This window comes from Macaca fascicularis, chromosome 13 (genome assembly GCF_037993035.2).
Source record: "Macaca fascicularis isolate 582-1 chromosome 13, T2T-MFA8v1.1".
In the NCBI taxonomy this organism is placed as follows: Eukaryota; Metazoa; Chordata; class Mammalia; order Primates; family Cercopithecidae; genus Macaca; species Macaca fascicularis.
The window spans coordinates 83,569,024-83,641,112 of record NC_088387.1 but is presented as its reverse complement, the minus strand read 5'-3'; the positions used below and the strand labels follow the sequence as shown (position 1 = coordinate 83,641,112).

At 38.8% G+C, this 72,089-nt stretch overlaps 1 protein-coding gene and 1 non-coding gene across 12 annotated transcripts; one reads left to right on the top strand and one right to left on the bottom strand.

The window, feature by feature from the left end:
- Positions 1-13,180: 13,180 nt before the first annotated feature.
- Positions 13,181-56,157, bottom strand: HNRNPLL (heterogeneous nuclear ribonucleoprotein L like). Of its 11 annotated transcripts, XR_012422490.1 has the most exons (15): positions 56,059-56,157; positions 55,634-55,796; positions 44,511-44,629; positions 38,496-38,733; positions 36,760-36,840; positions 35,014-35,115; positions 34,855-34,927; positions 30,700-30,782; positions 30,241-30,312; positions 25,158-25,375; positions 21,772-21,893; positions 21,103-21,304; positions 20,365-20,422; positions 20,178-20,276; positions 14,606-15,651 (listed from the first exon to the last, which is right to left on the bottom strand). XR_012422490.1 is itself a non-coding variant. In XM_005576085.5 (14 exons), exons 1-14 carry the CDS (start codon positions 56,067-56,069, stop codon positions 15,596-15,598), a joined length of 1,614 nt encoding a protein of 537 aa, XP_005576142.1. In that variant the 5' UTR covers positions 56,070-56,157; the 3' UTR covers positions 13,181-15,595. The 11 variants fall into 11 exon arrangements, 8 of the variants coding, with proteins under 8 accessions (XP_005576142.1, XP_065383237.1, XP_073868053.1 ...); XM_005576085.5 differs by lacking the exon at positions 30,700-30,782 and having other exon boundaries at positions 13,181-15,651; positions 35,014-35,110; positions 36,755-36,840; XM_065527165.2 differs by lacking the exon at positions 30,700-30,782 and having other exon boundaries at positions 13,181-15,651.
- A 13,418-nt stretch (positions 56,158-69,575) lies between these two features.
- On the top strand, positions 69,576-69,682 carry LOC123568560 (U6 spliceosomal RNA). The gene has a single exon (XR_006691923.1). It is a non-coding gene; the product is annotated as a U6 spliceosomal RNA (small nuclear RNA).
- The last annotated feature ends 2,407 nt before the right edge of the window (positions 69,683-72,089 follow it).

Genomic DNA, 72,089 nt, shown 5'->3' with positions numbered 1-72,089 from the left:
TTTTCTGCTCCCTGCATAGTCTGTTTTCTCTAGCTTTCTGTCTTTCATGTTAAAGGATTAATTTTTAGTGGTCCATTCATAATTAAGAGGGACACACTAAAAAGCCAATTAGCAGCTCTGCATGCATGGGCAAGGAGGGTTCAGTAGTAGCTATCACTATAACTGCCCATTTAACAAGAAACCCTAAAAATGTCAGAATCCGTAGTATTTTTGCCTTTGGCTAGACAGCTTCTCCAGAGAAAAATCCTCCAATCTGCTTAATGAGCTATAAGCTGATGGCCAGAATTCTGGGAGCCTAGTTGGAAGAAGGAGGGAGCAAGAAGAATGAGGGTGGGCAGTCTCAGTCTTCCATATATAGATTCATTTTCATTTTCCGAACGGTGCCTCAGCGCTCATTCTGTCTGCCTTTGTTTCTGAATTTGATGCTTCTCTACTTGAATTTCTCAAGAAAATAAGCTTCCTTTCTTGTTCAGAGGTAAGGAAGAGGTAGCCATCTGGCAGGGGCGGATATGGAAAGGGATCTGTGGTTTTAACTCTTCCTTATGTTCTTTCAACAAGACTCTGTTATGAGCCCCTCTCACCTCCAGCTAGTTAACACAACTGAAAGGTTCCGATTCTTGAACCTTTCAGAGAAAACTTTGTAAACTGGCATGCCTACTGGCATTTTCTCTGCAGGCTACTTTCCATTTTTCATCGACCACATTTTTCAGTTGGTTGACAGCACTAATTTGCTGGTTTCTTCTATCTTAGGTGGATTTTAAAGCATCCTTATTTTTTGCACAAGTGTGCAATCCACAACATTTATCTAGAAGCCGAAATAGTTTTGAATTACCAAGTAATAACCCAAAGTAGCAGTCCTGACCCTTCGTGCCATCGAGTGTGGCTGCAGAGTTCTTACGTCTAAGGAAGGAAGGGAGGCTGAAAGGTGGGGTCTGGTTCACTCAAATTAGTAATTTTAAAACATATTGTAATTTGTAAAGATATATAAGAAAGTATAGATGACTATTTTCTTTTTTAAGAGATAGTGTCTTGCTTTGTCACCCAGGCTGCAATGCAGTGGCATGATCACTATAACCTCAACTGCCTGAGCTCAAGTGATCCTTCCACCTTAGCCTCCCAAGTAGCTGGGACTATAGGCACACACCATCATGCTAAAGTGAGAAGTGCTTGAAGCCAGGAGTTCAAGACCAGTCTGGACAGCAGAGGGAGATCTGATGATGTTTTTAAAATTTTTTTTGTAGAGATAGGCTCTCCCTGTGTTGTCCAGACTGGTCTTGAATTCCTGGCCTCAAGCGATTCTCACTTCAGCGTCCCAAAGTGCTGGGATTACAGGCGTGAGCCACCTCACTCAGCCAATTTCTATAATCCTCCTATGATGGCAAACCAATATAAAAGTAAAAATTAAAAATTGCAACATCAGACAGAATTGCACTTACATAAAAAGAATGAAAAATTACAAATCAATAAAAAGATGAGCACCCAGTAGAAAAATAAAGATGGTTAAAATATGTGAAAATAACATTTTTCACCTATGAGGCTAACAAAATTTAATAGGCCATTTCTTGAATTGAGGGGTGCAATTTGCAATTCTCTCGAAATGTGAAATGTGATTACTGTTTTTGACTAAGAAATTCCAGTTCAGGAAGTATCATGAGCACATAAATGGGTGCTTGAAAAGCTGTATGATGGGTAAGCATAGACAGAGTAACAACAACAAAAAAAGAAAAATACAGAAAAATAAAACGAAGAAAAGCTGTATGGCAAAAACCCATCAGCATGGGATCGATGAAATAAGTTACCATTCCATCTCACAGTGGGATACTCTGCAGCAATGAAAAAGTGAAGTGGGGAGGTGATTTTCCTTTTGTTTATACCTTTTTGACTTAATCTTTTCTAATAAGTATGTCTTACTTTTATAATCAGAAAAATCAACATTGCCATTTTGTTTTATTCACTTAGAACCGATTTTGAATAGTAGTTGAGAGTATGACCTTGGGAACAAAATTGCCTGGGTTCAAGTCTGAGCACCACCCCCTTTTAAACCTTCAGCAAGCTGCTTGATGTCTTTGCTCCTGTTTGCCTGTCGTTTAAAGGAATATAATAACAACCTCATGAGGTTGTGGTAATAATAAAATAAATATATAAGATATTAATACTTGGAACCTACCTGGCTCACAAAAGGCAGTTGATATGTATTAGCTATTGTTATTTCATTTTGGAAACACAAAGATTATTTAATGATTTGTGTTTAGGCTGTGTCAAAATGTCTCTGATGTCAAACAGCTGTTTTAAAATGCCAGTAGTCAATGGAGAAAGACAAGAACCAAGTGATAGGTTTAAATATTGGAAAGGAAGAAACAACATGTAATTATTTGCAGATGATGCAATTGCCTACCTAAGAAAATATGGGAGAATCAACTGAAAAATTATCAGGATGAGTAAGAAAATTCAGTAGAATAGAAGAATAAAAGAGACATACTCTGAATTCAATAGCCTTACACTAAACTAGCAATTAGAAAATAAAATGGAAAAAAAAAAGATTCAATTCACAATAACAAAAAAATATAAAACATCTAGGAGAAAGTTTTACAGAAATGTATAAATGCACACAAAGAAAATCAAGGTGTTGGCTCCTTTCCGGAGGCTCTAGGGGAGAAGACATTTCCTTGTTCATTCAGTTTGTTGGCAGAATTCAGTTCCTGACAGTGACAGGACTGAATTTACCTGCTGGCTGTCAGCTGAGGACTGTTTCCAGTTTCTAGAAGCTGCCCACATTCCTTGGTTTGCAGCCCCCTTTTTCTACCTTCAAAGCCAGCAACAGCAGGTCAGTTCTCCTCATGCTTTGAATCTCTCCTTTCATCTCCTTTTCTCTCAAAGAAGATAGGAAAGTTTCTCACTTTTAAGGGTTCATATGATTAGATTGGGCCACCTAGATAACCCAGGAAACTTTCGCCATCTAAAGGTCGGTAACCCTTACGCACTTCTGCAATGTCCCTGCTGTCATGAAGGTAACATATTTACAGGGGCTGAGGATTAGGATGTGGATATCTTTGGTGGGACATTATTTTGGGGGGCTGTTATTAGAAGAGTGTCTGCTTTGGAACCAAACCTCAGGGTTTAGAATCCTGGTTTCACCATCTAATGGCTGAGCAAGACTGAACAGGTTACTTTACATTTCCCCATCTTTATAATGGCTTCAGCCTCATCCATCATAAGAATTACATAACATGTATATTTAACAGGATGCCTAACATGCAAGTGCTCAATAAATGTCAGGTATAATTATTAATAGTCAACTTAAATGAACATTTTCTGATCCCAATTAGGTCTCACCTTGTTTCCAACCCAGGGCTGCAGCCTGTTGAGAAAGTTTTTAATCTTGATTCTGTGGTTTTCAGTATTGTAACTTCCTTCTAGATTTGTGTTATCTTCCCTTTGATAGCATGCTTGCTTCTTCATCTCAGTCACAAAGTCAGGCAGGGTCACCCTGTGGCTTTGGCACAGATGGAGACAGTTCTCATCTGTGAGAACAACTTTACATAGGAGACCCTGACTATATGGGCAAGGTGCTGAGAGGAAGCAGAAAGGAAATACAGAGTTCCCTGCCGTTACAGAGTTCAGAGACGAATGGCTGTTTTAACAAAACAACAGGAAAAAAATGGGGTCACTGCAGTGGCACCCAAGGCCTACTCTATGCCACTCAATTTGGGTTTAATGAACAAATAGATAAATAAGAGAGATATTATCACTATTCTATAGATTAACAAAAAACTGAGGCTCACACCATCGTTAGGACTTGTTCAGGCTCATATGGCTGATAAAGGGCAGCATAGGATGCAAATCTAGGATTTCTGACTTTGCTAAGTCCTATGCTTCCTCCCCTTGGCACCTTCTTTCTAAGGATATGGAAACCAAAATGGAAAATAGTTTCCTATGCTTATCTAAAACTGGAGTAGGGTCTGCCACTGGCACACAGTTCTGTTTGCCACATCTGAGAATCTCAAAAACTCCAGAAAGTGGACAACTAAATGATGGAAAAAATCCTGGGGCTTTGATAAAAGAGCTACTTAATCAGAAGAAACTAAAAAGGATAAAAAAAAAAAATTGAGACTCATCAACCTTGAAATGTTGTAGTTAAGAAAAGAAACCTATCAAATCCAGACTGACAGAACTAAGATGGACAGGGACGGTTTATGATAATCTAGTTGGCGCTTTTCAAACACCTGTTAAAGTACTTCTTCACAGACCAGAAAACAAACTTATCAAACTCTGCATCTCCACAGAGTGCTGGCCAGAAATATTCAGGCAGGCAGTCATGCCTGCCTGATTCAGGCTAAGTTGATTCAACTAAGTTGAATCATTAGGAATTAAATTGTGTTTTCCCATATGAACAGAAATATGAAGGGTCCTGGCCAAGGGGGTATCACGTCAAATAAACCATACATATGGCCAACGTAATATTAAAACTCAATGTTGTCTCTGGAAAACTCTATATACATTAAAAGTAAAAGGGTCTTTATGTACCATATCTTGGTTATATGGTTAAAAAAAATTTTTTTAACAGAGATCGTGTCTCACTACATTGCCCAGGCTGGTTTCAAACTCCTGGGCTCAAGCGATCCTCCCACTTCAGCCTCCCAAAGTGCTAGGATTACAGGAATATAATCCTAAAATGATATTAACTTTGCCTGTCTTTAGAATTTAGGAGGGTTCTTACTGATGTTATATGAATGAAGCAAGTATTTTTTGTGTGTGTTATGTGAGCCAGGGTCTTGACCTATTGTCTAGGCTAGAATGAAGTGGTGCCATCACAGCTCACTGCAGCCTCAACCTCCTGAGCTCAAGCAATTCTCCTACCTCAGCCTCCCAAGCAGCTTGGATTACAGGCACACACCACCATACCCAGCTAATTTTTTTTGTAGAGATGGGGACTCATTGTGTTACCCAGGCTGGTCTCAAACTCCTGGGCTCAAGTGATCCTCCCATCTAAGCCTTCCAAAGTATAGGCAAGGTGTGAGCCACTGTGGCTGTCCGGCAAATCTATAAGAAAAAAACAAAAGCCAGGTGCAGTAGCACTGTGTCTGTGGTTCCAGCTACTCGGGAGGCTGAGGCAGAAGGACCACTTGAGCCCAGGAGTTCAAGGATGCGGCACGCTATGATTGTACCTATGAATAACCAGTGCACTCCAGCCTGGGCAACATAGGGAGACCCATCTCTTAGGAAAAGCTGTCCAGGTAGGTTGGGATAATTTGAATTGCCAACTTGCTGTTATTTTCTAGTACCTGAGCTAGACTACTTTTTTATCTACAAAATCCATTTGTATTGCAGAAAAACCACGGATTCACAATGGCAATGATTGGATTGTGGCAGTTGGTATTTTCTATTGTGGTAGCATAGGGACTCTCTGGAACACCCTTATCTCTTCTAGAGATTTGTACTGAATGTCACCAAAAGTACTTTTCTACATAGTATTTCATTATGAGATCAGTTGGTCCTCAGGTATTATTGCTGTTCCCATTTTACATGAAAGGAATCTAAAGTTTAAAAGTCACCTTAAATGACTTGTTCCCAGTCACATAGCTCATTAGTGGCAGAGCCAGGATAAGCAGCCAGGTCTTACAAAGTCCTAACCCAGTGCTCTACTACACAATACTATCTCAAAAATATTGGGAATTATTTTAGGCTCATCCAAAATGACCAGAATGTAATGAGTTGTTTCTGTCCCTTAACTCCACCACATTATCTTGGGCTACATATAAATTGTATCTTAAATGAAAAATACTACTCTTTCCCACAGGATAACCAGCAGCTGTCTGGTTATCTTGGTTGTATTTCTTCCAAGAATCTTTGGGACCTGGCGAGATGTATACATAGCCAAGGCAGGATTTCTAGGTGATAACAGTATGACCATAATCCAGACAGTAGACTATAATCCAAGTCTTCCCAGCAAAGTCTTTCCTATTTAGCCAATCTGGTTTTCTGTTTTGTTGGTTGGTTTTTTTTTTTTTTTTGAGATGGGGTCTTGCTCTGTTGCCCACGCGGGAGAGCAATGGTACAATCTTGGCTCACTGCAGCCTCGACCTCCTGGTCTCAAGCAATCCTCCCACCTCAGCTTCCCCAGTAGCTGGGACTATGAGCGTGTGCCACCACACCTGGCTAACTTTTGCATTTCTTTTGTAGAGATAGGCTCTCACTATGTTGCCCAGACTGGTCTTGAACTCTTGGCTTTTTTTTTTTTTTTTTTTTTTTTTTTTTTTGAGACGGAGTCTCACTCTGTAGCCCAGGCTGGAGTGCAGTGGCCAGATCTCAGCTCACTGCAAGCTCCGCCTCCTGGGTTCACGCCATTCTCCAGCCTCAGCCTCCCAAGTAGCTGGGACTACAGGCGCCCGCCACCTCACCCGGCTAGTTTTTTGTATTTCTTAGTAGAGATGGGGGTTCACCGTGTTAGCCAGGATGGTCTCGATCTCCTGACCTCGTGATCCACCCGTCTCGGCCTCCCAAAGTGCTGGGATTACAGGCTTGAGCCACCGTGCCCGGCCGAACTCTTGGCTTTAAGTGATCTTCCCACTTTGGCCTCCAAAAGTGCTGGGATTACAAGCATTGTACCTGACCAATTGATTTTTTAAATGCCTATGATCACTCCCTCTCACCACCAGATGGCCAATGGCATAGTGAGACTTTCTTCTGATTACAAATGCTCTGTTCAGATTTTTCTCAAAGCCACGTGACTGCAGGGGGAGTAATTATTGAGTCTCTTCTTCCTAAGTCTTTAGGATCTGGTATACCCCAGATTTCTTCAAGCTCAGAAAGGCCAGTCTTTGAAGAACACAGCTTTCAAGATATCCAAATCCAATACCTAGGTGTGCAAACACCAATTTCACTCCCTGCATCATAGCAACCCAATCTATCTATAATCTATATCCTGCCCCCATCCACCTTGCCCATTACTTGACTAAGAGGAGGTAGTTGGTGTCAATTGGGAATCCTATGGGATGGAACCACTGCTGCTTAACAATCATTTCCTCAGCTATCTTCCCATAGGGTGGGATAGAAAGTTCCCAGTCTGACCTATCTCTCTGACCTATACCAGCTTTAAGGATCCTCACATGAGCATTTTTCATGATGCAGGGAATTGGCAGGCAGCCTGATCCTTTCCTTTATTCACTAAGATTATTGCTACAATGCAGAGTTACTAGGGAACAAAAATATTATTAAATTAACTTGATCAATTTAAAAACCCTATATGGAACTTCAGCAGCCCCTTTCCACACGTGGTAACTGCTGAACCAGAAAAGAATCAGAAAAAATATGGAACAGAACTGCATTCTTAACAAACCATGCCATGTAGCCTAACTTCTACATTATATAGATGAGGAACTAGACCTAGGAACTGAGTTGCCCAAGACCAAATAGTGACAGAAATTACTAAAATCCAGGCCTCGCCCCTCAGTCTCTGCCCTTTCCCTTGTCACTTTTTTTTTTTTTTTTTTGTCTTGAGACACAGTCTCGCTCTGTCGCCCAGGCTGGAGTGCAGTGGCGAGATCTCGGCTCACTGCAAGCTCCGCCTCCTGGTTTACACCATTCTCCTGCTGGGACTACAGGCACCCGCCACCTTGCCCGGCTAGTTTTTTGTATTTTTTAGTAGAGACAGGGTTTCACCGTGTTAGCCAGGATGGTCTCAATCCCCTGACCTCGTGATCTGCCCGTCTCGGCCTCCCAAAGTGCTGGGATTACAGGCTTGAGCCACCGCGCCCGGCCTAACCTGTCACATATTCTTCGTTGGAAGAGCATCACAACCCATCACATGGCCCTGAGCTCCATCCCATGTGTCACACCTGGTGGCAAGTAGTTTGAGGATGGGACTCCAGAATGTATTCCCTGTGCACTTTCAGTGTCTTGCTCTACAGTTTATAAACCATGTGGCCTTCATTCACACATAATGGCAACAATTTGCCAGAGTAGTCTCACCTTCCTCAGAAACATAAATAAACTAACAAAAATAACAGGTTTTACTGATCCCGAGTCAAGTGCTTAAGAGGCAAAACTGCAGGGAGCAAAGGGTTATTACACAGCAGGAGGAGGTACAACAGGTGTGGAGCTATTTTAGTCTTTTTGGTTAAGTGGTGGAAATTTTGGCTCAAATACTAGTGCCTTGCTGAGAAATACTGTGGGATAAGTGATCATACTGGGCCTTTGTGGGATAAGCTTGAATTTGTATTGGCAAGTCATATAAATATTACTTACCCTTGTAACAGTCTAGCAAGAAAACCTCTATCATGACTGAGGTGGCTGACACTGGCATCAGTCCTCTCAATTTTCTATTAGGCAGAAAAATCTCAGGTTTTATTATGACAGGTGCATAAAACAAAATGCATTAGCTATCTCATTTTAGATTTTTTTTTTCAGAAGATTCCTAAAACCCTCTTAAGGATTTATAAATACATTGCACACATAATTTTTGTTTTTATGGATATTTGTCTACATAAATCAGTCTCTTACTGAATTCCTCTTCAAGACTTTGAAGCAGCTATGTATATACATTAGCATATGTGCCAAAGTCTAAATGAAACTGGGTAAACTGGATAAAATAGTCTCTTAATTTTTTAAGAAAATGTGAGTACATTCATGAATAGGTCCTCTTGCAGGCTGAGACTCAGTGAGAGTAGCTCAAAATTAGTTAGGATAAAGTCTGTAAACTAAGCAACCAGAGCATTACTCAGGCTTCAGAACACAAAGAAATTCTATTTTCTATTCATGGAATCATCCCCTCCTCACCCTCAAATCCTCTTTCCTGTCACTGTGCACAAGACCTCAGTGGGCTCTCTTCCCTGGCTCTAAACTCTTGTCCCATAGTCCAAGGTGACCAGAAGCAGCCAGCCACCCTAGCAATACAACCATAAACCAAACTCAGGATCCCATCTCCTGCTGGTGTGGGAGTGAACTAACTCACAGATTTCTCCCTACACACCTCCCCAAATGTATCTAACCGGCTACATTTAAGCCTTGCAGACCCATATTAGCCCTTATTTAAACTAAAGGATTGGTGGGCTAGACCTACTTTGTTACTGTAGTAAAATAAAATTACTATTTTAACCTTTTTAAAGTATACAATTCAGTGGCATTTAGTGCATTCACAAGGTGTACAACCATCAGAACATTCTGATCACCCAAAATATATCTTGTAGCCAATAACAATCACACCTCCATTACCCCCAGCTGGCAACCAGAATTTTGCTTTCTAATCATTTACCAAAGCAGATAACATTGCTTAGGCTACTACAGCTTATACTTCTACTCACTGAGAAAAGCCAATTACTTCAATGACTCAAAAGGGCTTTTGTGTAAGATTTTGAGCATTAACATCTGGATTCAAGTCATTATATCCCCGTTTATTTTGTTAAACTTGGGTAGATCACAAAAATCTGGGCCTCTCACCCCCAGTTTGTGAAATGGAATGATTAGACAGCCTTTGCACCCCCACCACAAGTGCTGATCATTCCTTGACCTTATTTTTTCATCTTATAGTGGAATTCATAAAAGCTAAAATATTTAGATTATATTACCCAAAGACTAAAGACTCATTAATCAATTTTCAGTTCCTCTTAAGGATTTAGGAAACAGTCTGCCTCGTATTTAGAAACAAGGTTTAGCCATTTTTCCATTGCTTCCCTTCTAAGCTCAAATGAACCTACTGACTTTTTAAAGCTAACCATCTGCCTGAACTTGTATTGTCTGGCATACGAAGTGTACTTGATAGAAGCTGGAATAAATGCCTGAAATATCCATGAAGCCAAATGGTTGCAAGTGACACTAGTGAAATGGTTTTTGTAGAAACTGAAGGTTTTTTGGTTTAAAATTGTCATTATTTGAATTTTTAAGTTGCAACAAAAATATTATCTACTTTACATTCATGCTTTGTGACATCAAAAATCAGATATTTTAAATGGAAATCAATTAACAAAATTTGCTTTGAATATATACACACATAGTCCAAGTCAGTCAGATTCTGCAGATTATCTGGGATATCAGTATTTTTTAAAAGTTTCCCACGTGATCCTTTTTGTTAGTCATGAAATCATCTCCCCACAAAATAAAATGTTCCTAACTGTTGAGAAGCACTGCTAAATATCACTGTGCAGCACAGGCATTATCTACCTTGTTTTCCTTCCCCTACTCTCCTAAGAAAAGGTTATTTCACATAAAGTCACATCCAAAAATCACCTTAATAACCTAAACTTCACAATCGTAAGTTGTAATCAGGTTTCACACTCCCAAGCTATCCCACCGGTACTGTTATTTAATACGCTATACTAAAATTATGGTAACAATCCAAATCTTTAAGGCCATTTACTGATTTTCCGGGCTCTCAATAAACTATGATTACTTCCCAGAAAAAAAAAAAAATAACATTACTTCTTAATTTCTTTTGGTATTACTGGGGAGAAAAAAAAAGGAAAAAATAAATGATGACCAGATTATAATTATCAACTCAACTCAAAGCAAACATTTCAAGGTTGCTCTGCAGCTTAGCCTGATTACTGTGTCACCCCACAAGGGAGGTGTGAAAGTTTTCAAATCAGAGATTGCCACTAATTCAGTGCTTTTACTTTATTAGCAGTTCTGTATCACTTACAAGGGTTTAACGTATACAGTAGAGATTTCTAAGGTACATATAAATAAGCTTTCTGCTCTTAAAAATTAAATGACCCGAGTCTATTTTAAATGTTCTCACTACAAAAGTATGCGACATAGTGGATGTTAATTAACTTGATTGAGCCATTTCATAATGTATACATTATACCCATATATGTAATTTTTGTCCATTAAGTTTTAGAAACCCTTGAAAGAGCCATTAACAAATCTACACACAATACTTTCAGTAAGTGTCCATAAATATTACATCTATGTCTAAACTTTGTGGTACCTGACAGAAGAGTACAAGGTAGTCTCATGCGTGTAATTCCAACACTTTGGGAGGCTAAAGCGGAGGATCATTTGAGGCCAGGAGTTAAAGACCAGCCTGGGCAACATAGTGAGACCCCCACCTCTACAAAACAAAAAGTTTAGAGTTACCAAAAAATAAAGCCTATGGTTAGCAAAAAGACAAAGATATATCATGTTTAAAATAGTGCCTTTTGTCAAACAATTGTCAGTGCTTTCATTTTATTGTGTTGTTTGTAGATTAAACTGCTAAAGATGAGATTTAGGCAAATGGAGACCCTTAAAATACATAGGTTGTGTTTTCAAACTCAAAAGAGAACTCTGAAGATGGGTGTATTGTGCACAAAATACCCAATGAGCCTATGCTCAAGGTGGTTTCCACTGTGTATTCAATTTTTCTCTACTAGCTAGTTTCCCTCAAGACAGCAAAATGTCTCTAACAGTCCCAAGCCTAACCTTACACAAGCAGACCACACTCTTTAGCGAGAGCACTTCCTCATCCATTCGTCAACAAATCCTAGGTGTCATTCTCTTTGGATCAGCCTAGGTTACCTGTTCAACACAGAATCAGACTATTACCTTGTTTACAACAGTGGTTCCCCACCCAATCTGATATCCTTTTACTATGCTGAAATAAAATTCCTAGATAATACCTACCTACACACAGACACACACAGCTTAAAGAAAAACCAAATAAAACTCTAATTGTTAAGGGAGAAGTAAAATTTATGATAACATATATGTTGTAATACATAAATGCTCAGGCATGGCTACAATAGAATACAGAGATGAATGTGACAAATGAAAACTGACCCTTGTGTATTATAATGGCAATCCCAATAATACGTTGATGATTTAATTTTCCAAAATGGCAAACAACTCTCGAAAGCATTCTAAACATTATTTCCTTGGTTTGTAAGGTAGTTGTATTGCTAAAAATTCAGTGTACTGCATATTAAAACCACACAAAAATATTTTGCATTAATATATTAAAAAGTCAGACTCTAGGATCAGGTCATTATAAACAGGTTTTTTACCTATTTGAATATCTGATAAGAAATCGGAACGTCATGTAGGACAAGGGATAATTCTTCCTGGTCCTACCCATCGAATTGTTTGCAGCGTCCCCTAAACACTGAAAAAACACCCCTACAAACTGTCAAAATACCCCTCTAGGAAGACCTGCCACCCTTATTAAGAGGTACTGAGTTAGAGTGATGAGGCTAAGTCAATAAGGCTCACTCAAACCTTGATTACTGCTAAAAAATAGGGGAGGGTGGAATGGAGGATAGAGAAAACAATATCCAACATTACTAGCTTCCTCATTTGTAAATTAAAACTCAGAGAATTTCAAGTGTTCCCTCGAATGAAGGACTTTCTATGAAAGTAACTAGTAAAGCAAAGTCCATTTTATTTGTTCAAGTTCAAAAAACATTAGAACTAAGATCCCTAGAAGATGGTATTTTGCTAAATAAAATATATTAGGTTTTAATTAACACTTGAATCCATTTGATGAAAATGTTAGGTTTTAGGCAAAAGCAACGATATTATGGATTAAATATCCACTATTTAAAATCCAAAATATCCGCGATTTAATATCCCAAATAATTTATTTGGTTTAAATAGTATTCATGCCTGCACATTCACTTACTTTTTGGTTGACACTGAAAATCATCATAAGCAGAGCTGCAGTACTGTGAAGACAAAGGCCTGCTACTCTTCACACGAACCCTCAGTGGACTAAAAGTCTCTTAGACCAAACAACCACATGGAGATAGGAAGTTCATCGCTGTTATCTCACAAGCACTTTCGTTACCTTTAAGAGAAGCAAAGCTCCTTGTGCTTCAGATTCCTAAGTATGGGAGAATGCTCTCCACTCAAAATTTCTGTATTCCAGAAAGAGTATCACTGACAGCTACTTTGCAGTTCCCTAGCAGCCTGTCTGTAAAGAAAACATGAAACAACTGACCCCATTTAGTCATTTTTTCCCCTCTTCTCAATTCTGTTCAAGACATAGTTGAGACAACCAAATCACTAGGATGTTTGCAAAGTCTCATGTTGGCTACAGTTGCAAATATTTTTATTTGGTGAAGCAACACCTTTAGCAGAACAGGGATTTTTAAAAGGCAGCTCATATTCCATAACTCAGTTTGGCAGATTTATTATCAAATACGTAGTAGGATTTGGATACAGAGATGGGATTTCAATATTTTTTTAAAGAAACTCAAAGCTAGTATTATTTCTTTATAGTTCTTAAATCTGATTTTTCTTGTTCTTCTAAAAGCATAAAAATAGCTCAGAGAAGAATGTTGCCAAGGCTAAGGAAAGAGGGAGTATTCACAAAGCAAACTTCATTAACAGCAGTCATCCCTAAGTAAACTATCAAAAACATTAGTGACAGCAGCAGTATAGGGCTTACGCACCAGTGCATGTATCTATCAGCAAGGCCCAACTTACCAACCAGTTTACTCCCAAAGAATACACTTATTTTGGTAGAGAGAGAGCCTTACAGATAAAAATCATTTCTACAAGTCAAAACTAATTAAAATCTAAATGCCCTGCCAATACCTACAGGTTTATTTCTTAATATCTTAGGCATTAAAAAGTCTGTAGGCCGGGCGCGGTGGCTCAAGCCTGTAATCCCAGCACTTTGGGAGGCCGAGACGGGCGGATCACGAGGTCAGGAGATCGAGACCATCCTGGCTAACACGGTGAAACCCCGTCTCTACTAAAAAATACAAAAAACTAGCCGGGCGAGGTGGCGGGCGCCTGTAGTCCCAGCTACTCAGGAGGCTGAGGCAGGAGAATGGTCTAAACCCGGGAGGCGGAGCTTGCAGTGAGCTGAGATCCGGCCACTGCACCCCAGCCTGGGCGACAGAGCAAGACTCTGTCTCAAAAAAAAAAAAAAAAAAAAAAAAGTCTGTAATTCTGTAACCCACATTAATTTTCAGAGGAGGAAAGAAAGTAGACAACTATTACATAAACCAAAATTAAGGCATTTCAATTTTTCAACAGAGGTAGAAAAGTATTTATAGGGGGAAAAAAGCTTTGTTTATTGTAAAGTTAGATAAACTTAGGTATTAAATTGGCAACGAGTAAGAAACATACATAGCCCAGTATCGAACACAGTTCACACAGTTACCCTTGGCATAACTTACTGGGTTCTGTGATAAGGGTCTAAAATACTTCTAGGTTAAAATTTAATTTTTTATTTATCTTTAGAGGAAATGCTGGTCCACTGCCATCAAAATGAGGGGAAATAAATGTTAATGTGTGTTTAGTTTCCATCTAAACTTTCTATTAAACAGCTCTAAAACTGTAAACACGTGCCTTATTTATAAAAGGACTTTTATATTAAAATTTAAAATAAAGTCTTTACAAAAGATCTAAATGGAACTTGCATTTACAAATTTGTTTAAAAGTGTCAGGATTACAAAACTGCTATTACCAACTATTGATATCAGTTATTCTAGGTAGATGACACATATTCTCCCTTTTTTTAAAGATGAAAACAAAATGGCCACATCAGTTTTTCTATTGTAAAAAAGCTGTGAACTTGATAACAATCGTGCTATAGTCTCTTAATACCACGTTTGGTCCTTAAATCTTACTTGCCTAGGTATAAAATCTATTATTTTAAAAAGAAAAAAAAAAAAAGCAGATCCAGTGGGAGAAAGAATGTTTAATAAATGGTATTGAGACAAATAGCTATCTGTTTGGAATAAAAATAAAATTAGATCCTTAAATCTTGTACCATATAGAAAAATACATATTACTGATGGATTCAAGAGTAAAAAATAAAAATGTAAATATCCAAAATTCTACATACAATTTTAGGGGGTACACAGATTCTCTGAAGCCCACCCATAGATCCCAGATTATTATCTATAAGAGGAACTGTTAATTATAACCTCTATTAAAATCTCAATGCCAAATACTAGCTGTATTTAAGTCACATGCAACAAATGAAAATGAACACATTAACTCATTGTTATAAGTTTATAAAATCTCCAAACTGGACTAGAAACAGAGAGGCATGTCAATACAAATGGACACTGACTTAAAAAAAAATACACCAATTTAAATAAGTTTGAATGCATACTGTACAAGTGTATCCATGTCTGTTAGCCTTTCAGAAATATAAAATCAGTTAAATCTGTAGTACTTAAAATTCAACATATGTAATGTTATTCTCAAACTTGATTAAATAAATACAAAGTTATGTTTAATATGAGTAACTGCAACATACTTAAACATCTAAACATATAATAGGAATTCTATATTAAAATGCAATACTTTCACCTGCATTAATCTCTTACACAATGAAAAAATACTTGCAGATAATTAGCATTAAGAATGCAAATATATTTTTACTGTGGAAGAAAAATTACAGTAATAAGGTTAGAAATTATATATCTGTATAATCTACAATGAAGCTGTAGATAGTCTACATTATGATATTCTATCTTAAAATGAAAACAATTCAATATTTAAGTTTACAACAAATTTACTCAAGGCAAAATATGTTTATTACAGAACAGGATCTTAAAGTAAGCAAGGCAACATGAGATCAACCATTTTAGATTTTTTTAATGAAGTGTAGCTTTGAAATTGTAATAAAGGTGAACATAAATTCTAACATGCTCTTCTCTTCTTATAAATGGGATGATGTAGAAAAGCAAAGCTTCAATGTATAGGGATTGGAACCATCTGTAAAAAGTAAAAAACAGAGTTAATATTTCACTTCATCAAACTTTCAATATCACTTTGAAGTACCAGAGTAAATTATTTCACCTTTTTATACTAAATATAAAGAATATGGTGAATATAAAGCAGGAATATAAAGAAGTAAAACTGACCAGACTTGGTGGCTCACCTGAAGTCAGGAGTTCAAGACTAGCCTGGCTAGTAAGGCGAAACCCCTCTCTACTAAAAATACAAAAGTTAGCTTGGTGTGGTGGTGTGCGACTGTAGTCCCAGCTACTCTGGAGGCTGAGGCAGAACTGCATGAACCTGGGTGGGAGGTGGAAGTTGCAGCGAGCTGAGATTGTACCACTGCACTCCAGCCTGGGTGACAGAGTGGGGTGACAGAGTGAGACTCCGTCTCAAAAAAAAAAAAAAAAAGTAAAATTTCTAAGTAAGGTAAGGGGAAGATTTTTATTCATATTTACTGAAAGGTAAGCTCATGAAGGCAGACTTTATTGACTGCTACATTTCTATTGTTCTCAACACTGTTCGGCACTCAATTTTTTTTAGTGAACTGATCATTAAAGAATAAACAGTATTGGCCGGGCGTGGTGGCTCATGCCTGGGAGGCCAAGACGGGTGGATCACGAGGTTGGGAGATCAAGACCATCCTGGCTAACATGGTGAAATCCCGTCTCTACAAAAAATACAAAAAAACTAGCCGGGCATGGTGGCGGGCGCCTGTAGTCCCAGCCACTCAGGAGGCTGAGGCAGGAGAATGGTGTGAACCGGAGAGGCGGAGCTTGCAGTGAGCTGATTATCAGGCCGCTGCACTCCAGCCTGCACTCTAGCCTGAGGGACCGAGCGAGACTCCGTCTCAAAAAACAAAACAAAACAAAACAAAAAGAATAAATAGTATCAGGATTAAGCAGCAAAGTTCACATTGCAAAAATACTGCCAGCAGTTAACTCTCTATAAAAGTCAATTCAGGCCAGGCGCAGTGGCTCACGCTTGTAATCCCGGCACTTTGGGAGGCCGAGGTGGGCGGATCACGAGGTCAGGAGATCGAGACCATCCTGGCTAACACAGTGAAACCCTATCTCTACTAAAAATACAAAAAATTGGCCAGTCGTGGTGGCAGGCGCCTGTAGTCCCAGCTACTCGGGAGGCTGAGGCAGAAGAATGGCGTGAACCCAGGAGGCGGAGCTTGCAGTGAGCAGAGAATGTACATGTACAAAGCTGGAATTTACATTTACATGTACAAAGCTGGAATTTACAAAGCTTTGTACATGTACAAAGCTGGAATGTACATGAAGACATCTGTGATCCCAAAAGTTTCCAGGAAATCTAGTATTAAATCTCTCTTCATCAATGGGGCATGTAAGTTTTGAAATTACTGGGGAAAAAAAAAAAATTGGGTATACTTCACAAAAATATTTCCACTTTGCAAATTTTTCTTTCCTTTAATTTTTCAGACCAGGCAGAAAATAGCTCTTCCTCAACTGTATATATAAGAAATCAAAGCAAAGAACCGGTTTTGCTATCTTAATGTATCACAATTTTAGTATTAAAAGCTGTAGTTCATTAAAGAAAAAAAATTCCTGTAAGGGGAAAAGCATATGCATCAACAAGTGTGTACAAGACACTGCGGAGGATAAAAACATACATAACTGTCCCTATCTGCAAATAGTTTACAATTTATATACTATCTCTAATGTATTTCATATAACTTTAAAGCTTTTTAAAACTTTCTCTCAAAAATTAAGCCTGACTCACTACTTAATAACATTTCCCTTTTTTTTTTTTAAACTAAAAGTAAAATGAGAAGGAAGTCGACATTGTGGCTTGTGCCTATAATCCCAGCAACTTGGGAGGCTGAGGCCAGAGGATTGCTTGAGGCCAGGAGTTCAAGACCACCAGCCTAGGCAATACAGCAGGACCCCCCCATCTAAAACATTTTTTAAAATAAATATACATCAATAAGCTGGGCATAGTGTTGCATGCCTGTAGCCCCAGCTATTTGGGAGGCTGAGGTGGGAGGATCACTTGAGCTCAGGGAAGTTGAGGCTGCAGTAGGCTGTGATTGCACCACTGCATTCCAGGCTAGGACATGAGCAAGACCCTGTCTCAAAAAAAAATAAAGTGTTTCTTACTTTTTATTAAGGAATTTTCAAACATACACAAAAATATAGATAGGTTTAATGAATCCCCACATACCTATCACTCAGCTTCAGTAATTGTCAATATTTGGCTGTCTTACTTCATCTACCTACCCTTCACACGTAGTTTTGAAAGACAGAATATTTCAAAGCAAATTTCAGATGTTATTCCACCCATAAATCATTCAGTGGTTTTTTTTCTCTTTTTTAAACCATCATTCATCACCACACCCAATAAGGTTCCCCTATTATTTAAATACCCTTTAGATCCAGGATCAAAGTAAATTACACAGCACAAAGTTTCAAAAATTAAACTTGAGTTTTCTCATGCCTGTAATCCCAGCACTTCAGGAGGCCAAGGTGGGTGGATCATGAAGTCCAGGAGTTTGAGACGAGCCTGGCCAACATGGTGAAACCCCGTCTCTACCAAAAATACAAAAATTAGCTGGGTGTGGTGGCAGGTGCCTATAATTCCAGCTACTTGGAAAGCTGAGGCAGGAGAATTGCTTGAACCTGGGAGGCGGGGGTTGCAGTGAGCTGAGATTGTGCCACTGCACTACAGTCTGGGGGACAGAGTGAGACTCGTCTCAAAAAAAAAAAGAGGCCATTGTTAGTATAATGGAGACAATAAACAAGCGGTAACAATTTCACTTGGCACAAATTAAAACAACAGAATACCATTTTTAATCTATCATACTGGTAAAAATTGAGTATCTGACAACACTCAGTGTTGCTAAGAGTGCTGAGCAATGAACATTTTCATATACCACAGGTGGTAATGTAAACTGGTGCAACCTTTATAAGGTACAATCTAGCAACATTTTACCTAACTATAAATCTTCATGTCCTACACTACTGAAAAACTGTCCTAAAAACACACATTAGAAAGTGCAACTATTGATCAGTCGTGGTTGCTCACGTCTGTAATCCTAGCACTTTAGGAGGCTGAGGCAGAGCTCAGGAGTTCAAGACCAGCCTGGGCAACACAGTGAGACCTTGTCTCTATTAAAAAAAAAAAAAAAAAAAAATTAAAAACTAAAAAATATTAAAAAATAAAAAAGTGCAACTATAAGGATGTTTATATTATATTACAATAACAGATAAAAACAAACAGAAGCAACCAGAGTGTTCATCAGTGGGGAGATATGGTAAATAAGACAAAACTGTGATACATCTCAATTATAAATAGCTATCCTGAAAATGCTTTAAAAAAGCAGCTTTGAATGTGGCAATATAGAAATAGCTCCAAGATATATTAAGTGAAAACAGCAAGACATAGGCAAGTATGTACAGAAGAATCATTTTGTTTTTCTATTTTTTTTTTTTGAGACGGAGTCTTGCTCTGTTGCCCAGGTTGGAGGACAATGGCGTGATCTCGGCTCACTGCAACCTCACCTCCTGGGTTCAAGCAATTCTCCTGCCTCAGCCTCCCAAGTAGCTGAAACTACAAGTGTGTGCCACCACGCCGGGTTAATTTTTTTTTTTTTTGTATTTTTAGTAGAGACAGGGTTTCGCCATGTTGGCCAGGCTGGTCTCAAACTCCTGACCTCAGACGATCCGCCTGCCTCAGTCTCCCCAAGTGCTGGAATTACAGGTGTGAGCCACAGGGCCCGGCCAAGTTTTAAAAATATATATAATTATATACACACACTAGGGAAGAAAAAAAGAATGAGACAAAAGGTTCGAGGTTGTAGAAAGATTTAACTTTTCATTTTGTACCTTTATGTACTGTCTGAGTTTTCTAACCATATGCATGTATTGCTTTCCTCTAAAATGATCAATAGGGATTGTAGAAGTTATAGCTTGAAGGTGATTCCAACCTCCTGGTACTCCCACCCTGTATAGTCCCCTCCCACACTCACTGTACTATGTTTGGTCTCTGTGACCAAAAAAATTGTAACGTTAAGTGATGGTATGCCACTTCCAATGTTAGGTTATAAAAAACATTGTTGATTTATCTCTTGGATCACTCAGAGAGAAGTCAGCTACCATGAAAAGGCCAATGTGGCTTGACTGAGCCTGCACACAACAACATGAGTGCGCCTGGGGGTGGATCTTCTGGCTTCAGTCAAGCCCTGAGATTACTGCAGACTTAGATAACAGTTTGACTGCCAACTTCATGAGAGATCCTAAGCCTGAATCACCCAGCTGAAATGCACCCAAAATACTAACCCTCAGAAACAGTAAGATGATAAATGTTTGCTGTTTTAAGATGCTAAATTGTATAGCAATTTGTTATACAGCAATACAGGAATTAATATGCCTTTTGTTTTCGTATTTATCTGTATTTTTTAAGAAGCCTATTAAGTGTTATTTTTATATTACCATGAATGTTTCTGTGAAGGTAACTCCCACTAAATAATTATGACACAAATACAGCATTTTACTTACTCGGGACTCTTATCTGATAGTGATTCAGTGCCGTCAGGGCTTCTACTGCATCAGTTTTGCACTCCCATTCTAATAGCCCAGAAAGTGTTTTGGCTGAAGCTAAAACAAAAAAACACAAACTCAGTTATTATTACTTGCTTATCACCAACTTAACCAGAAAACTTTAAAAGAGGGACTGTTCACTTACGTTTTGCATCAAACACTTTATATTTGATGAATGTAAGAACTTCATGGTCATTACACAACTGCCAAAGAAAGTAAAACTTCATTAAAAATATAGTCAAAATAATATCCCACTTTTTTACAGAAAGTAAACTTTATGGCAGAATTTAAGTTTCAATTCTGGAATGAATGGATTAAATCAAGTATGTTTTTACATACTTTCTCAAGTTGTATGAGAAAATCAATTAAAAACAGTAAAATTCTATAAATTATGTTAAGTAACTTAGTGCCGTACAATAAAATCACCAATTTGTTAACTAAAATACATATTCTCAGAGTTGACCAGGATTTATCTAGTACTTAAGGTAGGGAGTAGAGTTCCAGAAAATCATTTATCTGAAGCATTTCTTACAATTCTTACTTAGCATTTTCTAAGTTAGGGGAAACAATATGGATAAAATTTTGTTGTGGGTGAGATTTAAAGACATGAATGTCTTTAAATAACTTTCTGAATGCAGGAGTAAGACGACCTCATTCTAATTCCAACTCTCAAAAGGACTGAACCACACATCAACAAAGACCAATGAGGAATGGAGGCCAGAAAAGTACAACAGTCAAAGAATAAATTATCCGTACCAAGTAAATAAAATACTAATAATATCAAAAGCAAAAGAATGAGCAAGGCGACTTCCAAATGAAGCTAAAACAGATTTTAAAATAGGAAATGGCAACATTCTATACACATTTGTATTTCAGTGCCTACCTTTGTGAAGGTCTCCTCTGTGACACACAATGGAACATTATAATAATGCAAAACACAGGAGGGTGGCTGGATTATATTCTTAGATGCTTGGCCAGCACTTGTAAAGCGATTATTTTTGCTCATTGCAAAATCCTTGTAGCTACTCGTACCATCCTCCAGCTCAAATATTTGACTTGGAACAACTGAATGTTGTTTAGACACACTAAAGATTAGAAAGAAAAGACATACAAAAGTACTTTGTTAGATAAAAAGCAACAAGTAGTCTCAGAATGCTGATATATTTTGCTTGCATAAATCTTAACCAAAAAAGGCATACATAGAGCTATTTAAATAGAGGATTTAGTTTGGGTTATAATCAATCACTCTTGTAGTTTAGACATCAATTAGAAAGAAAATCTATTAAATATATTCTCATATTAGAAAACTTTAACATAAAAACTTGCCCATTTTAACGTTTTATCATCATAAAACTAAAAATCAGGTATAGCTAAGCAAAATCTGAGTGATATGACCCTAATCCTTATCTAAAATAACAATACTACAGCTGTTGTTTAAGATGTGCCCTCAGTTACATTAAAATATTCTCAAGTTGACATTAATGTCTCTAATAAAAAAGGATAAAGATTTAAAAATATTTTTAAAAATTTATCATTTAAGATAGATAATTACCAAACATTAAGTCTTTTCCCAAATAATTTGACATTATTAAGGTGTGTGACAGCTCTTTCTACAGCATACTCATCACCCATTTCTACCAGTGCTGTACCAGGAATGGTCTTCATAAATTTTACCTGTAAACACAAAATCCCAAAAAGGTGACCATTTAATTCCCTTTTACAGTAGCAGAATTTTTTAAAGACAATATGACCTAAGTGGTTTAAAATACAGAAGATCACCTGGATTTTAACTATATTCTGCCATGTTACGAGATACCCTTAACTCTTATCAAAATTCAGTAGTTAAAAAGGAACACTATACTACTATTGTATAGCCCACTGAAGAACAGCACATTAATACATAATGTTATATATTAATTATGTGATTTGAGGGCAATATACTTAACTTCTCTGAGCCATGGATTGTTGTTGAAAATGTAGATAATACCATCTGGCAGGACTCATTAATATTTATTCTTTCAACAAATATTTATTAAGTGTCTAATATGTATTCATAAGCACTGTGGTAGGTACTGGGGATTTAATGGTGAATGTTAACAGACATTATCTTCCTGAACCTTATATTCTAGTAGTTAAGTCAGAAATGTAAAAGTAAACAAATAGTAATTACAAACTATGTAGAATTCTATTAATGCAACAAACAAGATGCTATAAAAGAAATAATACAAAATAGCCTTGAGATAGCATGGTCACAGGAAGGCCTGTACAACGTAGGGGAATACATGTTATTTCAGGACAGTTTGGGCAGAGGCCAAAGTTACCCTCTTGTACTATTTCCAGTTTTAGAATATAATGCTGTAAGGGTTAGAAGGTGTAAAGTATGATATCATTCAGCATAGTGCTTAGTCTTGGAAGTCCCTAAGTAGCTATTAAGTACAGTAGTTCCCCCTTATCTTTGAGGGATACATTCCAAGAACCCCAATGGATGCCTAAAACTGCAGACAATGCCTGGCGCAGTGGCTCACACCTGTAATCCCAGCACTTTGAGAGGCCAAGGTGGGATGCTTGGTTGAGCCTAGGAGCTTGAGACCAGCCTAGGCAACATAGTTGAGACCCCATCTCTACAAAAAAAAAAAATGCAAAAACTAGCTGGGCATGGTGGCACACACCTGTAGTCCCAGCTACTCAGAGCGAGACTCCGTCTCGAAAAGAGAAGAGAAGAGAAAAAAGAAAGGAGAAAAGAAAGGAGGGAGGAAAGGAAGAAAGGAAGGAAAGAAAGAAGGAAGGAAGGAGGGAAGGAGGGAAGGAGGGAGGGAGGGAGGGAAGGAAGGAAGGAGGGAAGAAAGGAAAAGAAAGGAAAAGAAGACAGATAGAGGTTAAGCATAGTATATACTATATATAAGCATAGCATATATATACTACACTTTTTCCTGTACATACATACCTATGATAAAGTTTAATTTATAAATTAGGCACAGTAATAGACTAACAAAACAATAAAATAGAAAAGTTATAAATGATCTACTATAATAAAAATTATGTGAACATGCTCTCTCTCTCACAGAATCTTATTTTACTGTAGTCACCTATTGTTGGAGCAGTTAACAGTGAGTAACTGAAAGCAAAACTGTGGATAAGGGAGGCCTCCTGTATCAATGGCATAGATGACACCTTGAATGTATTTCCTTCTTATCTATTGACCTCTAAAGAATACTGAGAATATATTTACACAACAAATGCAACATGGCATCTATTTCCATCACTTCAACTACCCACTTTAATAGGATATACTACACCTGTACTTAAACAAAACTCAGTTGTAACAATTTTTCAGCTTTATTTGAAATCTCTTGTCTTCTCATGGGCTAAATTCTCTCCCTTGATTTAATCCAATGACTATCTACAAATCTAATAGTGACTAAATATACACATTAAATATGTGGTTCTTGTATTGGTAAATCTTCAAAAGAAAGAAAAAATTAACTATATATGGATCTTTAAAGGATTATGATAGTTTGAGTTCAATGTACCACAGCCTATCATTTAAAATGTTTTAAAAACTTGGGAGATGTAGAGTGAAAGACACTAGAATTACTCAAATAACATATAGAAAATCTAAGTTTCATTAGAAAAAGTAATTTGAGTTTCTAAATCATGAGACAGTTTATAACACAAAAGACAAAGATCTACTAAAAATGTTGATTAAATTGCCTGATTCTGATTGTCTGCATATGTGAATAGCACAAAAAGAAAATATAAAAAGTTAAAATATACATTAAAGCCCATTTAATTATCAAACATGCAGTTCCCTCCACTTAACACTTGGGTCTAAGATAAAGTGTCTGTGTGAAAATAATACTTCTCCCAATGCTACTAAACCTATCCCATGTATTCTTGGCCAGTTACGCAAGCGTAAGTATCCCATATGTTATCCCCCAGACCAAATGTGGAGTTTTCTTTTTTTTTTTTTTTCCTACTGTGATCAAATGGTTGACAAAATCCTTGTTTCAGAATTTTGAAGAGTTGCTTCCTTTGATCAAGGAGGCTTTAGAATTAATCAACTAAGAACTAAATGTACCAACTTTTTAAGCCATGTTCCCCTCCCACACAGTGACTCACATGCTGCAAGTACTTACTGTTGCAAAGAACACTAAAATCACTTAAAACAGGAAAAAAACACATTACTACAGTACTAAAACTCAAATTAGCAAGTGTATCAAACAACTGGTAACTTAAGACTACCATTCACTTTCCTAGTTAAATTTTCCATGATTCTTTCAAAAACTATTTATCTCACATTTGTGAGACATCAATAAATAAAATGTCGTAGATTTGGGGAAAACACAGTTATTTGATAATAAAGTTACAATTATTAAAGACCTCCAAAATATGTAAATTGCTAGACAGAAAGTTTTGGACACATTCTATCAAAGTGGGTCAGTTTCAAATACTGATTGAGCTAAATGCACATGGTTCCTCTGAAGATAATAGAACCCTGGCATTTAGGAGGCAAGTGCCTAAATTCTAGAACTCTTCTGAAATTCACAACTTCTGGCTGGGCTCTTAAGCTTGTTTTTACATATACCCTCCATGAAAGTAACTGTTCTTTCAACATGTTAAATGCTAGAATCTCTTTGAAATGAGATCACAAAAATAGAGACTTCATGCCTCTCATACCATAAGGTTGATTACTACTGCTTTAGATTTCTTTTTATAATGGTTATTTAAAAAATATTTGTAATATCAACAACCTATACTTATTACTTACCAACAAAAAACATTTTCCAGAGTTCCTATATAATGGATTTTTAGCTTATGTGGGTCATTACTGAAAGAACTTGGATATTCCTGATACAAGGAGAAGACACGTATTTGCAGCCTTTTCAGAATTACTACTGAGTATCCTAGCAAAAGAAACTAATATAAAGAGAAACTTACCTTCTCAATATTTCCATATAAGCAGAATAGGTTGAAGACTCTTGAACAATTCATTTTTAGTTGATGTAATCCACTAACCATTACAACTGAACCAGAGGGATTTCCTCCATGCATGTAAGAGGAAGAAGCCTGTGGTAATGGATAAGCAACAAGCTCAGGTGTATCTCGAGAGCCCATTCTGTAACGACTTGGCAAAGGCAATAATGGACCATGGGATCCTATAAAAATGATCAAAATAAACAAATTAACTAACATATACATATAGTTCTGTTTGTAAATACTTTAGGAGATATACTGCACCACACAAAAAATAAACTCTTAATATTAGCTAGTTTGATGTACAAAGAAAATTCAAATGTATGGATATTTCAGTATAACCCAAGGAAAATTAATAAAATTTGTATTCATTTGCACCAGATACAATATATATTGACCTATACCTGCATACACCAGGCTATGAGTTTATATTTTTAAAATATGATAGTTTAACAAAAAAGGCAATGAGGTGGGGGTTAAGAAAATGAATGTAAAATTTGGGGCCACTGTATATAAATTATACCTCAAATTTTAAAAATATCACACACCAGGTCCTATGGGGGGGGGCAGGGATAGCATTAGGAGATATAGCTAATGTAAATGACGAGTTAATGGGTACAGCACACCAGCATGGCACATGTATACATATGTAACAAACCTGCACATTATGCACATGTACCCTAGAACTTAAAGTATAATAAAATAAATAAATAAATAAATAATAAACCTCCTGCCAATGTCTTTTGGAGGAGTAATAATATTACATGTACAGTGAAATCTAGGAAGCTATCTCTATACAGATATAATAAAAAGAACCTCTTCAGTCCCACTGAAAAGTTGTTTCCTTGAATATATTTTACTGTGTACTTTCAGGTTGGTATCTTATTCCTAATTCTAATTTAGGAAACTAAACCCTATATTTAGTTAATAACTCAACTACACACAGGTGTCTTATTACAACTTCCATTTTTGAAACAATATCAAAAACCCAGAAGGAAATAATGCCTGAGTATCTAAAACTATTTCAGCAGAAACACACACACAAATCTGTGTTTCTTACATTGAGAATCCTCATTAAGAATCAACTTGCTAACTTTAGAGTAGCTTTAAACAACTTTATCTGTTTTTCCCATCCACAATAAAAGTAACAAAAAATAAAGCGAGAGTGTAGAATGAAAAGAAATGACGGTGGAGAAAACTGACACTCAAAGTAGGCACAGGGCACATTTTACAGCAATAAGAAGACAGAGAAACTCAAAAGCAGCAACTAAGATGGAGACATGCAGCTCAGAAACAGAAACCCAGGGCCGGGCGCGGTGGCTCAAGCCTGTAATCCCAGCACTTTGGGAGGCCGAGACGGGTGGATCACAAGGTCAGGAGATCGAGACCATCCTGGCTAACCCGGTGAAACCCCGTCTCTACTAAAAAATACAAAAAACTAGCCGGGCGAGGTGGCGGGCGCCTGTAGTCCCAGCTACTCGGGAGGCTGAGGCAGGAGAATGGCGTGAACCCGGGAGGCAGAGCTTGCAGTGAGCTGAGATCCGGCCACTGCACTCCAGCCTGGGTGACAGAGCGAGACCCCGTCTCAAAAAAAAAAAAAAAAAAAAAAAAAGAAACAGAAACCCTACACATCTTAGGTGCTCCTAAGTTAATTATAACAGAAGCATCGTCTGGGGTACGTGCAAAGGTCCCCCTGATGTGCAAAACCAATCCAAAAACCCAAGTCCTTTCTCCATTTCTCAAGAACTAAAGAGTATGCAATGTCACTGAGTTGCACTTTTTGTAAGTAAGACTAAGGGACAACTGTCATCTACCTACTAAGTGAATTACTAAGAACTACTAAATTTTGGTATTCATAACATACTATTAGAGCTTATGGTGGACTCCAATTTTCGGTATTCTAATAACAGCTGCCATTCATAACAACACAGTAACACTACCACCAAGCACACGCAAACACGGTGTGAATTTCGGCAGTTTCAGGGAGGAATACTTTATCAATTTATCATCATCAGTGTCTCCTTAAATTGGTCATGGATTTCAACTACTCCTTTTATTGGCAACTGGTAGTTTAACAAAACAATCCAGCCGGGCGCGGTGGCTCACGCCTGTAATCCCAGCACTTTGGGAGGCCGAGGCGGGCGGATCACAAGGTCAGGAGATCGAGACCACGGTGAAACCCCGTCTCTACTAAAAATACAAAAAATTAGGTGGGCGCGGTTGTGGGCACCTGTAGTCCCAGCTACTCGGGAGGCTGAGGCAGGAGAATGGCGTGAACCCGGGAGGCAGAGCTTGCAGTGAGCCGAGATCGCGCCACTGCACTCCAGCCTGGGCAACAGAGCGAGACTCCGTCTCAAAAAAAAAAAAAAAAAACAAAAACAAAACAATCCAAATGAGCGACTGTTTAGTAATTACATATTTTAGCCTCTTAGACTGTTGTACACACACCAAGATTCAAATATCAATTATTCTTATTCCTACTGCAAAAGTACATATACATAATATACTGCCTCCCCACCACCTACCATTTGCTTATACAGTAATAACACTTCACCATCATCACACTGAATTTTCTTTTTCATGGAAGTAAAAAGACACATGGTAGATAGGCAGTGGAAACTTTTACTCTATGTATAGTGGCTAAGGTCCAAAACCTCTGAGATCTACAGCCCTAACAACCAAAATCAGTCCAAAAGAATAACTGATGTTTATAATTATGACTTTGAACCATCATTATTAAATTACCTTATCTATACTACTTAAATTATTTCCTATATTGTTTAAGATAAGAAAAATCAGAAGTCTTTTAAAAGTTTTCTATACTAAATTGATAATAGAAAGTCTGGGTGTTCAAAAAACTAATGCTTCAAATATTTAAAAAACTGATGTGGAAAAATAAATGGTATATTAACATCTTGAAGGCATTTTTCATCTTTTAAGCTTTAAAATCTTTGGTCTACAAACCATATCCAAAGATGCTACAAATTAATATACAAACTCTTCTTGAGCTTATAGCAAATAAATCTATATATCAATTTCTGCCACAGTTCAACTAAGAAAGCTTCTACCAGCTCATATCATTAAGTCTGGGCTTCCCAAATTAAAAGATGTAAAGAATTGTGATGATTCACATATATTTCATACTGCTATAATAAACCAATGAATAAACTTACTCTGATGGAATCTATGGGTCCTGAACCATAATTAACTCTTTCTATTCCCTTATAGGTCATCATATAGGAAAAGGAAAGGTAATCTATAAGGTGATTCCAAAATGCAAGTAAACCTGTTTTGCCGAACTGCTGTTCTGAAGGGATACATTTGTGATTTGCAATATTTGTCAAAAGGCTCAATATCACTAGCACACATCCCCATCTTTGCTTTTTCCCCTATTACTCATCTTACTTCACTTCTCTGCCTCTTTATTCACTCTCTTTCCTCCTATATCCCATTTTGCTTACTTCTCTAGAAAAGTAGAACAAATTAACCTCAGAGTTAAATATCTTAATGGAGACAGGTCAGAATGGATATCCCCCTAATACAATCCCACCACAACTCTCAAAAAATTTCACAATAGGCTTTTTAAAAATAAAAAATTTTTGCAGGGTATATAACATATTTTGTTTATACTCTTTTTTGGTAAAAATTTTATAAAGGCAGGCAGACTTATACTAAGAAAAAATCTGTTTCCACACTACTACAGTACAGTTCCTTGTCCGCCATTTATTCTTTCACAGATGTTTCTAATCCCCTTTGGCAAACTATTTAACCAGGTTTTAGCCTTCAGCTGACTGCCATGACTCTACAACTATACTACAAACTTGCAACGGCAAATTTTTTGTAATCCTCCATTATTAAAGTGCAAAAGACACCCAATGTTTCTTTATTGCAGGATCAGAACTACCCATACAACCATGTTTAATATTTACTCTGTTACAGGAATAACTAAGAAAAATAATCAAGGTACACATTCACTAAACCAACTGTAGTAAGATTTTCATTCTATACCACACTTACTGTTTTGACAAAACAGAGATGGTTTCAATCTTTTCTGCCATATAGACTATGGAACCTTAAAACACACACACACACACACACACACACACACACTCTCTCTCACTCTCTCTCTCTCTCTCTCTCTCTCTCCCCCCCCCACCAGAGTTCAAAAGAAAAACACTAGAAAATAAGCCAAAACTCACAGCTAAGAATGGTCATTAAAGTAAATATGTAAGCAATTTGAACCATTTAGGACAATAGGCAATACTAGGTGCTTTTCAGTGACCAATCCCAAGACTACAACATAGCAATTTCTATTTTCTGCCACTTTTAATAGTATTGTGCTTCAACTTTAAAGCACAGAATAGGTAGAGTCAATAACTACCACTAAAAACTAAAGAATATTTTAAAACCATTTACAGCTAGTTAAAAGATCTACTTATAAGGACAATAGTTTGATACCTAATGTTACCCTAACTTTTTCCTGGGGCAGATTATTATTCTAGGTTCCATAACCTTGTCAACGTAGCAAACAGTAAAAGCTGAGAAGTTTTAAAAGGGGAATAAATATGAACAAATTTAACTGAAGCCAAAATACCAGCTATAGAACTAAAAGGTGAGTCTAACCAAAAGCATGGTTCCTTTTTGACAAATACCCTATTCTTTCTGCCTTTATTACTCAAAATTCCTCTTTGTTCCTAATTGCTGGAATGAAAGAAAATACACTTACTGAACAATAATTCTTCTTTCTGGTCCTCTTACAAGCCAGAACCCATTAAAAATCAAAACCAAACCAAAATATAACGGCAAAAAAGTATTCAATCCCCGACTAGTAGCTCTCACTTATCTCAATGTTTTTTTTTATAATCAATATCCTAAGAAAACAAATTTTGGACAACTCCTGGGAGTACATTATAAGGGACTGATCCCATATAAACCGAGGCAGATGCGCAGGAAAAATACAGAGACAAGAAATGTGCCATACTTCATCAGAAATGCAGCAAGTCAAACAGTTCATCTATACTACCTTCTTTCTGCCTTGACAACTTACCATAGCCATCATGTCTAAACGAAGAAGGGTGTTCTCCCAAAATGGCTTGTCTCTGGCGACCCTTTCCTCTATCTGACACAAAAGTAGAAACATGATTTTAACAATTTTGACCCAAGTACTTAACAGAGTTCTCAGATGGGAAACACCCATTCAAAACATCCAATACAACAATTCATAAAAGAAATATGATTCCTGGTTAACTTTAAACATCCATTCATATCCAATTTAAATACAACACCAAGAGTGTAAAAAATTAATTCTATCTAACAAATTCCACTTAACTTGAATATATCTTTTTGGCAAATGCCAAATACAATCACACTTTCAAATTTAAGGAAGAATGGATACTTTTCAGAAAGTGAATGTACACAATGCTAGAGGTTTGACACTGTACAGAAGTTTTTACCAATACATGTCTTTAAAACAAGCTTTAAGTGCAGTACTTTTGAAAGACAGTACCTGAATCATACTATTAGCTTCAACAGCAACACATTTTCAAAGTGGGCTTCTTTCAAGAAGTTTCAGCATAAGCCAACAACAACCTGTATTACATGGTTTCACAATCAGTAAACACAGAGTATTTTACATGTATATGCACATATTTACAAACACCTGACTTGAGAGCTGAAAATGTTCACATCACTGGCTCATATTATATCATGAATAGGTCATTGTCTATTGACCTTAACACCAGGTAGGACTATGAGCAACCCCCAAACTTTAAAGATGCCAAGATAAAGCTAACCAAGGGGGCTACATTATTGGATGAGAATACTACAATACTCTAAAGGATAATTTTTATTCTAGCTACATTTTCAGAAAAAGCATGCCAATTTTCCCAAATCTAATTAGAGACATCAACAAAAAAATTACTTATAAGTTTCTAAAATAGCACCTCCCATGTTGGTTAGTAAATTTTAAAAATCATTGTACAATACTTTTAGAAAGTTTGCTGATGAAATTACAGTGCCCAATAAGATTTTTAAAAACATGAATCTTAAGACTCTGGTCATTCTAATCCTTGAATATTCAGAGAGGCTTTACCTATATCCTTAGTCATTTAAACAAATGAGGTTTATGGGAGATGAGAAATACTTTAATTTTCACTTCAGTCTAGAGAAGTAGAGTTTTAATCATGTATTCCAAGTTATTGTAGCATTGAAATGGACTGACACCATCTAGTTTAACTTTTATTCAATGTAAAAATTCTCTTTACATCATCTCTGTCAGTTGGGACCATTTAGCTTCTGCTTACCCAAAACCAATAAGAAGATTTCCAGATAGCCCTAAATTGTGAGAAAATTAATTTTTATATTGTATAGAAATTGATCCTCTACCCATATTCTACCCCATTTGGGGCCTTACAGACTTAGTCATTGTCCAAAACCTCTTCTAAATGCTTGAGTAGTTATTATGACTGTCCCCCCGACCCCATTTCCCCCAAGTCATTTCTTCTTCAATCTTAACATTCACAGTTCCTTCTACTACATGGCTTCTAACGTCTCTCATCATGCAAGTCTCACTCCTTTTGAGCCAATCTAGCCTACTAATCCATCCTGTTAATATTCCTCTGCTTAAGCATATGCCATCGAACACTAAATACAATTCCTTATCTGACCTAGGAATCTTAAAACCACAACCATAATGTCTTCATGACTCAGTTTTACTGAGTTAACAGTGTGCTATAAAGGAAAGAGAACTGGGTTGGGAATCAGATGATTCCAATTTAAACCACTAGTTTGCTGTATAGTCACAGAAACAATTTTCATTCATAAATGAAGGAGTTAGATTATCTTCCAAGGTATCTTTCAGCCAAACATTCTCATTAATAATTCACTTCATTTGAAGTATTCGCTACCTAATAGGTCACGTAAAACAGAAGTGAGCAGAAAGCTGAACACTAAATATAACAGTTTCTTTTTTTTTTCTTTTTTTTTTTTGAGACGGAGTCTCGCTCTGTCGCCCAGGCTGGAGTGCAGTGGCCGGATCTCAGCTCACTGCAAGCTCCGCCTCCCGGGTTTACGCCATTCTCCTGCCTCAGGCTCCCAAGTAGCTGGGACTACAGGCGCCCGCCACCTCGCCCGGCTAGTTTTTTTGGTATTTTTTAGTAGAGTCGGGGTTTCACTGTGTTAGCCAGGATGGTCTCAATCTCCTGACCTCGTGATCTGCCCGTCTCGGCCTCCCAAAGTGCTGGGATTACAGGCTTGAGCCACCGCGCCCGGCTAAATGTAAGTTTCTAAACAGTGGTAAGCTTTCCTAGAGTCAATTGATCTGATGGAAGCTGTGGACCTTCTCCCCAAAAAGATGCACCTATCTACAGGTTTTAAGATTTCTGGAGGGGTTCCCTGGCATCCTGGTTAGGGATTCTTTACACTAAAATATAACTCAAGCTGAAAAGGGCTTTGAAAAAAGTGAAGTTATGTTTTTAAAAGAGCTATTTTTTTTTTTTTTTTTTGGTAAAAAAAAGTTTATGAAGGTCTTTATTTAGGGATAGCAACCTAACAGTTTCAATAGCTATCAACTTGAGTGTAAGCTAAGAGCTCTACAGAAACAAAAACATAAACTGTTATGGTCTTGCAAGACAAATATCTGTAAGGAATTAGAAAACAAAAAAAATTCCTTGAAAGCATAAACTAAAACTCTTTTACTTGCTTTAATTATATTTCACTATTCACTTATCTACCTTACACATTTCCAAACTTATCTGACCGACTAGAATTATATGAAGAACTAACCTCAGCTGGCTTTGTGTAAACTTCAGACCTTTTAAAAGAATAAATGTAAACACTATTAAAATAAGCTTATCTATACCTTAAAAGAGACCCTGAGAAAACCACAACCAAAACTATTTCAAATGAGATTTTTTTGTTAAAAAACAAAACCGAGTGGTCAAAAACTGTAAATTGACAGAAGTGAGAGATTTCTCATCAACCACTTGTCCTGTTGTTTGAGTGCTAAGGATTTGCTTTTTAATACTGACATCAACTGCACCAACCCTAGGCCAAGCAGATTTCCATAAGTAGTGAAAAACATGGGGTCTAGCCAAAGCTGCATTACAAAACAAATCTATTTGCAATTTCATGCATGAGGCAAGATCATTTCCTGGGAATTGAGAGTTAAAGGAGCCAATCATGTAAAAGTCCTAAATATGCAAACATGCAAAAGATCAATCATCACATTGTCTTTTTCTTTTTGCTAGAGTACATGCACTATAGAGTACCCACTGCCCAAGATATTTTGTATGCCATAAAATTTTTTTCTAGTCACTGACTTTTACAGACATACTTATCTTGAGTTTTTCCAATCTGTGGTTCAAACACTGATATTGTAGTTAAGATGTAGCCAATACTGCAGCCCCCTTGTTTTTACAAGATCCACATTTTAATTTGTATATTCCAGAATTGCCACACACTTAGTTGAACAATTTTATCAGTCAAATTTATGCTCATGAAATCTAGCACTTATAGGTGAAGATGCATCTCAAATGAAATGCTCTTATTTTCAGATTTATCAAGTTTAAATATATTCTACCTTGAACAGACATGTTACTTTCACCTACATTTGAAATGTCAAAATTTCTAGTTACACAAATTGACATAGTGATAACCTTAAATTGTTACAAAAAGTGACAACTTATAAACAGCCACTTTACAAAAATCAAACCACACAGAACATCTTTCACATATAATGCACCTTTTCGTTATGTTAGAATTTGTTTAGTGTCCACAATTGAGGAAAAAACAAAAAATTTAAAAAGTAAACAAGTGCAGCAAGTGTGCACCTTTCTAATCCTTTTATTTTTACTATCTGTGTGGATTGGTTGAGCGTTATCAATTCCCAAGACCTGTTAATAAACTGGTCCTCGTTATTTGCCAATTAACAATTTGAATCTAAGCTGCAAACAGTTACAGTAATGGGCATTAAGATTTACAACATTGCAGATGAAGTCTAGTTTCCGTTAGTGGAAAGTCTTAATTTCTACAACTGAAACCTTAAGGGAAATCAGACCAATATATACATACAACTTGAATAAATGGGCACAGTCTATCATGGTGTTCATCCCATGCAATTCTGAAGTACTGTTAAGTGTCCTCCTTTAAAAACTTGGGGTGATGGTGCATGCAGTATGCAGTCAAGGTGAATTGCGAGTCTGAGTTTTTCAGAGGGCTTTTTGCTGATGCCGATGTTGTGCATGATGAAGTGTAGAGTCAGCCTGCTGGAGTCCTCTATCCTTCTTAATGCCTCGTCCAGCTTGGGGGAAAGTCCTTTCCATAGAGAAGCAGTGTGCAAGTTTGCAGTTTGTAAGGAATATTCTGAATCAGTTTCCTCTCCTCCAAAGAGAGAGAGCTGCTTGGAGAAATGCAAGTCCTTGAACTGCGGGCGTGCCTGAATGTGTGGGCTCCTTGTTGAACTAAATATAAATAGCTCAGTACATACCAGTAGGGGGCACTAATGTTCAAGGTTATTTTCCAGCATTACATGGCCTTTTGCAACAAAAGCATTCATCAACAAGGTTTTCATTTGAACTAGCTCATCTCAGGAAAAAAAGAATCTAACTGCATGTAAATATTTGTCAGCAGATTAAGTACATTCTAAAATGCATGAAATACCTACCTCGTCTTCCCAAATATGGTTTAGTGTAGTCCCAACTGTCATTGTCATTCCTAATAACATTTAGACGAGTTGGCTGTTAAGATTGAAAATAATGTAAGTTCAAATTGTATATCCAAAGCATAAATATTTCTTTGGTAGGGTGTTGAAAAAAATATTTACCCGTGCATATTCAATTTTTAGTGTGCAACATCCAGCATATATATCAGCTCCATTGAGTGCTGCTTTAGCTTTCTGGGCACAAAGGACTGATTCAAACATAAGCTCTATTAAGGAAATTTGGTTTAAGGTATCTGATACTTAATCATTATTCACTCCCAAAGGACAGGATTGAAAATAATCAGAAGTAGCTCTTTTATTTCTGGAAATGTTTTACCTATTTCAGGATGAATTTTAACAGAATTGTTTGTTTTGTTTTGTTTTTGAGACGGAGTCTTGCTCTGTCGCCAGGCTGGAATGCAGTGGTGCAATCTGGGCTCACTGCAACCTCCATCTCCCGGGTTCAAGCAATTCTCCTGCCTCAGCCTCCCGAGTAGCTGGGACTACAGGTGTGCGCCACCACACCCAGCTGATGTTTTATTTTTTTAGCAGAGACAGGGTTTCACCATGTTGGCCAGGATGGTCTTGATCTCTTGACTTCGTGATCCGCCCACCCTGGCCTCTCAAAGTGCTGGGATCACAGACGTGAGCCACCGCGCCTGGCCAGGAGAATTTATTTTTAAGATCAAGGGTGGCTGGGCACAGTGGCTCATATCTGTAATCCCAGCACTTTGGGAGGCTGAGGCAGCTCAGGAGTTCGAGACCAGCCTGGTCAACGTGGTGAAGCCCCGTCTCTACTAAAAATACAAAAATTAGCCGGGTGTGGTGGTGGGTGCCTGTCATCCCAGCTACTCGGGAGGCTGAGACAGGAGAATCACTTGACCACAACTCTGTCTTAAAAAAAAAAAAAAAAAAAAAATCAAGGGTACCAAAGAAAACAATACAACCAAACTATCTACCTTAATTCTTTTAGGTCATCATTAGTACTTTATAAATTGGAAAGCAGAGGAGATAATGGAGCATGGTCCCATTCCCTAGCAAAGGACAACTTGCAACCTTGAAACAGAAAAGATTTTACTCTTTAAGAAGAATATTACAAAGACCCAAAATAATACAAAATATATGATTTTTATATATTTCTGAGAAGGCAGAGTTTTATAATACTTTATCTAAAATTTTATCAGTGTTTTAAAAAAATAATACTTAACTCCATAATTTAAAAAAAATAAAATCACAAAGGTATATAAGGTAAAAAAACAAAAAAACAAAAGTGCCTTGCCAGAAGTAAGCACTATTAAAGAGTATGCTGTATATCCCTACCTATTTCTATGCATACACATGCACACGTAGGTTGGGGTTTTCTCTTTATTATTATTTTTCAAGATGGGTCCAGCTTGGGGGAAAGAGTATTATCTATACTATTTTGTAAAACTTGCTCTTTTTACTCAACGTGTGACAAATTTAACATAAAGAAGTTCTTACATAAACCATTACCATTTTAAAGGTTCAATAAAAAAAAGGTAAGATTTTACTGACTCTAAAGTTTTGGTACTTCCAAACTATTTTAAAGAGGGAGTCAGAAAAGTTCACTTGGGATAAATTCCAAAATAGTACAAGTGTACATATCTTCAAATAGTGTTATTTAACAGCTTAAAGAGGAAGTACTAGATTGCTTTCTGGTAGCAAGTCATTCTTATAAATAGTAAAATTCCCTATGAGTACTGCAGTTTCATTTTTTAAATCTAAGTCACGTAGATTTTTGTGAGAGGAGAAAGTAAACACCACTTGTCTAGAAATGCTTAAGCCAGAAAAAATAAGATCTGCATTAATTACACATCAATAAAAATTTACAAATAAAGGATATTCAACCATTGCTTGTATCCCATTTCTTTTGAATATAACAATACGCTGCACTTTGCCAACAGGGTTGCAGACAGTATATAAAACATCCTATGAAGGAAAAGAACAAGATTTCTTCACACTTTACATTTGGAAAAACATTAATGCTATGCTTCGTTTTGTTTTACCTAAAAACCATCAACTGTCAAGATGTCATTTCTATTGATTATTAATAAAATTAGATTTTTAAATTATTACTTTTTTTTTGAGACAGGGTCTCACACTGTTGCTCAGGCTAGAGCGCAGTGGCATGATCACAGTTCCCTACAGCCCTTGACTTCCCAGGCTGAAACGATCCTCCCACCTCAGCCTCCCAAGTAGCTTGAGACTTCAAGGCATGCACCACCACACAAGGTTAATTTTTCATTTTCTGGAGAGACAGAGTCTCACTATGTTGCCCAGGCTGCCTCAAACTCCTAAGCTCAAGGAATCCTACTATCTCAGTCTCCCAAAATACTAGGATTACAGGCATGAACCACCATACTGGCCTAAAATTATTACACTTTAATAAATCTTAAGTTATTTCTTCACCTAAACAATACACCCACATTAAAGTAGTTCCAATGGAACATTTGGAAAGCACTGTCACCTATTTTATCTCCTAAATGAATCCTCAATTGTTATTTTCTTAATAGGTGACTAAAATAACTTCTGATGATATAAAATAAACCGAAACTATAATCAATGAGTATTTTTTCCAAATGTGACTCTGAAATGTTTAATATTATAATCACTTGCATTATAGTAATAAATATGTATTAAGGGCTAATATTAGAACAACTCTGGTACTCATTTTTCAAGGGATAATGGCTATAAAGAAAAGTCCCAAGGAAGATCAAACAGTTAGATGTCACTAAACAAGACGCCTGAGTCATCTAAGATTCTAAATACCTACTTAGGAGTAACTATTCAACTACCAAGAAATTTCTTGAGCACCTATAATTTACAGTTGCATTGTTACACACCAGAGATATAACAAAAAACAGAGTACCTATACTATATTACTTATATGTTTTCCCAACACCGAATATTATAAATATATTAATTATATATATTTATAAGTCTATAAGATACAAAATGTCTAATTAAATCTAAAGAATATCTTACGCTTTAAGTTTATGTCCCAGTATCATATGCCCAGACTACATATGATACCAACTGAAGTTTCCCTTACTATGATGTTCTTCTATTCATTACAAAAATCAAGTGTCTGTGTTACTAGCTTATCACCAGTAACACTTTTCAAAAGAGTAAAGAAGCAGGGAATTTAAAGTAAATCAAAGACAGATTTTTAACAAGCTATTGCAAAATAGTTCAAAATGGTATGTGCATCTTACCGTAACATGGGATTCTGTCACTACCTAGTAGATGCTCTTACACATATGCTGGCATATGCGTGACAGAGATTTTTTGAACCATTTCAAACAAGTCTCTCTAATTCCTTATTATCAAAACCAACACTGGTACTGATTATACATTAAAAATTTCAATGTGCCTATTTAATTATGACAACTGTGCTTATCTTTTTAACTACAGTGCTCAGCATTTTTTCTTTGTTCATTAAACTTGCTAGTCAAGATTAATTTTCAAAATTAAAAAAGCTATTTCCTAGTATCTAGATGGTAATGAAAAAACTACAGATCAGTCACTATGGACACAAACTGCAAAATCACTTTTAATTTCATTTGTCACACTGAAACACATACCACTGTAATTGGATAAAGCGGATTCTGAATTGAGAGCAGAAGAACTTTGTTGCCTCCTGATGGATCATCAGTATTTCCTGGCCTAGTGATCCTTTTGCTTGTAGAATAGTTGAAAAAAGCCTGTTGACCAGCAATGTACACGGGTTCATCTGCAGCAAATGTCACACATTCTTTGGCACTATCTATGTTTTCAAATTCCACTAGAGCCTGTCGTTTAAATGGCATCATCATCACATAGCTGAAAAGGGAGATAAGGAGGAAACACAAAAACACAGGAAGTTCCGTTAACATTATTTGTCCTCAATTAGGTAAAAGCAGACTTTAATACAAATGTGTCAAATCCCACAGATTAGTACTCTTCACTACCTGTGTTCAATGTAAGTCAACTCTTTTTTGAGACAGAGTCTCTCTCTATCACCCAGGCTGGAATGCAGTGGCGCGATCTGGGCTCACTGCAAGCTCCGCCTCTTGGGTTCACGCCATTCTATTGCCTCAGCCTCCTTAGTAGCTGGGACTACAGATGTCCGCCACCATGCCCAGCTAATTTTTTATATTTTCAGTAGAGACAGGGTTTCACTGTGTTAGCCAGGATGGTCTCGATCTCCTGACCTCATGATCCGCCCACCTCAGCCTCCCAAAGTGCTGGGATTACAGGCATAAAATAAATCAACTCTTAAATCATCCAAAGAATTGTGGTACACCAGGTAGATGTACACATATGAAAGCTTATCTCCCAGTGATTAAGTTTATCTACCTCATGATCTCCTCAAAAACAATTACCTGTTATTAGTTACTAACAAGACAACCCAGTTTATTCTTTGGGGTGCTACTCCGAAGCAGTATTAGAAAATTTCAAAGACACAGAAACCAACGGAGACTAAACTCAACAGAAGGTTGGCAGACAGAATCCCTACTTAACAGCAGAAACTACGAACCTCTCTTGAATTTTCTTGAATAAACATCCACACTAACAGCTAAGAACTGACTTTACTTTTAAAACAGATATAAATGGAAGCAACCACAGACTGACCAAAGTTCCAAAGTTCATACAAATAATCTCCTCCGAAACATTTTTACTATTAACCATCCATGAAAAAAATTCATTAGAATATGGCAATCATGATTGTCTATGAGCAGGAAGGTAAGATGTTTACTTTTCATAGTATACTCTTTACTAGAGAGACAAACAAAGCAGCCAAAAAACCCCAAAATACAACACATTAAGTAGTTCTTTTTGGAGGAGATACATTTTAAAACAGAAAATGAAGAATAAAGAAGTAAAGGAAGGGTGGAAGACAGAAATCACAGCACATGGATCACAATGGGGGAAACACGTCCTCTATTCACAGGAACGAGAACCTTAAAAATGCTTTAAAATACAATTAAGTGGTTTTAGTAATAGCAGAAGGCCAAAGAAATGTCGGGTCCAGTACTCAGTGACATCACTGTTTCTCAATCAGGCATCCACGACCTACTGCTACACTATGGAAACTGACGAATGGTACAGTATTAATAAGAAACAGATCACCTTACAGCCTAGCAAATTATTATTATAATAAATGTCAGCCTCCTCATTGATAAAACTTGGGAGAATTGTCAAGATTAGAGTTACTACATACAAACTGCTAAGCGGATTGCCTTGCACGTTGTACACCCTCAATAAAAGGTAACTATGACTGTATTATTATTTTTTTAACATACCTTTCCTCATTCATCTTTATGTCCTCAGAAGCTAGAAACAGAGCCTGGCACATATTTGTTACTCTAGGGGGCTTGTTAGTTTTCCCCACCTGTATCATTCAAAATTAAAGAAGTACAAAAACAAGGTGTTGGATTTAAATATTTACCAACTAAAAGTGCAAGATATAAATCCCAGGAGACATTCATTTTAGAAACACAGACGCTTCACTGAAGTTCTAAAGTCTTGCACATGGAAAACAGAAAATCCTGGTATCAGGTCTATGCTAAAGAAATTCAAGGAGAAAAAATCTTCTTTCACAAAACAAAAAAGTTGGTTTAATATCTAAATGTATTACTAAGTTTATGTCATTATGCTAATGATGCCATTTGAAAACAAAATTATAAAGGTACTGATATGGTTTGGCTCTATGTGCCCATCCAAACCTCGTATTGAATTGTCATCACCAGTGTAGGAGATGGGGCCTAGTGGGAGGTGATTGGCTCATGGGGGTGGTTTCTAATAGCTTAGCACTATCCCCCTAGTGCTGTCTCCTGACAGAGTTCTCACAAGATCTGGTGGTTTGACAGTGTGCAACACCTCCCCCTTTGTGTGCGCGCTCTCTCTCCCTCTCTCTTTTTTTCTCTCTCTCTCCTGCTGGCTATGTAAAGACATGCCTACTTCCCCTTCACCTTTTGCCATGATTCTAAGTTTTCTGAGGCCACTCCAGAAGCAGAAGACTGTATATCCTGCAGAACCATGAGCCGATTAAATGTCTTTTCTTTATAAATTACCCACTCTCAAGTACATCTTTATAGCAGTATAGCAATGTTAACAACAGACTAATACAGATACAGAAGTAAATTATTTATTGGCCTGTTAGAGACTTAGTAAATTTGCTTTCAGTGACTAAAATAAGAAGTGAGCTGGCCGGGTGCGGTGGCTCATGCCTGTAATCTCAGTACTTTGGGGAGGCCGAGGTGGGTGGATCACAAGGTCAGGAGTTCAAGGCCAGCCTGGCCAACACGGTGAAACCCTGTCTCTACTAAAAATACAAAAAATTAGCCAGGCATAGTGGTGGGTGCCTGTAGTCCCACCTACCTGGGAGGCTGAGGCAGGAGAATGGTGAGAGTCCAGGAGGCAGAGCTTGCAGTGAGCCGAGATCGTGCCACTGCACTCTAGCCTGGGCGACAGTGAGACTCCGTCTCAAAAAAAAAAAAAAAAAAAATTAGCTGGGTGCGATGGCAGGTGCCTGTAATACCAGCTACTTGGGAGGCTGAGGCAGGAGAATTGCTTGAACTCAGAGGGCGGAGGTTGCAGTGAGCCGAGATCACGCCACTGCAGTGCAGCCTGGGTGACAGAGTGAAACTCTGTCTCAAAAAAAAAAAAAAGAAATGAGATAAAAGCACAACTTAAAAGTGAAGGTTACCCAGAAAAGTAGCATCAATGAAGAAAAAATTAAAATGTTTTATTTTCCTTTTTATTGCCAATATTCAATATAAAAAAACTGAAATGTTACAGACATTTTACCATGTGCTTAAATTGTCTGGTGCACAGTTTTTTTTCAATCTTTAAAACGCACTCATATGAAACCAGGTATGGTGGCTTGTGCCTATAGTCCCAGCTACTTGGGAAGTTGAAGTGAGAAGACTGCTTGAGCCCAGGAGTTCAAAAAAATAAAGAAAAAAGGTATTAATATGAGAAAGAGTGGGAGATCAAAGAGACAAAAGGCTAAAGAAACAAAAAAGCTAAGGGACATGGTGGGATCAATGCTTTTAACTCCATCAATTTAAACATCTTTACTAATTTCTAAAAAAAAACATAGGAGAAGACAACAGATTTAGTGCACAAACCGGGTCCCAAATGTTGTATTGTAAAACTAATCATTTCCTAATATCTCCTTTAATGGGAGAGAAGGGGAAAAAGAAATACAACATATACTTTAAATATTCTTTTGATTATAATTCATACAGTATAGAAAAATAACAAACGTTAACAAATACAAGCAATTTTATCCTGACACAACACAACCATTCTTAATATCTTGTTATATTTTCTTCTGAGCTTCTTTCCTATGCATCTAGTTTTTAGATATAAGCATACTATATATTGAACTTGGTAATTCACCATTTTAATATAAACAGTTTCTATGCTGTTTATAATCCCACACCTTCCACTAAATAAAGGGAAAGGTTCCAAATTGTAACATTTTGAAGCAAAATTTCTACTGGAGTCTGTTCAAGGTTCTTTCAGCCTTAATAGCAGCCACCTCTTATGCAAGTTCATTTCATACAACTGAAACTCCTATTATACTTATTTATGCCAATTAAGCTCTTAATTACACACTAATTTGTTCCAATTATTTCACAGACTTTTCTAACCACATAACTACCAATCTTGAGGGCAAATGATGCAAATTAACTGAATGACATTCACATACGGAAGACTTTACCGGAGACTAAGTATCAAACAACCTAGAGTCTAAAAATGCAAAGGCCACCCAGGAGTAATTCAAATTACTAACTTAAAATAGTTCTTTCTTTAATCCCTAACCTTCAGGTCATGGTACTAATTAACATCAAAATAGTTAGTGCTTCCCAAAGTTTCCATTTGTATTTGCTCATCAACTTGTTTTCTGACATCTGCCCAAGAAAATAAATTTTAAAGCCCTAAATATACAAGAATAGAAGAAAAATAAAGCACAGACATCCACCTCTTTATAATTCCACAGGACAACGTGCCACTTACATAATCATTAGAAGGTCCTTATAGAGACTGGGGTTAGTCTACTGCCAACAGCAAGACTAAAGGTCTAAGGAGTCTGTCTACCTAATATGTAACTCTCCACACAGATTTAATTCCAATATCCACTCCAAATGACTGAGAATTGATATAATCAACTTAGTGATACACTTTCAACATACAAACTTTACTATGCCCACGTGGATTCTCAATTTGTACGTCCAAGGTTAATGTGTATTTGCCAAGTCATTTACTTCTCAATGAGGTCACCGAAGAAAATAAAATTATACCATGATGGAAGGTATCACCTAATACTACTATTCCTTTGAAGAAATAATCCATTTCTGCTCGATACCCTCCTGCTGGACATCTCTGATCACTACGTCACTATCTATGCATTATCCTCTCAATACTCAAAAACTTAACCATGAATTTTTATAAAATTGAAGTAGTAAGTATCTGAGAAAATACATTGAAATTTCTCTTCTATTTATATACTTGAACTTGATCTGTGTCTTCGGTAGCTATAATAAAAGCTCTAAACATATTCATCAAGAAAAAAATAATAAAATCAACTCTAGATTATACTAAGAAAAGAACAACAGCCGGGCATACTCCAAAAATAATTTAGAATTTTTAAGTGTCTATTTTTGGCAGCAGATTCACTTTTCTAATTACGTTTTCACTTAAGTTAATATTATTAAGCATACACCAGCTGTGGGAAGAGACAGGGGGAACCTGTGTGAATACAACTCACAAAAGGAAGACAAACTAGGATAAAATATTGCTCATGATTTGCATTAAGAACTCAGAGAGCCTATAATCCCAGCACTTTTGGAGGCTGAGGTAGGAGGACAGCTTGAGTCCACGACAGCAGCTGGGGCAATGTCAAGAGACCCCCATCTCCACAAAAATTTTTTTTTAATTACCCAGGCATAGTGGCATGTGTCTGTAGCACTAGCCATTAGGGAGGATAAAATGGGAGGATAACTGGGCTCAGGAGGTGGAGGCTCCAGTGAGCCATCAATGTGCCACTACACTCCAGCTTGGGCAACAGAGTGAGACCCTGTCTCAAAAAATAAAAAGAACTCATAGTAGTATGCACATAAACAAAAGAACTCACACAAATATGCACCTAAACAAATAATGTCTACCCTTAATCTATTTACTTTTAGTTGCCAATTCCTAAATATTCCAAAATCAAGAAGAAAAAAATCAATATTTAAGCATCACTACTCGAAACTCTGAAGATGAAGCGTGTAATCAACTCACTGGTTTAAAGAGTGTTTGAACAGGACTCATGTACCCATTTGAAAATCAGATGAAAAGTGCACATAATTTCTTTATACAACTTTGCTGGGGAGTGAGAAGTGATCATAGCTCCACAAAAATACATCCATGCATCACCCAGGAAGGTTAAAAATAGCAGGCTTAAAACGTTCCAAAGAAATACAGTCATAGGCAAACAATAGATCCTACTTTGTTTATATATACAAACAGTATTTACTATGCTAAACATCAAGGCTTGTAACAAGCAAGCAAGGATTATTCTGCCACACTGTTTTCCATCTACATGAAGTCCCTATCGTCCTTACCATATTGTCCCAAATTTTTCCAGCGCTTCCACAAGGTCTGCTTCCACCACAGATTCACAGAGTCCTCGAACATGGACGACGGGTGAAACAGAAACTTTATGATGACTTCCACCTGCCTCCTAGCAAGAGAAAATAATTTCTAGTTAAAAATTTTTAAGTCTAAGGCTGAACGCGGTGGCTCACGCCTGTAATCCCTGCACTTTGGGAGGTCGAGGTGGGCGGATCACTTGAAGTCAGAGGTTCAAGACCAGCCTGGCCAACATGGTGAAACCCCATCTCTACTAAAAATACAAAAGTTAGCCAGGAGTGGTGGCACATGCCTGTAGTCCCAGCTACCGTGGAGGCTGAGGCAGAAGAATGGCTTCAATCTGGGAGGTGGAGTTTGCAGTGAGCCGAGATTGTGCCACTGCACTCCAGCCTGGGTGACAAAGTGAGACTCCGTCTTAAAAAAAGAAAAAAAAATTTTAAGTCTAACTTGAATTGCATCTTTTAGTAAATTCAAATCTGCTTAAAAAGTAAACATTTTTCCCAGCACTCTGGGAGGCCGAGGCGGGCGGATCATGAGGTCAGGAGATTGAGACCATCCTGGCTAACACGGTGAAACTTCGTCTCTACTAAAAATGCAAAAAATTAGCCGGGCGTGGCAGCATGCGCCTGTAGTCCCAGCTACTTGGGAGGCTGAGGCAGGAGAATGGCGTGAACCCGGGAGGCGGAGGTTGCAGTGAGCCGAGATCATACCACTGTACTCCAGCCTGCGCGACTGAGCGAGACTCCACCTCTTAAAAAAGTAAACATTTTTAAAATCCCAAACCAAATTGCAATTCACAAGCTAGCAAAAGGATATGAGAATAAAATAATCAATTGTTTGTTTTAAAATTTTTAATCTCTAAAAAGGGAGTATTCTATCTCAGTAAGAAGTACAAAGATATTATTTAATAACATTTCCACTTCAAGAAAATCTCAGAAAGAAAATTTAGCAGATACATAGGGCATGCTACAACTGGAAGCACATTTGATACTCATTTCAGTCTTACCTCCATAAAATCAAAATCTCAACTAGTCCAAATGAACAAAAAGTTCCAATTAAAAATTTTTCCTCAACATGAAGATAATATTCTTATCTTTCCTGTAATGTAGATTTGTATCATCTTTTGTTCTTGTTTAATTCGTTATCCAGTCCCACTATAACTTGAAGATACTCACTTAGCAGCATAAATTAATTAAACACATGACAACTTAAATTCATACAAGGGTACTATCTTTGCAAGGCAGGGGGATGAACAAGAACTACTCAAAAATGCAAGCTCTCCTGGGCATCTACGGAATATTGTGTATCTTCGAGTACGCGGGGCAGGATGTTTCAAAATGTAATATGGTCTTAAACTTTATTTTTAAACGTAGTTATCTGTAAAAATTACTTTGAAAATGCAAACAGCTTTCATTTACTTATTCAAGCACCATTAAGACAAAGATCTGTATTTACAAATGCCATTAGGCACTTCTCTTGCATCATAACTTCAGAAATGACTTCCACCATGTACATCCTTGTCTATACAAAAAAATTTTAAAGTTTTTTTCTCCATAACCAGACTAATCTGAAAGCACTATTTTGCCATTAAAATTTAACAATTGTTTTAAGAAAATTAAATCTCATTAAGGCTATTTTAAATGACTCACCGATTTTTCTTTATTATAAAGACTGTTAGGAAAATATAACAAATGGAGTGTCCTGCCAGTAAAAATTTATGTCACAGCTGAAAGAAAGGAACTGATTTAAATATATGAAGTAACCAGAGAACTACTCAGGCTACTGTCAAATCCAAAAAATAAACTCAGTTCTTTGCCAATACTAATTCAATCCTTGGAATTTATTTGAATTGCTGATGCCCCATCTTTCCTATGGTTAAACAGATATCCCTTACATGCCACTAAGTTTGAAATGAATCATTCTGACTATACCCTAAGTAAATCAACACTTTCTGGCTGGGTGCGGTGGCTGACGCCTGTAATCCCAGCACTTTGGGAGGCTGAGGCGGGTAGATCACAAGGTCAGGAGATCGAGATCATCCTGCCTAACAAAGTGAAACCCATCTCTACTAAAAATACAAAAAAATTAGCCGAGCGTGGTTGCAGGCGCCTGTAGTCCCAGCTACTCAGAAGGCTGAGGCAGGAGAATGGTGTGAACCTAGGAGGCGGAGCTTGCAGTGAGCCGAGATCACACCACTGACAGAGACTCTGTCTCAAAAAAAAAAAAAAAAAAATCAACACTTTCTTAAGCAACATTAACAATGAACAATCAAATGTGCATATCATCATTACATTCTTAAATATAACTGGAAATGAATAAAGCAGGAAGAGCTCTAAATAATACCTACCTGCCAAACAGAGCATGTATTTAAAGAATAACAAGTTTTACTCTCAAAATAATTAGACAATAATAATCTGCAAGATATAATTAAGAGAATCGTATCAGTCCATTCTTAGAAATCAGGTGACAAAGGTAAAATAAAAGGGCAACAGAAAACTGTATTGGCCTGGACTCTTCAAAAAGTTAGTATCAAAAAACAGTGGAGGGAAGATTCCATATGGAGACTAAGAGACACAGCAACCAAATGCTGGGCCAGGCATGGTGGCTCACACTTGTAATCCCAGCACTTTGGGAGGCTGAGGCGGGTGGACCACAAAGTCAGGAGTTCCAGACCAGCCTGGCCAAGATGGTGAAACCCCGTCTCTGGCATGGTGGAGGATGCCTGTAATTCCAGCTACTCGGGAGGCTGAGGCAGAGAACTGCTTGAACCCAGGAGGCGGAGGTTGCAGTGAGCCGAGATTGTGCCACTGCCCTCCAGCCTAGGCGACAGAGTGAGATTCTGTCTCAAAAAAAAAAAGACCCAAATAATGGCGGGGCGCGGTGGCTCGCGCCTGTAATCCCAGCTCTATGGGAGGCTGAGCCGGATGGATCACAAGGTCAGGAGTTCGAGACCACCCTGGCTAACACGGTGAAACCCCATCTCTACTAAAAATACAAAAAAATTAGCAGGGTATGGTGGCAGGCGCCTGTAGTACCAGCTACTCGGGAGGCTGAGGCAGGAGAATGGCATGAACCCAGGGGGCGGAGCTTGCAGTGAGCCGAGACTGCGCCACTGCACTCCAGCCTGGGCAACAGAGTGAGGCTCCATCTCAAAAAAAAACAAACGCTGTATGTGAGCCTTTATTATACAATAGTTAAAACTACTATCAAACACATACATATTAGGGACAACTAAAGAAATCTGAATACAGACTGGATATTAGGTTAACATAATAGAATTAATTATCACAGTCTTTAAGAAAATAGTAATGGTTATATAAAAGAACATCCTTATTCTTAAGAATGCTGTGATATTTAGGCATGAAATGTCATCATGTTTGAAATTTACTTTCAAAGAGTTTAGGGGAAAAAAGTATGTATATAAATATAGATATGCAGATGTAGAGATAAAAACCCCACACAGCAAAAAGTTAAAAACTGCTGAATCTAAGTGAAGGGTATACGTAAGTTGAACATTTTATGTAATAAAAAGTTGCAGAATTATTTTATAATATTTAAAGCCTACAAAAAGGTATGAAGAACTTTATTAAACATACCCATGGCCAGGCACAGTGGCTCACACCTGTAATCCCAGCACTTTGGGAGGCCCAACCCAGGCAGATCACCTGAGGTCAGGAGTTTGAGATTAGCCTGGCCAACATGGCGAAACCCCATCTCTACTAAAAATACAAAAATGAGCTGGGAGTGGTGGTGCACGTCTGTAGCTACTCGGGAAGCTGAGGCAGGAGAATTGCTTAAACCCAGGAGGCAAAGGTTGCAGTGAACCAAGATCACACCATTGCACTCCAGCCTGGGCAACAGAGCCTCTGTCTCAAAAAAAAGAAATACCCATGAACCCACCATCCAATTTAATAAATAAAACATTATTGGCCAGGTGTGGTGGCTCACGCCTGCAATCCTAGCACTCTGGGAGGCAGAGGCGAGCTCAGGAGTTCGAGGCTCAGGAGTTCGAGACTAGCCTGGGCAACATGGCAAAACCCAGTCTCTAGCAAAAACACAAAAAATTAGCTGGGTGTGGTAGGGTACGCCTGTAGTCCCAGCTACTCAGGAGGCTGAGGTGGAAGGACTGCTTGAACCCAGGGGGTGGAGGTTGCAGTGAGCCAAGATCGTGTCACTCTAGCCTGGGTGACAAGCAAGACCCTGTCTTAAAAAAAAAAAAAAAAAACACACAAATTGATCGCATCTGCTCTTACTATCCCCTTCCTTTCCCATTATAGGTAACCACTATCATGAGTATAGTGCTAAAAAATATAACTATTTTTCAAATTGCTCTTCTTACAAAGAAATGGATTATACAATCGATTTTTAGATCTCTCAAAAAAAAATCTCATTTTAATATATTATTATTAAATTGTATTTCCTAAGTAGAATAAACTGAAACCACAGTCATCACTTAAAAGCTGGATGATGTGGGCTGGGCACAGTGGCTCACGCCTGTAATCCCAGCACTTCGGGAGGCCAAGGCAGGCAGAACACCTGAGGTCAGGAGTTTGAGACCAGCCTGGCCAACATGGTGAAACCCCATCTCTACTAAAAATATAAAAATTAGCCGGGCATGGTGGCAGGCACCTGTAGTCCCAGTGACTTGGGAGGGTGAGGCAGGAGAATGGCATGAACCCGGGAGGCAGAGCTTGCAGTGAGACCTTGCGCCAATGCACTCCAGCCTGGGCGACAGAGCGAGACTCCATCTCAAAAAAAAAAGCTGGACAATGTTAAATATACTCAGTATGGTAATTAGGGGAAGATATGATTGTCTCAACCTCAAGGCAGAAAACATACCCCTCACCCCCTTGTATTTCCCTTATTCCCACTCAATGAATCTGCCATTCATAAGTTTATCTACCTTGATACTTCTATTTTTATTAGGTCCCCTTTTCTTTAACACACAATTTTCTCATTCCTTCTGTAGTGTTTTATTAAAAACAAAAACAAAAAAAACCCATTGTTATTTCCAAATATAAAACCAATATATCAAAGATATCTTTTCAAACTATCTGTCTACCATCCTCTCCTGAGCTTCGTTTTCCCCCTCTTTTTCCCCCAAAATACTCATACTCTTCTTAAATCACTTCTTTTCTTTACCTGTACTATATACTGGTGACAAGAAATCTGGTGTCATTTGTAGAGTCTTTTCTTTTCTTTTTTTTTTTTTGAGACGGAATCTCACTCTGTGGCCCAGGCTGCAGTGCAGTGGCACAAGGTCTCACTGCAACCTCTGCCTCCCAGGTTCAAGCAGTTCTCCTGCCTCAGCCTCCCGACTAGCTGGGACCACAAGCATGCACCACCACACCCGGCTAGTTTTTGTGGTTTTAACAGAGACAGGGTTTCACCATTTTGGCCAGGCTAGTCTTGAACTCCTGGCCTCCAGTGATCCACCCACCTCAGCCTCTCAAAGTGTTGGGATTACAGCTGTGAGCCACGGCGTCCAGCCTGTAGAGATTATTTTACCTACTCTAAAATAACCTCTTTTAAGCATCATACTATGAAGCTGATTCCTAAACTAATGAACAAATCAGTCTTGTTTTTACTCCCCATCAATATATTAATATTGTGGTCACGTCTTCTCCAGCTTAAGGAGTCTTTTAATCCTTCCTCATACAGGACCCCAAGCTATTTCCATTTCAGATGTTTAGTTACCTAGGCTCTCTCGTTTCTATATCTATTGCTTACCAGACCAGCTGCGTATCCACAAAACGAAGGCATGCTTGCAACATACACTCACTTTACAAACTTGCATAATCTCTTCTTTAGGTCAATTGGGTTAACTATAATGGTGGCATTATTTGGTCTCTACTACAGGCTCTAGACCTGTCTACTTACAGACATTTCAAATTCTCACCCCTTCAAAGGCCATTTCAGGAACAAACTCTTAATAATACAATTTTTTTTTTCACTACTCCCTCTTCACAGAAATACTAACGTTAAATGCTAATTTTGACTACTGAAGATTAAGGACTAAACTCTACTGAAGAGAAGAAAAGCTCAGTACAGTATAAAAAAGGTTCAATAAACATTAGTTAGCACACCCTACCTCATCTACATTTCCCTCTTCTACATAATCTTTCAATTACCAATATTTGTAATGATTTATTAAGTCACACCTAAGTTTACTCTTCAGGGGAAATATCCTCCAGGTTCTTCTGTCACTCCTTTTATAATGCAACTTGTAGTGCCTTCTCCATTCCGGTAAGCTTTGTCTGGATACATTAAAATTTATCAGTGTAGTCCCAAGAATGGGTACAGTATCTCCAGACATAAAACCATCGCCTATCTTACTCTGGACACTTCATATAGATCAAGGGACAAAGTTTTAATGGGCAGCTGTAAATATCATTTTAACCCACACAATGTTTAATCACATTTTTTCCTTACTAAATTAAATAATTACGTCTCCTGGTCTTTTCCTCTTTGTAAAGAAGCACATCTAAAATATGGGGAAACTAACTTTCCTATCCTAAGTTTTTCAGTACATTTGATCACATAACAGAGCAAAGATGTAAAATCATAGCCATATGAGTGAAGTAACTTTTTAAAAAATAAACTTTTTTTGTTGTTCATATAATAGGAATCATTTAGTTTTGCCTACCCAGAACTCCTTACCCCTTCTGCTTAAAAATAAAAACATGCAAGAAAACCCAATAAAAACAACTCCGTATTATTATTATACATGGGTATTTTCAATCACACGGTCATGCCTCCTCAACCTCAGAGGTGGCCTGGTGATGAATTAGATGGGGGAAGAGGGGAAGATCAAAAATGCTTGATAAGAAGGGATAAATACAGGCTGGGAAAGACAGGATGCTCTTTAGCTGCTAGCTATAAGAACGTCAGCCTAGCTTTACCACTATACAAGAGAAAAGGAGAACTGAAACATGGAAAGAGATTCAAGTCTCTATGACATCATCTAAATCCCCGGATCCAGCCATTCCTAAAACCAGTGTCACAATTTGGCTTTCCCAGTTACACAGGCCAATAAATCTTCTACCCCGCTCCCTTTTTGTTTTCCTTAAGCTCATCTAAGTTGTTGCTGTGACTGTAAGTCCTGAAAGTTAGATTTTTAGATATCTAATATTTTTTCACTATCATAGCCCCATCACCTGATATATGGTAGAAGCTCAATTATCATGTTTTAAATGAGGTTAGAGATCACTGAGTTCCAGGAAGGTTAAGTGAAAAAGCTTGTTAACAGAGCCAATACACTCGCCTTGATTGTGCTACTGGCTCTATGAACAGCTCTTTTCACCGTAACGTACTAACATGAAGAAACAGTCTAAAACCAAAAGATGGTAAAACCTACTACTTTTCATTTCTTTCCCCAAACTAGGCCTAAAAATCTTCATTCTACTAGAACAGCTTATCTGGAGGAGACACAAGACACTACTGCTATGCAAGCTTCAGGCTCTGGCACTTACCTCTGGGGCACACATCCTTTAACTATTTTATTTCCAGGAAGTAGTTACTACAGTCTTCTAAACTTCTCCTGTGGGAGCTAAGTGACCTCATCCCATCTCCCAACCCATATGCATCTAATAGATCACAGTAATATTGCTATCATCTGTAATATACATTGTGCAAATATAACAGAATAGTGTATCTTGAATTAAAACTGGATTTTCTATGTGCTGTATAATTCTTTGTTTCGAAATCCTAGGAGCTACAATTTTATCTTGGCATTTTGCCATCTTTCACATCTATTTATTAAAAGTTGAGAAACAAATTTTCACTTCATCAGCAAACAAACCACCTAATATCTGATTTGCCTATTTATTTACTAGCAGAAAAAAGAAAAACTTTAAAATCTCCAAAATAAATTAGCACTCCATTCCAATTCCTCAAGTGGTTTTGCCAAGTGAAGCCTTAATATTTCCAAGTGAAGCCTTAATATTTTAAGTCAAGCTGCCTTCTTAAAAGTAAGAAGATACAGAAACTTACTACTCAAGTGGTTTTGCGAAGTGAAGCCTTAATATTTTCAAGTCAAGCTGCCTTCTTAAAAGTAAGAAGATACAGAAACTTACTATTAATACGATCTTGAAGGTCATGCCTATTAAATTTAAGAACACTACTCCACAAGAGAAAAATAACTGTACAATATGTGGCAGGAACCTCTATAATCAAGCTTTATTCAACAATGCAGCTCAGTGAATGTGAAAAACCCTAGGAGTTTTTTGCTCTATTAAAAAAGGTACCAGAAGACATAAATTTGAAGGGTGTTTTATTTCTCATATCTAAAGTACTAACTTTTCTCTCATTTCTCTTTATACGTTCAACATAATGATCACTTACAATTATCCATTAATTTTTAAGTTAAGAGCCTTTGTAGAACCACTATGTTTTTCTTAAATATTCATTTTCCTCTTTAAATCTAGTTAATATATTATCAAAGCACTCAAGGTTAATCATAAAAAAACCAAACAATGTAAATCTTCAAAGGCTTACTTTGCACTTTACAAACTTCCAACTAGAGTTGAAAAGAATGCCATCATTGTACCTAATCTGCATTTACTTTAACAGTCTGACCACAAAGGTATTTCTTCTCTCGGCTGAAGGACCACTGAAGTTGTGCAAAACCCTTTTCAGTTACAATGAATTACCAAATCTCCGAACGAAGAAACACAAGACAGTAAACTTCTCTCCGGGGAATGCCTATCCTAATAATAGAATTTTATTATGTATAGGTTTCCATAGTTGCCATGATTTCAGAACAGTATCAAAAAATTACATGAAAAATATTTAAAAACAAGATAAACAAGGCTTCATTAGATTTCATAGTACAATAATGGTTTTACTGTTAAATGAAAACAAGTCACCCTTTCCTAAGAAACATATCAGTAGTAAGATAAACAAAACATTAAAAGTTATATCTCAATCTGCTTGTGTCAGTTCCCGCCTGGGTAACTTAAAAGCAGCATTAGCATTACGTTAATCACTTAACTACAGCTTCGGGTAAAAAAGGTATGTGTTTCAACCTTCATATTTTACAGACTAAGAGAACTCAGAGTAGTAAACTGACTTTCTCAGACTCACATTAATTGTATGCTAAGGCCAGGTGCTGTGGCTCAGGCTGTAATCCCAGCACTTTGGGAGGCCAAGTCAGGTGGATCTCTTGAGCCCAAGAGTTAAGAGACTAGCTTTGGCAACATGGTGAAACCCCTTCTCTACAAAATACAGAAAAAAAAAAAAAAAAAAAAATTGGCCCGGCGTGGTGATGCGGGCTTGCAGTCCCAGCAACCCGGGAGGCTGAGGAAGGAGGATTGCTTGAGCCAGGGAGATCAAGGCTGCAGTGAGCCGTGATCATGCGCCACTGCACTCCACTCCAGCTGCGGACCATGGAGAGAGAACCTCTCAAAAAAAAAAAAAAAAGTATGCTAAGACTAGGCTCTTGACCATCCCCAAACCCTACTCAGTGCCATTTCCACCGCTCCATACACTTCGCTTTGGATACATTAATTATGTTATTTTCTTCCCAATATCCAAAATAATACTACTGATGATTTAATGCTTTGGCTGTCTTCAAAAACAATTTTTTTATAAACTGATTTAAGTATTTTTCCAAAATGCTTGAAGACATTTCATGATGCTACACAAAAACTCAAGCAAGATTTCTAGCAACGCGGTACACTGAACAAATACATCTAAATATCAGTTATATTCCTGTTACCAATTTCCACAAGAGTTGGCTTTGAACTGAAACTTCCTAAGAAAAAATGCATTTCCTTCATTCATACTTCCAAGTTACATTTTGAATATTTCAAACAGCTAGGCACAAAAATCTAAAGTAATAGCTAACACCGTAAGACTGAGAGAAAAAGTTCCTTTTTTAAATGTGTTGCAAAGTTCGCCCTCACATCCTGGTAACTGGAAACTAACGCTGGGGACTACTGACCAGCCTTTTTTATTTTTATTTAAAAACTCAAACGGCTATAAAGGGCTTCTAATGTGCGTCTTGTTTTCAAAAGGTAAGGTAAAAATCCTTTTAACCTAATAGTAGGATATATGTGTACAATTTCGTAATTCTGCTAAAGTTTGCAGAATTAATCACAATTCACGTGTTAAATGTTTAAAAAACATCTAAGTCATTAAAACAGCTTAAGTGCACCAAAAAAGGGCAATAACGTTTGCTCCGCTTTGTTTCCTTAAAGTCTCCATCCAACTGAAGCTAACTACTTGCTGTGGACAAAATGATCACATTCCTTCTGTCTCCCGCTAACATTTCTGGTAAGAGAAAGACAAGGCTCTGGGAATGTGCGTTTAATGCAGCCCTTAGCTCAGTTCATCCTTTCATGGGGCAAATGTGGAATAAATTACCAAAGAGAAACTTTAGTAATTTTAAGATTTGTTTTACTTGAAGGTAGGGGTGTACCAACAGCTGCCAACACTTCTGTTAAAGTGTTGTAACCGAAGAGGTAAAAAGTGCACTGAGCAATCATCACAAAACTGGGTAGAGCAAAGGATGCACGCCATGCCTATAAAGAGTTTAATTTAAAAATTTTTTAAATGAAACATTCAAAGGAACTAGCATGTGAACGCCAAGGCATAATCTGTTATTTAATTACGGCTCTCCATAGATTCGAGGCGGAGAGCCCCCGGTGGAACCGACGCAACCATCCCGGGATGGTGACCAGCGCGCAGATGCTGCGGGCAGAGGGGCTGAAGGCAACCGGTGGTCCCGACGCTGGCCCCGAGCCCGAGGAGTTAAACTAACAAAGAGCTCTCCGAGCCGCGAAACCCTCCAGAGCGGAAGCGACGCCTCCCCGCCGCCGCCGCGCGGCGACCCTCCCCAAGTTCAGGGCTCGGCAGTGGACTCGCTGTGGGGCCTGCGGCCAAGACAGGGCCGGGTTCGCAGTCGGGATGCGGGAAACAGGTAGAGCCCAGAATACAAGCCCCAAAGAGAAGAGTGGGCGCTTCGCCAACCGGGTCGGCGCAGCGGAAAAGGCTAATAAAGCGAGCGGGAGGCCCCGCACCGAGGCCCCGCCAACCGACCCTGCTTCCCGGGGAGCAGCCAGGCACAGCGGACAGGGGGGCCGCGCTTTGTTACCGGTTGGGAGAAGCTCCGGCCACCGCCTCCGCCATCGCCCCCGCCCCGAGGCGTCGCTTCCCGGCGGTTCTCGCCTTCCTCGGCCGAGTAGTCGATCTCCCCCTCCTCGGTCTTGAGACGTTTGGCCTGGCTCTCGTACTCCCGGTCCTCCTCGTACGTCTCCCTGGGGGAGGAAGAGGAGGAGGACATGGCGGCGGCCGGAGGGACCGGCGGGCAGGAGGGTGGGGGTGGCGGTGGCGGTGGGACGCGCGCCTCGGATGCCGCCGGCCAGTCCTCGCCGCCGGCAGCGCCTCTTCTGCGAGGGTCTCCGCGGCCCGGCCGTCCGCGGGGACTGCGCGGCCAGGAGACAGGCGGCTGAGAAGCGCGGACGGACTGAGGGGGGCGCCCCGGGAAGAGGCTCCGGAGCGGCCGCTCCCCTCAATTACCGAGCCAACATCCAGCCTCTCCCTCCTCCTCAGTCTCCGCTCCCTGCCCGGAGGAGCGAATCTAAGGATGGGGACGCGACCGTGGCTTCCGGTCTTCCCTCCTCCCCTAAGCCGCTCCCAGCTGCGCAGGCCGAGCCTCCGCCCCCGCCTTCGCGGCAGTCGCTCAGGATCGAATCCACCGCAGCCTGCGGGAAGCGCCCCCCCGGCCCGGGTCCTGCTCCCTATTGGCAGGGGCGGGAAAGTCGACCGGGTTTTCCATTGGCTGTGAGGGCCGTTTGTCAAAAGCCGCCCGCGGCTCGGCCTCGTCTCCCTCCCCGCGCCTTCTGAACTCGCTGCCGTCCTGCGAGGCCCGGCGCGCAACGTCCGCCGCGCGCCGCCTGGGAGCCGTTGCGACCCCGCGACCGTTGGCGCTGTGCGGCTCCTACCCGAGGCCAGGCGTGGAGCGAACACGGACGAGCGACGAGAAGTGCAGGGAGGCCAGGGCTGCGGGTGTTAACCGCCCTACCGCTAATTTAAATGCTTTGTGTCACCTCTTCAAAAGAGAACGAGGAAGAAAACCTCTAAAATCCCAGCAGACATACCCCCCGAAGAGCCCCAAAATTGCAGGCGATGAAGGGAGAAAACGGCTTGGAGCCATGAAAGTGGTCTTTCCACTGTTTTGTGTTCAAAATCTGGTAGAAGTGGGCGGACTCTCCCGCCCCTAGCTGGGTGTTGGAGAACAGCTGTCAGCGTCGACTGAAGGCTGCGAGGCGCGCGTCGGCAGGAGGCGCTGCACGCGGGCGCGCGTAGGTCTGAACAGTTACAACTCGTTTGTAACCTGCGCCCTTTACTGACAATGTAAGGGACTTGCCTGTCCCGTAAGTCCCTGCTCCAGTTAAATATGTTTTAATCCTTGCATATAAAATCTCATCCTCCATCCCAATTCTTTCTCTTCCGGACAGTGTTGTATTTCACTTGATCATTTATTGTCGAAAGATACAAAAGCCTTTGGAAATTATGTGACCACAGCTTGCTTCCTCTGTGGCGTCCTGAGGGCTCTTCCAAGATTTTAGTTGCTGCTCTCTTTTTGTAACAGGGCCCCTTATAACTCCCTCTTAAGATGTTCTGTTTTAAAAACTCTGGGAGCGCCTGAAGACAGGAACTGTGTGCAATTTTCATTTTCACAAGCCCAGTTCCTGTGCAATCTCCAGCACAGTTTAGGTACTCAACAATGCTGAATGAGTAGTCCTTGGGAAATAAAGGTCCAGTGTATCTTTCAGGAGAGAAACTGGCAAATCAAGGTAACCTAACTGCCCACTGTCAGGTGCCTCTTGGAGGATTAGCTGAGATCAAGAGCCTCTTGTGTTTCTGTTGTCCTTGTCCCTCAGATGCTTCCCCAGATGTGGCTGTTCCTTTCCTAACAGTGTAGATTGCTTCCTCCAGCCTAGTTCTCTCCAAAGTTATTTCCTCCTCCAAAAAAGCTATTTTTATTTATTGCTGAGAGTGCTTTAATGTAACACTTTGTACGTTGTAAATTACACCGCCTATCATTTTGGAATCCAATTGCAAGATTTTCCATACTATGCAGCTATAATCAAATGTATGTGCGGCTGCAGGTATACATTGACAAAACAGAACTAAAAAAATTATAAATTTATTTTTTTAATTAAAATGGAAGTCGACAGAAGAAATAGCAAAAGGTAGCCGCAGAGCTGGCTGCAGATGAGAAAATGTCATTGGCAAAAAGCTCTGCAATGGTTTGGGAAAGTAAAATAGCAGCAAGGGAAACAATGATACAATTCTGCTTAAAATATGTCCTATGGATTCATATGTCCCCTAACATGTTCAGAATGCAGACACTACCTGGCCTTCAGAAAGCTGAAGATACCAAGGGTCAAAAAAAAGGTCTAACAAACCTACTTCGTGTGTTATCTTTAGCATCCATTGTCCTTTTTATAGCTGTCTCAGTATCAAAGATCAGGAAAGGATGAGCGGATTAATAAACTTGATACAAAGGAAACTTCTTTGATGAGGTGAGATGGGCCATTCCCAAGATATTTTTAATTTGCTCAAAGTAAAAGCGGCAGAAGAGCTGAGAGCTTAAAACAATTATTTTTTCGGAGAAAGAAAACAATAGAATATTATGTGAAATAATCAAGAGTGATGAGAAGCACTAAATATCTTTTAAGTATGAGCAACTACCTGTTAATTTTGTTTTGTGTACATTTTCATATGCTAGGTGAATTTAGTTTGGTAAATTTTATTCACTCACAACTGGATTTACTAGGCCTTATACAAACTTTCCAAATATTTCATGTGAAGATGCAAATATTTTAAACTCTCAAAGCCCTACATTCAACCTATGGATTATACCATGTTACAATGCAACTCTCACACCAATGGGTAAGGAAACCCAGCCTTGCCAAACCTAGGGCTGCTGTGCTCAGCGTTCACCAACAGCAGGTGGAAGCCAGTATGTACCAGTATTAAACTGTGTTCTTTTTGTGATAGCCCAGTTGAGTACAAAAAAAAAAAAAAAATTGAAGAAGTAAAACTCAGAAAGCATTTTTAAAGGACTTCAGTCAGTTCGTTGACCATGGGTGAAATGTGAGCTTGTTGTAGATGAGTTGTTCAAACAGTGATAGTAGGTCCTTTGAGAAGGAAAATACTAGCTAACTCATCACCGTGCCATGAGAAGAGCTAAAGAGGGAGGACATAAATTATATTCTACATGATTTCACCTAGGTGAGACAAATTACATACTGCCCAGTAGCCAGAAATACCTAAGAAAAGCAGAAACAGCTCCTAAATGCCAGGACTGTCTGGAACCTCTGATGCATTATGGTCTCAGACCTTTGACTATTTTCTGAACGCTTGATTGAATTGGCTGCTGTCGAGTAGGCAGCAGCCAAGAGCTCCCATTGCCACAGCTCAAAGGGGACTCCGGTTATACTGGAGTAGGAGACAGGCTTGGGGCAGGCCTAGGGAAATTGAGAGTCAAGGGCCTTTATAATCAATCTAGCCTCAAATTGCCCTTTAGTTTTAAATCTTGTTACTGACCTATTATATTTATAAGACACTGTGCTAGGTGATGAGAGGACTATGTGAGAGGGTTCCTGCCCTCTCAAAGCTTGCAATCAAGTTGTGGAAACAAGGCTTATACCCAAGAGATAGGCTACAAGCATCCATATGTAATAATATGCATACAATAATTAATAGCACATTTAAAGTGTCAGTCACTGTGCTAACCACTGAAAGGGTTTTGTCAATAAATTCTGACAGACGCCTTCTACCAGAGGCATTATTATTACTCTTCCCATTATACAATTAAAGAAACAGTCTAGGGAGATTAAGAAACCTGTTTTAGGACAGGCACAGAGGGAGGCAGAGGCAGGCAGATCACTTGAGCCCAGGAGTTTGAGACGAGCCTGGGCAATGTGGCAAGACCCTGTTTCTACAAAAATTTTAAAAATTAGCCTGGAGTGGTGGTGCGTGCCTGTAATCCCAGCTATTCAGGAGGATGAGGTGGGAGGATTGCCTGAGCCCAGGGAGGTCCAGGCTGCAGTGAGCCGTGATTGCACCACTACACTCTAGCCTGGGTGTTGGAGTGAAACCCTGTTGAAACAGAAAAGAAAACAAAACAAGTAAACCTGCCCTAAAGCTGCAGTTAATAAATTGAAAAGCTAGAACCAGAACCCCAGCAATCGGGTTCCAGAGCCAGTACTCATCATCAGGAGACCAATGATTTAATTATTGTGTTATTTACTACCATGGACATACAGATCTAATTTATAGTCACTTACTATATAATGATGCTAATTCATTCACTAATTTCTCCTTTTTATTTATTTCTTTATTTGAGACAGGATCTCACTCTGCTGCCCAGGCTGTGGAGTGCAGTAGCACAATCATAGCTAACTGCAGCATCTACCTCCTGGGCTCAAGCAATCCTCTCACCCCAGCCTCCCAAGTAGCTGGGACCACAGGCACATACCACTGCACCCAGCTATTTTTTTTTTTTTTTATAAAGACGAGGGTCTCACGGCTGGTCTCAAACTCCTGGGCTCAAGAGATCCTCCTGCCTTAGCTTCCCAAAGTGTTGGGATCACAGGCATGAGCCACTGAACTCGGCTTCATTCACTAATTTATACCTGGGTTTATGTAGCTATAATCCTGGGAAAGGCTGAATATAGCTTTCATCATTTGCATCTGTATAAGGAAATTCAATTTACTTCCACAGGAAATTACAAATATAATGCACTGTTTTGTGTTAATTTTTAAATTCTTTTTTCTTGTTTTTTTCTTTTTTTTTTTAGACAGGGTCTTGCTCTGTCACCCAGGCTGGAGTGCAGTGGCACAATCTAGGCTCACTACAAGCTCCGCCTCCTGATCCTTGTGCCTCAGCCTCCCGAGTAGCTGGGATTACAGGTGCGTGCCACCACTTCTGGCTAATGTTTGTACTTTTAGTAGAGATGGGGTTTCACCACGTCGGCCAGACTGGTTGTAAACTCCTGGCCTCATGCAATCCACCCACCTTGGCCTCCCAAAGTGATAGAATTACAGGCATAAGCCACTGCACCTAGCCTTAAACTTAATTTCTGTAGAAAACCCCAGAAATTATGTGAAAAGTGTCGCCATTTTCTGATGGATGCATTATTTGAATAACTAAAGATGCAAATTAGTTTCTCATACCCAAACTCAATTTCCAATATTGCTGCCATTTCATTGAATATGCAAAACTTTTGTTTCCTGCCTCAACTCCTGTAAAAGTCCAGTAAAATCTTCATGCACATCTTATTGTGAGTCACACTTCCAAAGGATTAGAGCCATAGAGGTGTGTTGTGATTAAGACAAACATACTTAACATGAAATCCAGCTATTCAGAGACAAATCAGTTAGTTTCTATGAAGTTTTGTTAAATCCAGAGTGCGCTATTTCTGACGATGCCACTTGTTTGACAGAGATCACTGAGAAAGAGCACTGTGGCACTGTTGCTGAAACTAACCCCTTTAATTCAACCTATATTTGCTTAGTTATGGTCAAAAGAAGCCGCAGTTCCAGGAGGATGCTCTCTGCAGGAAATGCCTCAAGCACTATTAGCTCAAGATGTAGTCAAGTGTAACCACAGTGGTCTACTCTATCAGGAACCGTCATGCACAGCTGCTCTGTGAATCCAGCTGCCACAGTGTTTGACCTCTTTTAAAAAAACTATGATAAATCTGCAAAAATAAAAGATTAACCTTAGAAGTGCTCACTCATATACCAGATAATGAAAGGTAAAATTCAGGTTTTTTTTTTGAGATGGAGTCTTGCTCTGTTGCCCAGGCTGGAGTGCAGTGGCGCGAACTCAGCTCACTGCAAGCTCCACCTCCCAGGTTCACATCATTCTCCTGTCTCAGCCTCCCGAGTAGCTGGGACTACAGGCACCCGCCACCAAACTTGGCTAATTTTTTGTATTTTTAGAAGAGACGGGGTTTCACGGTGTTAGCCAGGATGGTCTCAATCTCCTGACCTTGTGATCTGCCTGCCTCGGCCTCCCAAAGTGCTGGGATTACAGGCGTGAGCCACCGCACCCAGCCAATTCAGGTTCTTGTTATTGGTTACAGCCATTTGACCTTAGTCTTAGAAATAATATTTAAATTATTTTCACTTTTCCCTCTGACTTGTGTGACTTGATATTGCTTTAGACATTTAAAAAATAATGTTAATACATTATAATTTAATAAAGAACAAAATGATAGCATTTCTGTCCACAGTTGAGAGTGAATAGAATTTGCCAAATGAAATTCACCTTGCATATGAAAATATGGATAAAATTAACAAATAATTGCTCATACTTAACGACAAAAAAGTGCTACTGATCATTCCCAATTACTTCACAGAATATTCTATTGTTTTGATTCTCCTAAAGAAAAATAATTCAATTTTAAGCTCCCAACTCTTCTTTTCTGTCTCTTTTAATTTGAGCAAATTAAAAATATCTTGAGAATGGCCCATCTCACCCCATCAAAGAAGTTTCCCTTGTAAGCAAGTTTACTAATTCGCTCATCCTTCCCTGATCTTTGATACTGAGACCACTATAAAAAGGACAATGGATGCTAAAGATAACACATGAAGTAGGTTTGTTAGCCAGTTTTTTCACCCTCCCTACCTTCAGCTTTCTGAAGCGGGCAATATCTTTGCATTCTGAATATGTTAGGGAACATTTGAATCAATAGGACATATTTTAAACAGAATTGTATCATTGTTTCCCTTGTTGCCATTTACTTTCTGAAACTATTGCAGTACTTTCCTTACCTTCACCCCTAAATCCAGAAAATTAATAGGTCACTGTATTAGTCCATTTTCACACTGCTAATAAAGACCTACCCGAGACTGAGAAGAAAAGGAGGTTTAATTGGACTTACAGTTCCATGTGGCTGGTGAGGCCTCAGAATCATGGTGGGAGGTGAAAGGAACTTCTTACCTGGTGGTGGCAAACGAAAATGAGGAAGAAGCAAAAATGGAAACCCCTTATAAACCCATCAGATCTCGTGAGACTTATTCACCATCATAAGAATAGCATGCGGCCAGGCGTGGTGCCTCCTGCCTGTAATCCCAGCATCTTGAGGCCGAGGCAGACAGATCACTTGAGGTTGGGAGTTCAAGACCAGCCTGGCTAACATGGTGAAACCCCGTCTCTACTAAAAATACAAAATTAGCTGGGCATGGTGGCCCGCACCTGTAATCCCAGCTACTCGGGAGGCTGAGGCAGGAGAATTGCTTGAACCTGGGAGCAAGAGGTTGCAGTAAGCCAGCATCACACCATTGCACTACAGCCTGGGTGACAAAGTGAGACTCCATCTCAAAAAAAAAAAAAAAAAAAAATGAGGGAGAAAGACAATAGGGAAAACTGGCCCCTATGATTCAATTACCTCCCCCTGGGTCCCTCCCGCAACACATAGGAATTCTGGGAGACACAATTCAAGTTGAGATTTGGGTGGGGACACAGCCCAAACCGTATCAGTCACCTTTATTTTAAACAGGAAAAAAAGTCTTTTTACCTATGCATCTTTTCTTCAGTAACCACAAGTCAGCTACTAGGTTTGGCCTAGATGTGTGTTGTCTAATATAGTAGACACTGGTCACATGTGGCTATTTAAATTTAAATAAATTAAAATTAAATAAAATGTAAAATTCAATGTCTCAGTCATGCTAGCCACACTTTAAGTGATCAATGGCCACATAAAAATGACTACCTTATTGCACAGGATTGGACTGGATTGATCTCATTCATCTTTGTGTCTTCAGCACCTAGAACATTGCCTGGCTAGATGTTTGTTGATCTAAACTAAGCTTCTCTTTCTCTGCCACAAGAAAAAGAAGCATATGAAACAAAGCATGTCAGCTTTGCAAATTATGTCTATGAAGATGTCTCAAAAGACTGATCTATAATATGATCTGCTCCTCACCCATATTTGAAATGAAATCATTTTTAAAATATAATTCCATTTTTCAAATAACTGCATAGATATGGTTCATTTTGTGCACGTGATGTACCAAAATGCATATCATTTACATTTATAAATCAGTCAATTGTAATAAATGTGAGAGATGCATTTTAACAAAAACTTTCCTATTGTGAATATTTTCAAAAGTGAAATTCCTTTACAAAGTGAGTAATTACTCTCTGATTTACCTGTAAGCACATCATTATATAAAACTCAGAATTTGGGCAGGAGAAGGGAGAGCATCAGGATAAATAGCTAATGCCTAGGTGATGGGTTGATGGGTGCAGCAAACCACCATGCCACATGTTTGCTGACGTAACAAACCTGCACATCCTGCACATGTATCCCAGAGCTTAAAATTAAAATAAAATAAAACTTTAAAAAATAAGAATTTGCCCTTAATTGAGGAATTAGACAAAAAATAGTTTTATGTGAATGTGCTATTATAACCATCTAATGTAAAAAACTTTATAGAATAAAGTTACTATTATTACTAACTACAAATAAATAACCAGCACTGTATAGCACTTTACTATGTACAAAGCAGTATCACATACATTGCTTAATTTGATTCTCACAGAAACTGTATAAGCTAACAGGGAAGGTCCTTACTGTCTCCATTTGGCAGGTGAAGTTCAAAAAGACTAATCTTTTGTCTCTAAATTCCCATCTTCTTTTCACTATACCAATAAGGACATATGAACTATCTATGGTAAGTACATTGGAATTGGAACTTTTAATTTTTCTGCCTTATTTAGATGGAAACACTTTCCTAGAAATATAACTTTTTTTTTTTTTTTAAAGACTGAGTCTTGCTCCATTGCCCAGGCTCCAGTGTAGTGGCACAATCTTGGCTCACTGCAAACTCCACCTCCTGGGTTCAAGTGATTTTCATGCCTCAGCCTACTGAGTAGCTGGGACTACAGGCACCCTCCACCACACCCAGCTAATACTTGTATTTTTAGTAGAGACAGAGTTTCACTATGGTGGCCAGGCTGGTCTTGAACTCCTGATCTCAAGTGATCTTCCCACCTCTGCCTCCCAAAGTGCTCAGATTACAGAAGTAAGCCACCATGCCTGGCCCTAGAAATATAATTTTTAAGCAACCTATAATGTGTGTAAACTAAAACTATTGTTTTATACCTCTGAAGAAAAATTTATCTCACCAACTATTTATAAGAAGGCCCTCAATCAATATTTGCTAAAAGATCAATGAATACATGAGTGATCCTGAAAACAAATAGAGCAGACTATTATCAGTCAAAGTTCAGTTGCAAAGAACAGAAGTCAGTCTGGTTAGTTTAAGCTAGAAGTATTAAAGCACTTAAAGAATTGAAACTACTAAAGGAGTGACTCACAAAACCATAACTCAGAACTGGGGAACCAGAAGAGCTGTGCTGTTGTTCATTGTGAAGCTGACTGCTCCAGCACTACGCCACCATACCACACTCTGGAAGCCATCACAATCAGGAAGCTGCCACTTCCATGGCCAGCTCCAGAATCACACCATACCAACTATAATCTGCACTGGCAAAGTAGATGCACCGCCCCATGTTTCCTGATATTCAGGAAACTAATAAGTGAACCCTGGAACCTCCAGAACCATTGTTACAGAAGAAAAAATAATGCGTCCAAAGCCAAACCTAGCAGCAGAAACAGCCTTCCAGATCTTACAGAGGCTCTGATTGTTGAAACTTAAGTAATAATAGGTGCAAGAGAGTCTAGAGATGCAATATTTGACTTACTAGTCTCTGTAGGAGTCTGGGCCAATTGGCCAACATGTGTGCTCTTTTTAGAATCTTTTGTTAGTAGCAAAAATTGAAAAAAAAGATTCTTGCAACAAATTAAGAGAACTAAAGATAGCAATAATCAACTAACATATTACCAAATCAACTCTTGTAATAAGGATTTATTATAAGATTTCAGTGCAGGCCGGGCGCGGTGGCTCAAGCCTGTGTTTTTGTTTTTTTCTTTTTTTCTACAAAAAAAAAAAAAAGATTTCAGTGCAAAGAAGAAAGTACTAATACACCATTTTATCTCAGTCTGAAAGCAAAGTCTCTAAGATGGCTTCAGCTATTCTGCAACTGGCACCAAAATGACCACAGGAAGGGAGAAGAGACAAAGCTAATCTGCTTAATTGTTTCCATAGTGCAATGTTTTTTACAGAAAAATAAGTGAAATGTACAAAACATGATTCTTGGAAATGCTTCTGCATGAATACTAATGTGTATATCTGCAACTTAGACGTAATTTTTGGTGTTTTTTGTTTTTGTTTCTTTGAGACAGAGTCTCGCTCTGTCACCCAGGCTGGAGTGCAGTGGCCTGATCTCGGCTCACTGCAACCTCTGTCTCCCAGGTTCAAGCAATTCTCCTGCCTCAGCCTCCTGGTTGCCTCAGGCAATCCGCCGGCCTCAGCCTCCCAAAGTGCTGGGATTACAGGCATGAACCACCAATGAGCCTATAATTTTTGTTTTTGGTCCTGTAGACAGTAAGACAAAACTCAAGTCCTTTTAAACTAGGGAAGGCAAAATATTTCTACCTAGTCAGATTGAGTTATTTTCACAAGCAGCAGCATTTCCACCCCATCATCCAGCTAGTGGTGGGGCACTAGAGGGTAATAATTATTGGGTGAGAAAAGAAGAGAGAGAATTCTGTAGCCACAGCCTTATGTGTTGAGGGATCCTATGTGCACTGTGGTGTGGCATTCTGAATGGTTGGGGCACCACAAGGGCCCTGTGTGGTGCGATGCCCTTCCCGGGGAAGGAAGACGCCAGAAGAAGAAAAATGAGTGAAGAAAGCTGAAATCACCAAAAAAAAAAAAAAAAAAAAAGTCATGTACTTCACAACTTTAAAACATTACCTCTGCCCAGTCTTGTAGTGGAGAAGGATGATTGCCTAGGGACCTCCAGATTATCAGACCCTAATCTTTGAGATTCAAATATAAAAAAGAGAACAATGGGTCAAATAGACAAATGATCTAGAAATTAAACGGATTGGAGCATCAGGCCTCTATCTATTGCTATTTATTTACTTCCTGGCATTTGGGAGAGATCTCTTTGGAGGCAGCTGTGACATGCCAGGCATCACAGTTCAATACTGGGGCAGATTCAATGATTCATAATCCCAGTGACATCCTTGACACATTGTCAAAGAATTGTTTCTCTTTCTTAGACACCCACAACTACAAAATCAGTTCCCTCATGCCCCAACCCCCTACCCCACCAGCCTTCTTCTGCAGTAATAGAGTTTTCAGCTGGGCATTTGACCGCACAGAGGCTACATCTCCCAGCCTTCCTTGCATCTAGGTGTGGTCATGTGACAAAGTTCTTGCTAATGGAATAGGAACAGAAATGATAGGTACATCTTCTGTATCACTTGCTTCAAAAATGTTGTTTGCCCTCCACATCCTCTCTTTCTCCTTCCCACGTGCAGGAGTACAGAGGTGGCACTGAGTTAGTTTCCAACATGCACAACATATAAGGGATGGCAGAGAAGCAAGATGGAAGGCACAGGGTACCTGGAGGATTTTTACTGAGAAGAGCCACCCAGCCTGGACCTCACGTTTCCAGACTGTTATCTGAGAAAGACAAACTTCTATTATGCTTGTGTACCTTATTTTGGGATTTGCTGATATGGCCATCTTTAGCCAATACCTAACATATCTCTGGTAAGTCTGCAGATGGGGGAACTAGATGGATTGCTGGAAACTACAGCTTTGTTTTCTCTAGACTGTATTCTTTTACACTTTTCAAGTTTTGTGCTACATACATTTATTCTCTTTTTTTTCCCCCAAGTTTTGTGCTACATACACTTACTCTCTGTTTTTTGTTTGTTAGTTTTTTTGAAACAGAGTCTTGCTGTTACCCAGGCTGGAGTGCAATGGTGCGATCTCAGCTCACTGCAACCTCCACCTCCAGGGTTCAAGCAATTCTCTCGCCTTAGCCTCCCAAGTAGCTGGGATTACAGGCGCCTGCTGACATGCCCAGCTAATTTTTTGTATTTTTAGTAGAGACAGGGTTTCGCCATGTTGGTCAGGCTGGTCTTGAACTCCCGACCTAAGGTGATCCACTTGCCTCAGCCTCCCAAAGTGCTGGGATTACAGGGGTGAACCACCCCGCCCGGCCTATTTTCTGGTTTTTAAAAATCCATCAATTCCTTAATTTGTTAATGTCTTTGTATCGCTGTTAAACAAAAAACAGGGCCGGACTCGGTGGTTCATGCCTGTAATCCCAGCACTTTGGGAGGCTGAGGCCAGTGGAGGTCAGGCGATCAAGACCATCCTGGCTAACATGGTGAAACCCCGTCTCTTCTAAAAATACAAATTAAACAAAAAACAATGTTATATTCGTAAGGAATGTTTTTTTCATCCTGGCTGAGAAAAAGAGCCATGCATTTGTCCCCAGACTTTTTTTGTTTTGTTTTGTTTTTTGAGACAGAGTCTCGCTCTCTCACCCAGGCTGGAGTGCAGTGGCACTATCTTGGCTCACTGCAACCTCCACCTCCCAGATTCAAGTGATTCTCTTGCCTCAGCCTCCTGAGTAGCTGGGATTACAGGTGCCTAACACCATGCATGGCTAATTTTTGTATTTTAGTAGAGGCAGGGTTTCACTATGTTGGCCAGTCTGGTCTTGAACTCCTGACCTCAGGTGATCCATCCACCTCGGCCTCCCAAAGTGCTGGGATTACAGGCATAAGCCACCGTGCCTGGCCCAGACTTTTGATATCTTGGCTTCCACCACCAATGTTAGCAAATATTTCTAGCAGAGTCTGGTAGCAAAAGCAACAGTCTTTAAATCACTAAGTATAATGATGACTATAAGAACCAATCGAAACACGACGACATTCATGTGTTCCTGAAACCATCCCTATAAACTTTATAAAATTAGTCAGGGAAGGAGGGAGGGGTAGAAACGAAAATAAACCAAGCTCACAGCGCATTCAGCGTTAATCATGAGGCCAGCTGCTCTCTGTCTGCTTCCTCATGGTTGCTTGGTGCCTGTTGCCTCAGAATCACATAGAACCTGTTATAAGATTTTAGTTCCCCTTAACTCCTCAATAGATAACAACTGGAACATTATAAAATGTTTAGCTTTATGTTTGAGATATTCTTTCTGGTCCCACATATCAACAACATTACTGACATCAGCTGGTCTGAAGGAACCCCCAGGATCTCACTCACCAAGGAATGCAGTTTTTACATCCTGATTATTTTATTCCCCTTACACTGACCAATCAAAAACTCCAGTTTTCCAGCCCCTCAGCCTCCATGATCATCTTAAAAGCCCCAGCCCAGAACTCCTGGGAAGAAAGGATTCGAAGTTCTCCTCCCATCTCCTCACTCGGCGCCCTCTGCTGCAAACCTTGCTGTCTCAGTGTAACTGGTCTGTTACTGTGGATCAGGCATACAACCCTGTGGGTCCTACAACATTGCCACAAAACATAATAATTGTATGGGAACACACGGCTTCCTCTGCTGTCATCTGCCCCAGTAAAGACAGTTACATTCAGTTAGTCACTTCATGTGTTACCACTCCTACGTTCAACAAACATTTATGATAAACATTTCAACCTGACCCTGTCGTAGGCCCTAATAAAAGAATAAATAAGACACAGTCCCAACCCCCTCTGTGTCCATTCCAAGTACTCATATCTTAAAGACGGCTAAGGCAGATGGTTATATCTTTTTTCCTCCACAGACTTAGGTGAGATTTCAAACACAGTGGATAACACAAATGAGGGTAAAGAGATATCCTCCCTGTAACATGAAATGATGTCATTACTCAAAAGCTAAAACCACGAGCTAGAATCCTCCCCCAGTGCCATTCTTCCCACTTACGAAACAATAGCATTAGAAGCTATAGTCAAAGGCAGACTTTAACTCTCTCTGAACTCTCTCTGATAAACTATTAATAACAAATGCATTTTACCAAAGTTAGCAAGATCCCCATACCAACTATAAGAGCCATAAAAATGATAATATCCTTTGTCAAAGTAATTTTACTCAGGAGAATTGAAGCTTAGTCCAAACTAATATAGAAGTCATATGTGGCGCTCGCTTCGGCAGCACATATACTAAAATTGGAACGATACAGAGAAGATTAGTATGGCCCCTGCGCAAGGATGACACGCAAATTCGTGAAGCGTTCCGTATTTTTAATGAGATCACCTGGACACAGGAAGGGGAACATCACACACCGGGGCCTATTGTGGGGAGTCGGGAGCGGAGAGGGATAGCATTAGGAGATATACCTAATGTAAATGACGAGTTAATGGGTGCAGCACACCAACATGGCACATGTATACATATGTAACAAACCTGCACGTTGTGCACATGTACCCTAGAACTTAAAGTATAATAATAAAAAAAAAGAAGTCATATGTGTAGAGACGTTCACAATATTATCTATGACATCTAAGAGTCAAGAAATCGTTAGATAAATCATGATTGTCAACTAGATATACTGAGCGGTAATTATAAGACTCTTGTGACAATAAAAAACAATTTATTATTTAATGTAAAGTTTTGAAAAGTCTAATTTTTCTTCTTTTTTTTTTTTTTTTGAGACGGAGTTTTCCTCTTGTTGCCCAGGCTGGAGTGCAGTGGCACCACGATCTTGGCTCACTGCACCCTCCACCTCCTGGGTTCAAGTGATTCTCCTGCCTCAGCCTCCCAAGTAGCTGGGATACAGGCATGCACCACCACGCTCAGCTAATTTTGCTTTTTTTTAAGTAGAGACAGGGTTTTACTATGTTGGTCAGGCTGGTCTCGAACTCCCGACCTCAAATGATCCACCCATCTCGGCCTCCCATAGTGCTGGGATTACAGGCGTGAGCCACCGTGCCTGGCCTGAAAAGTCTAATTTTTAAAAGTCTGACTGTGTGTACCAGGGCTTCCCAACCTTGGCACCATTGACGTTTTGGTCCAGATAATTCTTCGCTGAGAGGGAGCTGTACATTGTAGAATGTTTAGCAGCATTCTTGGCCCCTACCCGCTGGATGCCACTAGCGCCACCCATCCTCAGTAGTGACAATCAAAAATGTCTCCAGACATTCCCAACTCCCCCCAAGGTGGCAAAATCACCCTGAGTTGAGAACCTTGTGTTATACTCTATGATCCACAGCTATGTAAAAATGTATGCATATGTGGACAAAGCTGGGAGGAAATTTGGAAAAATTTAAAAGGCATTTCTAATAGGATTATGAAGTTACTGAAGTTTTTAAACATCCTCTTTAATACTTTTGCAATAAAAATACTAAAGGTTAAAATTGAATACTGTTATGAGTCACAAACTCTTCTAAGGAGTTTTAATCTTTAAAAGTTATTATACAGTTTCATTATTAGCGATAATTTTAATCTCCCATTATAATGACATCAAAGGAAACTTTATTTAGTGGATTGCAAAATCATTTTTTAAAAACCCGTAAGGCCAGAACTGATATGTGATTCAGATGGAGAAGGACAGAATGACTCATTAGTACTAAGCATAATTCTTATTCCACAGAATGCTTCTTGGAGCTTGCTCAAATTCAGAAAGAATTTCTAAGGAAATTATGTATAAGAAAAAAATGAATTCAGAATGATTCCATCACTGCTACCCAACACTGGATTTGAGTAAGAACTTAATGTATGTTTGGCGTCAATGGGAAAGTCACTTAAAATATTTTGACAATTCTCAATTTTATTTTTTTAAATGTATTAAGGATTATAGCATCTAACATTCGCAGAATGTTCTACAGTGTTCATTCTCTCATTTAGTGAATTTGAGCCCAAGAAATAGAACTTCAGTTGTGAACATGTGCTGAGTAATATAAGTAGGTAATATAGAACAAAGAGTGTAGGCTACTCTAACACTGTAGGGTTGAGAAAGAATAAAATTGTCAATATTCAAATAGCCATTTTCTTCCTTGCTCCAGTAGAACAGCTGATTTTAAACTGTTTTAGAAAGTCTCAATGATATTATTCTACAAAGCAATATATCTGAGAAGTGGGTAACCCAGTGCCTAAACCTTGCCAGAGAGGCAGGTGTAGATGGTTGACAATCACCCCCTCCTGTTCTGAGGCATATGTGTGATTCCATAAATAAACGCAGGGGTATCTGATGCTTGACTTAGACAGCTATGCCTGGAGGCTTGGGGAATTTGGAGGCTGAGGAAGAAAAGAAAAGGTAAAAGGCTACAAGCAAGAATCTCAAGAGACTGGAGAGAAAAACATGGCCTCTCACTCCTCCACATTTACTCTACCCCAACCCATTTGGTCCCGTGGACCCAATTAGGTCTTTATGAAGATCAGTGTTAGAAGATGAAGGAACTTTCTCATGCCATATTGTCAGATTCAGCATGTACAGCACTGTTTGAGACCCAGGTAATAAAGGACGAGTGGGCTGGGGGCATTGCCTTCATTTCTACACAGTGGGAGCAAAGCAGTCCAGTAAGTGCTGTGTAGGACAGGGCAACAGAAAATCAGAAATTACAGGAAGGGCCCCATCAGCAGGGCCAGCACCTCCATCCAACAGATTTGGTACAAGGGACTTCTGCCAGGAGACTGGACCTTCACAGGAACAT

Excerpts from the sequence above, each read along its gene's own strand:
- HNRNPLL (XM_065527164.2), bottom strand. The coding sequence starts at position 55,822 with ATGTCCTCCTCCTCTTCCTCCCCCAGGGAGACGTACGAGGAGGACCGG. Across the intron at positions 35,116-36,759 it reads GAAATGGGATACAAGCAATG|CTTATGTTTGAATCAGTCCT; the intron begins GTTGAATATCCT and ends TCCTTAATAGAG. Across the intron at positions 30,313-34,854 it reads ACCATATTTGGGAAGACGAG|ATAGAGGAAAGGGTCGCCAG; the intron begins GTAGGTATTTCA and ends CTTTTGTGTCAG.